Source organism: Oryza sativa, chromosome 7 (genome assembly GCF_034140825.1).
Source record: "Oryza sativa Japonica Group chromosome 7, ASM3414082v1".
NCBI classification, from domain to species: Eukaryota; Viridiplantae; Streptophyta; class Magnoliopsida; order Poales; family Poaceae; genus Oryza; species Oryza sativa.
In genome coordinates this window covers 4103501-4173848 of record NC_089041.1, presented here as the reverse complement: position 1 = coordinate 4173848, position 70348 = coordinate 4103501, and the positions used below count along the sequence as shown (strand labels likewise).

The following is a 70348-nucleotide window of genomic DNA, read 5'->3' as shown; positions in this document are numbered from 1 at the left end:
CGTTGCCCGGGTGCGAAGGCTTCTGGGAACTTTTACTGCTGTGTTCGTGCTGCTTCGTTTGTTTCGGATAGTTTCGTAGTCTCATTCTCTGCTGTTTCGTCCAGCGCCGTGTCGGTGCGCTTGCGCTGCGGTATGGTCCCCGCGGCCTGGTTAGGGTTTGGTGTCGAGGTGGTCGGGGGAGTCTTAGGGAAGGCGGCATTGTTGTATGGAAAACTGGGGGTTCGGCGATGAATCCGGATCGAGCGCCCGTTAGAGTTTATGCGAGCTTGGTGCTTCGTTTTGGCGAATTTTTGGGCCGTTTTTGATTGAAGCCAAAACGTGACCCTACCAAAATTTTGTTAAGTTTAATAGTAAATGTGCTAGTTTGGATTGAAGCCAAATAATTGGTAATTCCCACGCTCAATTTGGCTATATTCTAGAATCTTCTTCACTCATACTAAATTTTGGTTTTATATTGGTATTAAACCAAACATATACTAGCTAACTTTGTCTACCAAAAAATTGGTAGTGCCTAGATTTTGGTAATTGGTAATTGGTAGGGTAGAGAACCAAATAGGCCTTTGTTCCGCTGTATTTATTCTGTCAGTAAGAGAAACTTGCAACCTTTGTTTTGCTTTCTTGTGTTTGGGTGTAACTGTAATTCCATTTTTATTTTTTTTTTGGGAGGAAAGAGACAGGGAGAACTCCAAGCTCATCCATTTTACTACTCCCTCCGTCCCACCCACAATATAAGGGATTTTAAGTTTTGGCTTGCAACGTTTGACCACTCGTCTTATTCAAACTTTTTTTGCAAATATAAAAAACGAAAAATTATGCTTAAAGTACTGTGAATAATAAAGTAAGTCACAAATAAAATAAATAATAATTTCAAAAAAAAATTGAATAAGACGAGTGGTCAAACGTTGCAAGTAAAAACTTAAAATTCCTTATACTATAGGACGGAGGGAGTAGCATTCACTTCCCTCCGTCCTTACGTCTGCGGATTACGCACGTGAGAACTGCGGGGGAATCACCGGCGTCCGGCGTAAGCCTAACCTCCTGCCGTGAGGTGATTTTATTTCGTTCAAGTTTAAATACTTTTATATTTAAATTTTTTTTATATTATTACATTGAATATATGTACGCACTCTGATGGAGAAACTATCTTTGATCGGTCGGTCAAAATCCACAATAGTCAGGTTGCAATAAAAAACTGCTGGTTAAGTTTAGAGCTATTTATTTTAAGTAAATTTCACAAAACTACAGGTATTTTTCACAATTTATCACAAAAATACATATTTAAGATCTTGTTTTATTAAACTATAGATTTAGTGTCTACTTTATCACAAAACTACAGGTACTTTATATAATCTATCACAAAACTACATATTTAAGAATTTATTTCACAAAACTATAGATTTAGTGTATTCGTCTATCCCAGAACTACACATTTAGTGTCTTCTTTTATCACAAAACTATAGGTTTAGTGTCTCCATTATCACAAAACTACAGGTTTTAACAACGCTAAAACATATAGTTTTGTGATAAATGAAGATATTAAATATGTAGTTTTGTGATATATTGTGCAAAGTGCCTGTAGTTTTGTGATAAACGTAGACACTAAATCTATAGTTTTCTTAAACAAGCTTTTAAATATGTAGTTTTGTGATAGATCGTACAAACTATATGTAGTTTTATGAAATTTACTCTTTTTTTTATCTTTAGTCTCGGTTGGTGTTAAAAGATCTTTATTACAGCAATCGAGACTAAAGATCTATTTCTAGTCCCGGTTGGTAACATCAACCGAAACAAAAGATCGGCATGCGCGGCGAAGAGTACAAGGCATGTGCAAGATCGAGGAGGAGACGGGTGGCCTTATCTCTTCCTCTCTAACCTTATCTCTTCCTCTTCCTTCTCTCCTTTTAACTCCTCTCCTCCTTTCCCTCCCCCATCATCCCCACTATGATGGATGAGCCGGGCGGCCGGGCAGCGCGGAGGGCCGGGCGGCCGGAGGCCTCGCGGCGGCGGGCGGCGTGGGAGCAGGCTTTTTTTTCTTTTTTTTAGAATTTATGATTCGGATCTGTGTATTTGATTTGTGTGTGATGTGAATATGTGATGTATTGTGATGAATTTTGTAGAAGTTGTGATGTAATTTTTTTTAAGATTTTGTGATGTATTTGGATATGGCCGATTTGGGGATTTGAGGATTTGGGGATAATTTATTTGGGATTTTGGGATGGGGATGGAGTGAAATTAATATATTAAAAACACAATGAAGAAAAGAAAAAAAATAATATATCAACTGGATCTAGCTAGCCTAGCTCTATCTTTAGTAACAATAAATGGATTTTTACTCCTGGTTAATTCACTCGGGACTAAAGATAGTATTCTTTAGTCCTGAATTCGTAGTGGAAAGTTTTCCAACCGAGACTACAAAGGGTTACGAACCGTGACTAAAATTCCAATCGAGACTACGAAGGGTTACGAACCGGGACTAAAAAGCACTTCTCCACCAGTGGAACACTCTCTCTGTCAAAAAAAAAAAAAAGAGACAACCCTATGTCCATATTTAATGTACTAGGAGGGGGTGAGGGGGTGTTTTTTTTTTTTAAAGGACGGAGGGAGTTACTGTTAGCACTTGCTAGTTACTGTTAGCACCTGCGCGTGTAATATTTGCAGAGCACACATAAATGTGTTGTTCTCACGTGCGTAATCCGCGGACGTAAGGCGTATTAGATTTTTACACGGTATCTAACATCATTTATTAATTCCTACAAAACTGATATTATGTTAAAATACATTGAAATAGTTCTATTCCGATTCTATAGTTTTTAACATGCGGAAATGTAGTACTCATTTAAGTAGTACTAGTAGTCAACATTTTAATCTATAATACTCCATCCGTTTCTAAATATTTGACGCCGTTGACTTTTTTATTAAAAAAAATTAAGTTATTATTAATTCTTTTCCTATCATTTGATTCATTGTTAAATATACTTATATGTATACATATAGTTTTTCATATTTCATAAAAGTTTTTAATAAGACGAACGATCAAATATGTGCTAAAAGCCTAAAAGTCAACGATTTTGGCCGAAATTTTCGTTTTTCTCAAATTTTAAAATATTTGACTAAAATATAGTTTTTCATATTTCATAAAAGTTTTTGAATAAGACGAACGGTCAAATATATGCTAAAAGCCTAAAAGCCAATATCTCGGCCGAAATTTTCGGTTTTCTCAATTTTTTGTGAATTTAGTCAAAATTTGGTCAAGTTCAATTAAATTGTCCAAATTTCAGAAAATTTCGGCCTAAAAATGGGTGAAAATTTCGCCGAAATCGAAATTGGAAACCCTGGCTAGGGGATGTACTGATTAATCGCAATATTTTTTTTTTCAAAATTTAGTTATCAGCAACATTAATTTGAAATACCTACAGGGCAACAGACTCCCGCTTCAGTTAAAGAGTGATGGCTGAAACCAAGATCCATGCAAACAAGCAAGCATAAGTTGCCATGACGAAATGCATCAAAACAGACATCAGAAATGAGCAAACGGCACAACGCAATACTGCCGGTAACTGTGTTAAAACGTCATCCTCCAACACCGCAGAAGCTCCCGGGCATGCATCTGTCACTATTCCGTCCAATGTTGGCGAGAACACTATGGCTGACAATAATGGTGTTAGACAGGAATTGTCAGACAAGGAATCCGACACCAGAAGGTTACCTCTGCTGCTGCGGGAATGCTCTCTCATTTCTTGAAAGGCGTGTTCAATCACCACCAAGAAGGTTACTATATTATTCTTTTTCTATTTCTCCTGTTGGGGTTGATTCTGGCATCCACTGCAACATGGCTCGCTCGTAAGCACTTCGCCCAGGCAGTTGCCCTTCTTGCACTTGTTTCACAGGTTCTTGTGGCTGGTTTGATCGCGTCCACATTTTCATAACAAAGGCTGAAGGACTCTGCGATTTGCTCATTCATTTAGGGGTAGAATTGTGGTATATGACATCATTTACCACGCATGTCTCCACAAATACGATGGTGTGCATACTTTAGTTGGTACAAAGGGTATGATCGAGTTATACTTCCAATGTAAAAAAAAAAAGAGAGGGATAGAATAGTATATTATAAAATTTACTTGCTGTGATACTAAAATATTGATTAATAAAATGTTGCTATCAGTTTGTCCCAATGATCTGCTTGGCAATTTCAGTAATGCATTGTTCTCAGTTCTCAGTACTAAGTATCCCAATTTATAGGATGCTCTTATTTTTGGAAAAAATAAACTCGGTAGTTTTAACTAATAATTACTTAAGCGATATCTACATCATTTGATTTGTATTTAAAAATATTTTGAGGTGATATTTTATAGTCGTTGATGACATGATATGAAATAAAGTAATGGTTAAAATATATCATAAAAGATCGTGTAAAAATATAAAAGCCTTGTAATTTAGGACAGAGGGAGTACTGACGTGTAAGTGTAAGACAAATTTATTTTGTTAAAAATCTATCAAATTGAAGTCAAATTTGTCAATTTGATTCAAATTTATCAAATTGAAACCAAATATATTAAACTTGTATCAAATGTGAAAGATATGTCAAAAGGTTTGAATATATGCATGTTTTGATGTAACAGGGCCAATAAAAAAGCAAGGGTAAAAGGGACTATTTGCTCCTTAGTTAACACTGTTAACTCCTCTTAACGGAATATGGCTAGCCTTTATCTTCGATTTTGGAAAATAGGGTCAAATAAGCAAACTATAAAAAGTAGGGTCAGATTAGTGGGTCAGATTAGTGTTAGACTCCAAAACATGGTCAAATAAGCAATTTCCCCGGAAAAAAATGTTGCCTGCAACGCTTTGTACATACAATCAGATGTTTACATGAACAAATTTTAACTATCACTAGAACATAGGCATATTAGGCTGCGTACGTTCGAGTGTGCACATGTTTATCCTGCTAAAGTGCTAATCAACTTCTACCGTGTTCTTTTTATACCAAATGGATGAATAATTCAGGGTAGTTATTCAATTGTACAAATGAATTGATTAACTAATAATAAAAAAATTGAACATAAATTTATAATAATATTCTAAGAAATTTATTTATAGAATTTTTATCAATAAAAATCACATATTTAGGAGTTTAGAAAACATGGACAATATTCATCCGATATTTAATACAAGCCAAAAAAAAAGAAAAAAGAACACCATATCAAACAAAATTTCAATGACCATATATATATACCATCATCCATAACAGTTTGCATATACCATCATCCATAACCGAACGCACTCTTAGAGTTATAAACAACTAAGGTATACAGCATTAAATAAAGAAAAAACTAGTTCAATAATTTTTTTAGATGTATAAGATACTAGTGCCTTCCAACGGATAGCAGACAGATCGCAATGTTCCCAGAAATACTACTCAGATAGACATAGTACGCATATCATCTATCAATTTAATCAAATGAGATTAAGAAGGGAGTTTTTTTTTTTGATCTCATGTGAAAACCCTTTTTGTTTTATTATAAGCTTTAAGTTAGCATTGCAATCTGAAGTCCAAAACAATAACCTTACCAAAACTATGCACGAGAGATTGTTTATTCTTTGGACCCAAACCACACATCATAATCAAATTAGTACTGTCACAAGATGGTTAGTATTATATAGAAGATTCGAACAGTGGCAGGGTAAATAGTAAAATAGCTTTAGAAACAGGTTCCAAATAGTCTACGGATCGACATAATTATATTCATTTGCATTTGCATGTGTACGAAAGAAAAACTTGTACATCTCAAGCGTCAACACTACACAAAAGGCAAAAGGGGCCAACGTCAATACCCTGAGGCACGAGGTGGGGCCACGAGGTTGGATGGCCCACATGTCGGTGACGGTGAGTGGATTACCCTGAGGCACTAGTACTACGAGTACTACTTACTGCTACTGCTACCGGTGAGACTAACCCCCTCAAAACGCAATAAATAGCGCTGAGAGTACGGCAGAGACGCTCAGAGTACTCCCCCACGTAGTCGTCTACGGAGTACTCTTCACTTACGGGGGAATCGTCGGCGTAAGCCTAACGCCCTAACCCTGCCGAGCTGACTTTATTGTGTTTAAGTTTAACTACTTTTATATTTAAATTTTATAACTATTTATTAATTACAAATTTATTTATTTATTACATTTATTAATACATGCACATATATACATGCCTAGCTAGCCAACTGCGTGCGTAGTCCTAATCTCACTTAGATTTTTACACGACATATAACATCATACTGTAATCACCGACTAATATATTATCGATAATTTACATATATACTTAACTTCATACAAATCTAACGATACTACTACATACGTGGCACTAAATAAAATACACACTCTCTCATTTTTTTTAGAATACTATAAAATAAACTATGGCCACTACTCCACTAGTTATTACTAGTAGTAGTTACTTAACCTATTTTATTAATTCCTACAAAACTGATATATTATATTAAAATACATTGAAGTAATTATTCTATTCCGATTCTAGTCTTGTAGTATTTCAAAAAGTTTACAAAATGTCGTCAGCTGATATTTTTAAGTTAAAAATGTAGTATAATGTTAGAACTTGAAAATTGTATTTTGGGACGGTTAGTATCAGACCTGACACTGACAAATATATACTGTATCTCTTTAATCCAACGATTCATTGATCTCCTCCATTCTCAAGGTCTTAGCTAGGGAAGTAATTTTGTCCCTTAGCTATTCAACTCAATACATTTGTCAGTTCTTCCCCAGCAGTGAGCCGACGGCCGAGCTCCACGAACAAGCAGCTACGGACGGCGGCGGCAGCGCCTCCTCCGGCGAGGTAGCGGGATTGGCGGATCCGGGTAAGGCCTTGTTCGATTTGAATGGAATTGAAAAGGATTGGAGATGATTGAATGTGAATAATTCCACACCATGATAGGTGTGGAATAAATCCCCTCCAATCCCTCCCTCGTGAGGATTAACCGAACAAGGCATGGGAGGGTAGGGGCGAGGAGAACCAGTCACATGCACTGGGATTAGAGGGGGATCGATGGCGACGAGGCGGCGGCGGTGTTGGTTTGCAGGGACAAGAAAAATAGAGTGGTTAGACTTAGAATTAACTTAGAAGACGGCATGGGAGGAGATCGAGGTGGTGTGGGGGATCAAGCAGGGGCGAAGCTAAGTAGTGTTATGGGGGTTCCTAGGCACCCGGCTGCAAAAGAAAAATTAGTGCTTAATACCCCTTTGTAACCATATGTGCACCCCCCTCAGCTAAGCTTGGTGTACCCCCACGCTAGAAATCAGGCCATTGAAGCACGAACGGTACAACCACAACCACGATAGGAGCCCAATTCAGTCCTGCTTGCCGCATCACCGTGAGGACGTACGCACACGCACGCCTCTTCTCTTTCTTTTTTTCTTTTTGGCGACTCGCTCTTCCTCTTTGTCCCTACCAGTGCCGACGCCTCTTGCCGCTAATGCCACAATTAATCCTCGCCTCTTACCGCCAATGCCACAATTAATCCTGGATAACTAATCGACGCCTCAGCAAGATGATGGGATGTCACCGAGGCTGGGCACAGGCAATTCCTTGCCTCCTCTATCTTATGTTCTTTTTACTAATTCTTTACCAGTCAATGCATTCATTCGAATAGCTCCTTCACTTTTCAATTACGCGATAATAGCTCTGTTTTTTTCCAGATCGAATGGTTATGGTTAGTGCAGTTTTTATCTTTGCTTCTTTGTTAGTGCACTCCACTGTTATCGCTGATGATAACAACACGCAAAAATATTATAATTTACTATAATATTGCTTTAAAAAATATATAAACTACTCTCTCTGTTCAAAAATATAAGAAGTTTTAAAGTTGGACACGATTATTAAAAAAGTTCAGATGAGTAGTAAATGTAGGTAGGAAAAGTGATTGGTTGATAAAAGAATATTGATGGATAAATTGTTATATATCTTGCGATAAATTCTAAAGGCTAAAAATTGTTATATTCTCCCCCCCCCCATTCTTCTCTAGCTCCGCCCCTGGGATCAAGCACCATGGAGAAGAAACATGGCTTCCGCGTTGGATCGAGCACGACAGGAGAGGGAAGAAGAACATGCGATGATCGGTTGAGGGGCGTTGGATGCAAATCCAATGGCTGCTAGCTGTCCGGAAGCCCGGGTCTTCCAAAGCTGAGGTTTTTCTATTCTCCATTGGGCCAAAAAAAAATAAGGAGGAGAGATTCTTTTTTTAATCAATGGCGCAAACCCTTTTTGTTAAAAGAAAAATGGCTCAAGGGATTCATTCCCTTTCCTTTTCTTCCCTCTTCATGCATACTATGCCACACGGATGGTTTTGGTGTTCACTTCCTACTATGGTACTATAAGAAATGGGTTTAGTCACTAGAATCTGAGCAATTTAATTAGTTTTTTTTAAATGCTTTCATTGTGTGTGTTCTGACCTAATACCTCCGTTTCAGATTATAAAACTTTCTAGTATTGCCCACATTCATATATATATATTAATGAATCTAGGCACACATGAATGTCTAGATTCATTAACATATATATGAATGTGGGTAATGCTAGAAAGTCTTATAATATGAAACGGAGGAAATATCTAACAAAATTTGATCATACCTCCTAGGGGACCGATCGATTAATCATAGTGGCGGATCCAGAAAATTGATTCATTGGTGTCATAATGTGTCTATTAGTATCATAGTATGCTAATTATACTTATATCATGGTGTTATAATATATGGATAAACAGTTTTTGCTATAGATTTTATCAAAAGTCCTTGCTGTCGCCTGACACCGACCATTACATTGTAGATCCACCCCTGATTAATCACAATATATTATTCTTTTCAAAAAAAAATTACATTTGGAAGTACCAATTAGTCGTAATCAAACAACACCCTGCATCCTCAGCAACATTTGGTCTTGTTTTGCATTACCTACAGGGCAACAGACTCCTACTTCAGTTAAAGAGTGATGGCTGAAACCAAGATAATCCATGCAACCAAGCAAGCAGAAGTTGCCGTGACGAAATTCATCGAATCAGACATCAGAAATGAGCAAACATCACAACGCAATATTGCCGGTAACAGTGTTAAAACGTCATCCTCCAACACCATCGAAGCTCCCGGGCATGTGGTTGTCACTAATTCGTCCGATGCTGGACAGGACACTATGGTTAACAATAATGTTGCCGGTAACTATGTTTTACTGCCATTATCCAACAGAACTGAAGCTCCCAGGCATGTGATTGTCACCATTTCGCTCGATGCTGGCCAGAACACAGTGGTTGACGACAATGGTGTTAGACAGGGATTAACAGACGAGGAATCCGATACTAAAACGAAGCTGTTGGAAAGAGGTGTTCTGACTGCTGCCTCTGCTACTGCAGCAATGCTCTCTCCTTTCCTGAGAGGAGTGTTCAATCACCACCAAGAAGGTTACTATATTATTCCTGTTCTATTTCTAGTGTTGGGGTTGATTCTGGCATCCACTGCCACATGGCTCGCTCGTAGGCACTCCGCCAAGGTCAGGGGCGGATCTACAGTTATAAGACCGGTGTCAGGCGACACCGACGACTTTTAACAAAACCTATAGCGAAACTGTTTATTCATATGCTACAACACCATAATCTAAGTATAATTAGCATACTATGACACCAATAGATGTGTTCTGACACTAACGAATCGATTTTCTAGATCCGCCACTGGCCAAGGTGGTTGTCCTTCTTGCCCTAGTTCCACAGGTTCTTGTGGCTGGTGTGATTACCTCTACATGGTCTTGACGAAGGCCTTGGCCATGACTCTTGCGGAACTTTGGAAGCATCATTGATAGATGGTGGAATCGTGAGTGCATAGATAGGGTCCAGGGTTACAATTATACATGTGTATCTGTGTGTAGGTGATTCAGATGGCCTCCTTGGTTCTTCCCGACGTATCTGTGTGTTGGTGAGATGTTTTTTTTTTCCTTTGAGAAATGAAATATATTCTTTTAGAGGTATTGTACTTAATTAATTTGTCCGCAAAATTGAAGAGCGGACGTTTCCTTTAGATAGGCCCAAATGCCAGCCCAAGCACGTGTTTGGGGCCGTATCCAAATTCCAATACGAAAAAGTACACCGAAGGTCCCTCAACTTGTCATCGGGATAAAAAAGGTTCTCGAACCGCAAAACCAGAAATACGAATACGAGATTCCTTACCTATACAAAACCTGGGTTTTGACGCCGGTTTTGGTTTATGTGGCGGCTGAGTTAGCGTGGGACCCACATGGTCCCCATATGTCAGGTGTCCACCTCACCCTATCTCTTTCCCCTTTCTCTTTCCTTCCTGATCTCTCTCTAGCGGATGAGGAGCGGCGTCGGCGGCCGGCAGGCGAGCGCGCGGCGGCCGGCGGATGGGGAGCGGCGGCCAGTAGGCGGTGGTGGCGGAGGCGGAGGTTGTGGAGGTGGCAGCCCCCTAGCGGCGGGTATGGTGGTCGTCGGCGTTGGCGTGCCCCGCGCCCGCTCATCCCAACGGATCCTCTCCTCCTCGTCGGCGTCGTCGTCCCCCTCTTTCCCGCCGGATCCCGCCGTGGCGCGGTGGCCGGCGTCCTCCTCCTCCGCCGCCGCCGCATCGACGGTGCGTCCAGGGAGCGCCCGGCGCCGTGGAGTTCCTCGTGTCCGTCGTCAAGGAGCGCGCCTCCGTGGGCGTGGACGACGCAACGTCGGCCAAGCCACTGGGTTCTTCCCAGGAAGAGATGACGTGCGGCGTGCATGATCCCGCGAAGGCGAGCTCTGAGCATCCTCCGGCGTGCATGATCCAGATAATCAGACAAGCCATTCCATGTGTTGGAAAAGAAAAACATAATATCTTGACCCTGCTAATTCCATCTAGCTGGATCAATCATTTGTCCTGTTTATTCATGCGAACTCGATCCTCAACAAACGTGCAGAAATAACCGCTAAAGATCCTAACAGATCTGTCTGACCAAGTAGCTGTCGCTTTTGAGAAAGTTCAGTACATCACAAACGCAAGTTTGGCCTGTGCTACTGCTTCAGATTTCTCAATGAAGGAGAGATCAGGCTGCAATGCATCAAGAGAATTCAGATGCACACATGCAATGGTTGATCACTGCATTAATCAACCGGTCATTCCTCCTGAAATGGCACATGGTGATGAGATTCAGCAGCACACATCATCGTCAGTTGATTTCTGGGTCAAAATGGGCACCGTGGAGGAGTTTTCTTCGATCTGAACATCCTTTTTTTTCTCCTCGTTTGACATTGCTGCAGTGTCTCGCCGGACGAGGCGGCTCTGAGCATCCTGCATTCGCTTAAGCTCTCCGAGGAGAGCTTCAAGAGGGTCTTGGAGGGCAGCGGCGGTGAAGATTTCTTGGAAACCTTGGCGTGCGTGCTGCGGCGGCCGAGCTACCTCTCGCGGATGCAGGGAATCCACCTGTTGAAATCGGCGCTCCCGGCTATGCCCCCGCGCGGCTGACATCGGTGAGCGCCGTGCTGGTCGACGTTGTGGTGGGGGTGGTGGCGGAGAAGGATAAAATTATAGCGAGGGCTAAATCAAAATGGCCAAGAGCAACTATGAGAGATTTAGGGTTGGGTTAGGACTTTTTGGCCTTCTTAGCCTTTTGGGTCTTCTAACAACCTCAAAAAAGGGCCTGTTCACTTTGATGCCATTTTCAACATTACCAAATTTTGTTAATGTTGCCAAAAAAGTGGCTACATTTAGTTTACTGTCAAATTTTAGTAACTATATAAGAAATCATGCCAAAATTTTAGCAAGTTACCAAAATTTGGTAAGTTTTTTTTTTGCATCAAAGTGAACATGCCCAAAGTCTATATTAGCCTCTCATCTATAAATATATGGATTAGAATTTTAGGGTGGGTATAATGGAGGCTCTAATGGTATTTTAGGGGGACCCCCCCCTCCCCCCCACGCTGTCTCCGCCCCTGCGGACAGGCCGTCGGCGAAGGCGGTCAAGGTGGCGCTCCACGTGCTCTGCCGGCTTTGCCCTTGGAGCCGAAACCGCGTCAAGGCGGTCGACGTCGGCGCCGTGTCGGCGCTCGTGCACCTCCTCCTCAACGAGGGCTGCGGCGGCGACAGGCGCGCCTGCGAGCTCGCCGTCATGGCTATCGACCACATCTGCGGTTGCGCGGAGGGGCACTTGGCACTGGTGGCGCACCCGACGGGGCTCGCGGCGGTGGCGTGCGCGGCGACGCGGCTGTCCACCGCGGGCACCGAGAGCGCTATGCGCGCGCTGCACGTCGTGGCGACGCACACGGCGACGTCGGCGGTGCTGCAGGAGATGCTGGCCGTCGGCGTGGGGGCGAGGCTGTTCTTCCTGGTGCAAGTCGGCGCCTCCGGCAAGCGGACGAGGGCGAGGTGGACCACGAGACGGTCCAGGAGCTGCCGTCGCCGGCCGCACCATCCTTCGGCCGCGCGCGCCGCCGTGGGTGCCCTAGCGCTGGTATCCCCATGCCCTGCGAGTGTGAGAGCAGAGAGCGAGGAAGGAAGGAGAGAAACAGAGAAAGAAAAAGGGAAAAGAGATAGGGTGAGGTGGACACCTGACATGTAGGGTTCACGTGGGTCTCACGCTGACTCAGCCACCACGTAGATCAAAACCGGGGTCAAAACCACCGAAGGATCTCGGGTGACCGATTTTATATAGTTAAGGGACCTCGTATGTCTGGTTTTGGGGTTCGAGGATGTTTTTTATCAGATGACAAGTTGAGGGACCTTCAGTGTACTTTTTCCATTCCAATACGTAACTGGGCTACTCGGGCCAGATGGGCTAATAATAAATCTGCAATGGAATAGGTCTATTTTTGCCTCCCTCAACTCTTGCCCCTAATTGAATCGTGTATCTCAACCGTGATACTGGGTATAAAGCCTCCTCCATTATCCAAAAACAGCTTAGGAACTTAATTTGCTCCAGTTTTCGTAGATGAAGAGAGCGTATATGTGATATTGAGATTCAACAAGGGCAAGGTTTTAAGGGAAGCTAAATCCTAACCGTTCTTTTTTTTCTCCAATTTTTGAATTTTTTTTGGGGGGATATGGAGGGTGGAACCGGTTGCATTAGTAGGCTATTTTGAAAAAAAACTTCTCGTGTTTGCACGGAATATCAGATATTTCTATCATCACGTTGTATTTTTTATGTATAACCCCTCGTCTTCCAGGAAAATACAACGCGAAGAAGAGAAAATTCCGCTTTTAGGGGTAGCGCTGTAAACATGAAAACCATAGGGTTTTTTTACAAAACGTCCTACACTAAACAACCACCCCCTCCCCCTCCCCCAATCCTGAAACCCTCCTCCCATTCTCTCCCTTTCCTCTCCTCCCCTCCCCTCTCCCACCTTTTCTCTCTCGGCATGGATTCCGGTCAGAACAAGCGGTGGCTGCGCAGAGGGTGGAACCAGTGGCAGATCCCCTCCCTCTTCCTAGATCCGGTGGAGGGCGGAGGCGGCGTGGAGGGTGGATGCGGCAGCGGCTCCGTCGGGAGGGAGAGGTCGGTGGCGGCGGCGACCCTCCCCTCCGAATCTAGCGCGGTGGCTACGCCTGCGGCTGGATCCACAGCCGCCGTTAGATCTGGCGACCGAAAAAGATGGCGCGGTGGAGGAGGATGACCGCGATAGGCGCTGGTGACGGAGTGGCGTAGGCCGATGGGTGCGGCACCATCTTCACCTTCATCGTCTGCCGCCCTTGCACGGGACATCGCGTGCACGTCGGCGTCAGTGCGCCCCTCGCCCCTTCTCCTTCCCCTCGCGGCGATGTCGAAGCCGGCGCCAGTGCCCCTACCCCTTTTTCTCCCTTCCCTAGCGGCGACGTTGGGTCGGAGGCAGCGTCGGTGTCGCCCCCCCCTCCCTCCGCTCACGGTGGCGTCGGGGCGGGTGGTGCGTTGGTGCGTCGGAGCCGACGCCGGTGGCCCCGGTCTACTTTGAGTGCTCCATCGACGTCGTGTCCTACAATTGCGCTGCCTACTCCAGTTGATATAATAATACAAAATATCGTATGAGCTGACATATAAATTATCAGGGACTGAAATATAAATATACTAAGGGGTGGTCTCTATTTTAGGTAGTGTGGCTTTTTTTTTATCCTACTAGTAATAAGCCCGTGCTAACGCTACGACGATATTTGGCAATACAAACCAAACAATACAAAAAGATAATATTTTTTTAAAGGATTAGATATATTCAAGATTGATTGAAAAAAGGAACAACATAAAGTTATATTGGTATTGATTATATAGCTTGTGTCTAAAATATAGGAATTTTGTTTATCATTCGAAGCCATTTAAATTGTTGTGCTAAATAAATTCATATGTAACTACAGAAATTCCATTTTTAGATAAATTCCCATTGTGTTCCAATAAGTGAATGAATAGCAAATAGTTCATGTAACAGAAAATTAATGCATGGTTTCAAATGACAGAGAAACATAGCACGGACATCTCATAAAAAAAGAGTAAATTGTACATTGTATATATTTTTATTTTAAGTTTCATCTTTGTACCTTCCCACGGACAATCTTTTCACTTGTGACCATCTTTTATAACAAAGACTCGTGACCGTATGGGAGACAAATTAATGCTCTCGTGTTTACCACTACTTTGGCCAAAAGTGCAACTTTTGGTAAAGATACAGAGTTGAATGAGAATCTTAAGTTAACTCTAGTCCAATGTGAAACATTAAGGAAAAAATTAGTCCAATCTGAAATTTACTAAAAAAAACACGGTTATATACAGTAGTGCAATTTATATCACAACTCAGTCAATCAAAATCTACCAATTTTAGAATCTCGTGCTATACATGACATTTGAGAAAAAAAGGTCAAAACACAAGTCATGTTATGCTAAGTGTACCAATAGTGTCATTATGTGTTTGCTTTGTACAGAAATCTTTCACACAACGAACGGCCACCAAAATATTTCATGTCGTGCCCTTCTCTCTCGCTTTAGCTCGAGAATTGGAATTCATCTCCCTAGCTGAAAGATGATCAAATAAAAAATAGGTGGAAGACAAAAGAAGGTGCATTAACCAACTGAAGAAAAAAGATTCCTAACCTCCAACAATTATACTGTTAGAAAGAATCGCACTACTCCAAACACTTTCATGTATCACCACGATGAGAAATTGAGAATTGAGTACAGAGGGAGCAGCCCAACCATTTGCAAATAAATGATCAGTTGAGACTTCAATAACCATGATATCTACTAAATCACTTATACAATTGCATAATGCCATAATGCATACCTATGAACCCGAACAAAAAAATATCCCGTCTACATGAATAATTTCCAAAAGACAGAACAATAATCCTTTTATCCAATTTAGAAATGGTTTTATAAATACATATAACACTTGCATTAGTATCATGGACCAGCACCAAAGTTCCTATACACGATGGAAAAGCACACTGATTTATCTGTTTTGATGAAAATAAACTATAGATATGTAGCCAGCTGCAGCACGGACTTTAAGACGTAATGTGTGTATGATAGGTGGGACTATAGACTAATAGTATAGTAAGCAATTATTGTATGAATTAGCTATTAGATTGGTTATAGATGAATTAGAGCTAACAGTGGGATTTACTATTAGACTTGCTCTCAAAGCCGCGGCGACCCCGACGTCCTCGCGCTCCTGCGCACAAGCTGACCTCGAGGTGACTTTCATATTCTTTATACTTTTGAGGGGTGTTTAAGATACTACCCTAAAATCTTACACCCCATCACATCAAGCATTCGAATATCTACATGAAGTATTAAATATAGACTAACAAATACTCTCACCTTCCAAAAATCTGAAACCTATTTTTTTTCATCAAAACCAAGAAGCAATTAACTAACTCACCATGTGGCAAAACCAATAAACATGTAACCAATAAGTACTATAATGGCTTTTTGTTTCTGATCAACAATTTAATTTAGCACATAGTGACTATAAATAGGACTCAGATTTTTAGAGAAACCAAAGAATGAAATAGGTCTCAGATTTTTGAAAGGAGGGAGTAACTAATTGCATAATTTACGACTAATTTTCGAGACGAATCTTTTAAGCCTAATTGCACCATGATTTGATAATGTGGTACTACAATAAATATTTGCTAATGACGAATTAATTATGCTTAATAAATTTGTCTCGCGGTTTACATGCAGATTCTGTAATTTATTTTGTTATTATACTACGTTTAATACATTAAATTTGTGTCCGTATATCTGATGTAACACGCCAAAATTTTACATCGCTGGTTCTAAACACAGCCTGAGTACATTTATATTTACCTCTTTTAAACATTTACATGTATTCTTTGGTAGCGGTTGAGAGCCCATCTCCTTCGCACGGAAAACAAAACGGTCCATAGCGCGTTATTAATTAAGTATTAGCTATTTTTTAAAAAACAGATTAATTTGATTTTTTAAGCAACTTTCATATATAAACTTTTTACAAAAAATACATCGTTTAGTAGTTTGAAAAATATGTGCGCGGAAAACAAGAGAGGTATGGGTTGGAACCGGGAGGAACGAACATAGTTATAATTATATTTTAACGTCTAGATTAAAATTATTTATTGTTCAACTATAGAGGAAAAGGATGGTGCTTAAATAGTAATGAGGGGATTATAAAGTGGTTAGCTTTTAATCTAGGGATAAAGTGTGACTAAAATTTCAAAAGCATTTTAGTCACCTGAGATCTAAACAAATCCATTTTTAAACATCCATTACAGTTGGACATGTTAAGTTACTGGTAGTACTCCTTCCATTTCAGGTTATAAGACATTTTAACTTCTGGTTTAAGTTCGACTAAGGTTGTAGAAAAAAAATAATAACATTTTCAACCCAAGACAAATTTATTATGAAAATATATTCAATTATTGATTTAGTTAAACTAATTTAGTATTATAAATATTACTATATTTGCCTATAAACTTAGTTGTTTATAGTTAAACTTAAAGTAGTTTAACTTTAACCAAAGTCACAAAAATCACATTTACTTTCATGGAAAAAAGTCCAATTCACCAATTCAACTATTGCGTTAAATTTCTCGTTAATATAATTAAAAAAATAAAAACACTTTTAACTAGGAGAACTTATTTTGTAAGAAGTTGCAATTTGTTCATATGAGTATTCTATTAATCCTCTCGTGCGCACCTGGGAATTTCTCGGCATCGATGCCCCCGTCGATCAATGCGCACCATGCCTGCGCAACTGCCTCGGTCACCCATCCCAAATTGCTCCAGGCTAAGCACACTTAACCCTGGAGTTCTTTGAAGATTGGCTTCCGGAAAAGAAATTGCAACTTGCTGATATGAGTATTCTATTAATTCTATTAAACCCTAGGCCGGCATGTCACAAGCGGTTTCACTAGTTGGTAATCCAAACGAAGTAGTTAAAACTAGTAAATTTTAAACAATGTATACTATACTGCTACTCCATCTATTTCATATTATATTTTTTTAGTCAAACTTATTTAAATGTGACTAGTTTATAGAAAAATATAGTAGTAATTTCAACACAAAACAAACATATTATTAAAATACAGTATCAATGTTAAATTTAATGAAACTAACTCGATATTTTATATGTTGCTAAATTTTTCTATCAAACATATTATTAAAATATAGTGTGCAATGTTAGATCTAATGAAACTAATTTGTCAACGGGTGAAGTCCCAAATCACGGTGCTCTCCCATCTCTTTTGACTCTCCCCCTAAAAATCCCAAATCATCGGTCACCAGCGGCCACGACCGTACCCGATGAGCAAGGTGTGTTCCGGCTATCAATCTTGTAGTCTTATAGTTTACATATAGAAGTCTACTTGTACTTTCTTATCTGAAACTCCTTTAATATACGAGGTATGATTTTGTATAAGACTTGGTATATGGTGGATCCCGCTGAGTTTAGTCGATTACTATATCGGGTATGTATTATCCATAACCCTGACATAATATATATGCCCACGGTTATGGGTTAGCTTAACAATATTTTTTATGATTAGTTCCACACTAATTAAAAATAATAATGTGATAAATAATGATACTTTGGTTTAGCTCCTGGTTTGAAATGGTTAATTCCTGGTTCGGAGATTTGGTCGGTTCAATCTGGCTTGGTTGTTCATTTATGGTTGGGCCTATGCAACGAGTATGTTATATAGCGTTGGATTAGTACTGTTTAATTAATTACTCTATTTATTTATAAATTCTTAACTCTTTGTCAAATGATGCTTTGCAAATGAATACTAAATTATGCCATCCTATATTATCTATGTGCACTTGTATAATGTTTTGTGGCTTGCGGACATTCTATTGCAATAATCATCAAACGTTGTCCAAACCGACCGCGACCGATGCCAGCCAAAACCGTCCGCGACCGATGCCAGCCAAAACCATCCGCGACCGAGATGCCCCAGGCCCCCAACCGTCTAATATAAAAGCCACGTACTGGATACTCGTCCCATCAAGCCGCCGCGACCCCGACGTCCTCGCGCTCCTGCGCACAACTACACAAGCCGACCCTAACCGAGCTCGAGGTGACTTTCATATTCTTTATAAGTTTGAGTACATTTATATTTACCTTTTTAAAACATTTAGTAGTTATCATTATATTTTAACGTCTAAATTAAAATTATTTATTGTTCAACTATAAAGGAAAAAGATGGTGCTTAAATAGTAATGAAGGGATTATAAAGTGGTTAGCTTTTAATCTAGGGATAAAGTGTGATTGAAATTTCAAAAGCATTTGTCACCTGAGATCTAGACAAATCCCTTTTTAAACATCCATTAGAGTTGGACATGATAAGTTACTGGTAGTAGTTCCATGTAATCGACAAAAATCGCATTTACTTTTATGGAAAGAAGCCCAATTCACTAATTTAACTATTGCATTAAATTCCTTGTTAATATAATTAAAAAATCAAAACACTTTTAAATTGGAGGACCTACCTCTGTACAGAATTTGTCCTACGTGGCATACAAGCTGCAGCGGTTTTACCGGTTGGTAATCTAAATAAAGTGTTTAAAACTAGTCATCCCTTCATTTTATATTATAAGTTGTTTGACTTTTTTTAGTTAAATTTATTTAAGTTTGATCAAATTTATAGAAAAATATAGTAATAATTTCAACACAAAACAAACATAGTATTCAATGTTAGATTTAATGAAACTAATTTAATATTTTAGATGTTGCTAATTTTTTCTATAAACTTTATTATTGAATTAAACTAGAAAAAAAAGATTTGTAATACGTAATACGAAACGATGGAGTACTAGTTGACTTGACCTATCAGGCTCTCACCCCATATCCCCCCGTTAGCTCTCCGCCTCTCCCCCCCTAAAAATCCCAAATCACCCGTCACCGGCGGCCACGACCGCACCCGGCGAGCAAGGTGTACATGTTCCGGCCATTGATCTTGGCTGCGTGAAACTGAGATGCTCAGCACGAGCACACCAGCCGCTGGCCGCCGGGCGATATGCAGGATCTGGGATGGGAGGCACAAGCTCCGGCAGCGCCCGGTGTTGGATCCAACCAAACAGCGGGCGAAGCGCCGCCGAAGCTGTCTGTCCGATCTACTCGCGATTTTTTAGCGCATCCGACGGAGACCGCGCCTTCCTTCATCACGATTTTAGCCTTGTGTAAGGCTTGGAAGAAATGTGTCTCTCCGTTGGCTTGTTGGAAGAAATGCTTGAAGCGTTATTTAAGATCGAGCAATTTTGCTCTATGAAGTGCTTTTGTTGTGACTTGTGATCTCTCTAATAGAATTGGATCACACCTCCTAGCTAGGGGCACTCATTAATCGTAGTATTATTTTATCCTTTTCAAAATTTAATTACATTTAGAATTGCCAATTAATTGTTACCTGACTTGTTTGTTTAAGCAACTCCCATTTCAGTTACAATTTCAAAAACACCGTGCATCCTCAATGACATTTGGTCTTCTTTTGCATTGCCCACAGGACACAGGGCAACAAAATCCTACTTTAAAGAGTGATGGCTGAAACGAACAGCCCTGCAACCATGGAAGCACAAGCACAGGTTGCCTTGACGAAATCCATCCAACCAGACACCAGCAACGAGGAAATGACATCAGGCAATGTTGCCGGTAACAATGTTTTACTGCCATTATCCAACAGAACTGAAGCTCCTACTCCGAGGCATGTGATTGTCACTATTTCGCTCGATGCTGGCCAGAACACAATGGTTGACGACAATGGTGTTAGACAGGGATTAACAGACGAGGAATCCGATACTAAAACGAAGCTGTTGGAAAGAGGTGTTCTCACGGCTGCCTCTGCTACTGCAGCAATGCTCTCTCATTTCCTGAAAGGAGTATTCAATCATCACCAAGAGGGTTACTACATCATCCTCGTCGTATTTCTTATGACGGGGTTGATTCTGGCAACCACTGCCACATGGCTCGCCCGTAGGCACTCCGCCAAGGTGGTTGTCCTTCTTGCACTAGTCCCACAGGTTCTTGTGGCTGGTGTGATTACCTCAACATTTTCTTGACGAAGGCCTTCGCCCTGACTCTTGCGGTTTGTTCCACTTTGAACTTTGGAATCATCATCGTGAGCCAAGTGCGGATCCAGAATTCTAATAGAGGGAGAGCTTATATCCTCCTCCCCACGCACACACGCTCTTCCTTCTCTCTCTTCTTCCTCCTTTATCATCTTCTCTCAATAATGATCTAGCGAGGTAGAAGAAGACTTGAGTGATGAGTCCCACCAGTATCCACGTTGGATCTGTTCCTGTTGTGAGTGTATAGCTACATCTACAAGGGTCGAGAGTTACAATTATGCATGTGTATCTATGTGTTGATGAAAAATATATATTTTTGAGAAATGAAATATTTTCTTTTCAAGGCATTATTACTTAATTTGTCCACAAAATTGAAGAGCAAAAACGTTTCCTTTAGATAGGCCCAAATGCCAGCCCAAGCACGTGTATGGGGCCGTATCCAAACAAGACGCAACTGGGCTACATGGGCCAGATGGGCTAATATATCTCCATTTGTCGACAACCCTCGTACGCGTCCGCTCAACGCACGCGCTCACACACGCGGTGGACTCGGTCCAGAAGGATCCGGTGCACCTACCTTACCCGAGAGACGCCACCTCACCGCACCCCGTCTCACAGCTGTCCGGGCCCCACCGCCTCCCCGGCCCCACCATCCCCCTCCCCAAAATTCGAAAACCATTCGGGGAAAATAAAAACCGCTTTGATGCTACCGTTACAACTCCACTCACCGTCACCGACATGTGGACCACCCAACGTTTCGGGCCCCACCTGTCAGCGAGCTTTCTCCCACGGGTCATTCTCTCCCTATAAAGGAGGATACGTACTAGTACTACTAGTCTATCTCACACGGGAAGTCGTTCGAGTCGTCGTCTTCGTCTCCGTTCCGTTGCGCCGCCTCGTCGTCTCCTCGCGCCGCCGCCGCCGCCGCCGCCGCGGGGAAGAGCTAGCCCTAGAGGAGAAGTGGGGGTGAGTTGGGAGAGAGGAGAGGGGGCGAGATGTTCCGGTACGAGAAGGGCGGGGACGTCGAGGCGGGGACCTCGGGCGGGGCGAGGGAGCTCTACCCGGGGATGACGGAGCCGCCGGAGATGCGGTGGGCGCTCATCCGGAAGATCTACGTCATCCTCTCCATGCAGCTCCTCCTCACCGCCGCCGTCGCCGCCGTCGTCGTCAAGGTCCGCGCCATCTCCCACTTCTTCGTCTCCTCCCACGCCGGCCTCGGCCTCTACATCTTCCTCATCATCCTCCCCTTCATCGGTGAGTTCCCCGTTCTTCACATGGTTGTTTCAATTTTTTAGGGTTTCGATGGTGTTTTTTTTTTCTTGCGAAGGAAAATGGGGGAAGAATTCGAATCAGTTCGATTCTGCTGCGTTGCGTACGGTTTAGATTTCGAATCGGATCCCCCCAAATTCCACTGGAAATATGTGTTCCCCTGCAAAAAATGTGTAGTGAAGTTTAGTGGGATGATCAACTGCGCTGGGTTTGCGTGTTGTGTGTGTTCGTGCGTGCACGTATTGATGCCTTTGCGTCCAGGCAAAGCGATGGGTTCGTGGATGGTGGGGTGGTGGGTGCGTGGTGTATTTTCGCACATACTCCTAATAATGGCTAATTTGACCTAGTTTTCACCACTAGAATTAGATTGTTTTTTATTTGTGTGTGTGTGTTCTACTGTGTGGATTGCAATTGTTTGTTCTGAATAAGAATGGTTGATTGGTTTGGTGTGCAGTGCTCTGCCCGCTGTACTACTACCACCAGAAGCACCCGGTCAACCTGATCCTGCTCGGTCTCTTCACCGTCGCCATCAGCTTCGCGGTTGGGATGACATGCGCCTTCACCAGTGGTAACTGATCATCGATCTCGCCATCATTTTTTTTTTGTTTTGTTTCTAGTGTTCACAATTTTTACACCCGTTTGTGTTTCATGACTAGTTCTCTTGAAATATCGATGTCCGTTTGCATTTAGTTTCTTGCTTTCGCCGTGTTAAGTTTGCTAAGAATATGCTTATGGTGGGGCTACATAGGAAGTTTCGGAGACATTGTCGGAATGCACATTTTGCCTGGTCTTTGTGTAAGGCCAGGTTGTTGTCACTTTAATATATGCTTGTCGAGTCATAAGCATTTGGAATATCTTCCCCTTTTGGCATTTCTTAGTTTCTTAATCTTATAAAAGTATTCGGAATACAATCAGCTTGCACGTTAGGTTAGTTTATTAATGTTGGCTCCTTTTGCCTTTTGTAATGTTGAGGCTTGAGCATGTTTAACTTTTCTTTTGTAGACATGCAAATGAATAGAATCTTCCATAGACTATTATCTGGAACCTATTTCTAAAGCTATTTACTATTTACCCTGTCACTGTTCGAATCTTCTATATAATGCCATCTTGTGACAGTACTAATTTGAGTATGATGTGTGGTTTGGGTCCAAAGAATATCTTGTGCATAGTTTTTGTAAGGTTATTGTTTAGGACTTTAGGTTGCAGTACTAACCTAAAACTGATAATAAAAAAGGTTTTTCACATGAGATCGAAAAATACTCTTATCTTAATATCATTTGATTAAATTGAGATGGAATGCATGCTATGTCTATCTGAGTAGTATTTCTTGGAACATTGCGACCTGTCTGCTATCCGTTGGAAGGCACTAGTATCTTATACATCTATAAATGTTATTGAACTAGTTTCTTTGATGATGTGTACCATATTATAATATGCCCGTGTTCTAGTGGTGGTTAAAAGTTGTTCATGTAAACAGCAGATGTATGTACAAAGCATTGCATGCAACATTTTTTATAGATATTTTAGTAGATAATGATGTTTACTCTTCATATGCTATATTCCTATCTTTGCTCAGTACTCTGTTTCTGTCCCGGAGTTGCTTTTTTTTTTTGGTTGTAAAAGATCAGGTGGTCACTAATATATTATGCTGTTTTAACAGGCAAGGTCATTCTGGAGTCTGCAATTCTTACAACAGTTGTTGTGTTTAGCCTGACTGCCTACACATTCTGGGCTGCAAAGAGGGGCCGTGACTTCAGCTTCCTTGGCCCTTTCCTCTTCGCCTCCCTCATTGTGCTGCTCGTGTTTGCGTTCATTCAGGTCAAAAGATGCAGCATTACACTCTCTTGATCTCCTGTGCACCTCATCTTGTTCTTGACAAACTCGGTGGCTGATTCGAAACTTGCCGTTTGCAGATCCTATTCCCGCTGGGCAGGATCTCCCAGATGATCTATGGCGGGATCGCGTCGCTCATCTTCAGTGGCTACATCGTCTACGACACGGACAACATCATCAAGCGCTACACCTACGACCAGTACGTCTGGGCCGCCGTCTCCCTCTACCTCGACGTCATCAACCTCTTCCTCTCCCTCATGACCCTCTTCAGGGCAGCCGACTGAGTTCCTCGCATCGCGTCACATCGTGTTCATATACGTTTTCATCAGTGAATGTGAAAATGCTCTGCCTTTATCATGAGTCGCGTACCCAAAAACAACAATTGTATAGATGCCACAAGTAGGATGGTCTTTTATCATGCTGTGTTCAACCTAGTGATCTTATCTACGTAGGAAATGCGAACAAATTTAGATTCTATATGGATATGGAGGTGATGTTGGATTTGGGTTAATTTGCTTGATGTATGGTGGACGGATGGATCATGGATGGCTTGGTTTACCTTTGGATGAATGGAATTGCTTCTCTCTTTTTACCATTGTTTTAACCCTTTTTTTTAACTAAATTTACTGCTCAATTCTGAGCAATTTTGATCCTGTAAATTCATCCTTGAAATTCTTTGGCAGCCATAAATTTTGATCCTGCAATAGAAAAGAGGGGGTATAGTGCCACGTGGCATCTGCCACTCCCGCCATCTCTCCGTTGTCCTCTCCACCGACCAAGTGTTGCAAGTGCATGCGCGTCACTGGTTTGCGGCGGCGATATGGGCAAGCACAACCACCACGACGTGGAGGCGCCGGCCGCCGGCGGCAGCAGCTTCCCGCCGCCGCCGCCGGCGGTAGGCGTCGCCGGCGTGGCGTGCACGTACATGATCGAGAGGCCGGAGCTCCGGTGGGCGTTCATCCGCAAGGTGTACGCGATCGTGGCGACGCAGCTGGTGGTGACCGTCGCCATCGCCGCCGCCGTCTACTCCGTCCCGGCCATCCGCCGCTTCTTCCTCGCCCGCACGCCGGCGTCGCTCGCCGCCTTCGTGCTCGTCATCGTCGCCCCCCTCATCGGTGACGACTGACCCACATTAATTTCATGCAGCGCTAATTAACACATCTAATACATATAATGCCACGTTATAGTATGATTAACTGTTGGATTAACGATAATTATATTGTGCTGATGGGTGACAATATGGAGCAGTTATGCTGCCGACGATGTTTCTCCGTAAGAAGCATCCGATCAACCTCATCCTTCTAGCATTGTTCACCATTTGCATGAGCTGCGCCATTGGCCTGGGCTGCCTCTCTTCCAAAGGTACATATTTGTGTTCCCTACAAAATTTTCTATCAAATTATTGCATTCCAAACGGACTTGCATCCATCTTAAAATTAATATTCTCTCTTTTCCTTTCCCCTTCCTTGAAACTAAGCCGGCATTGTTATAAGCTATCTAAAAAACCGTCACAATTTTTTAATGGAAAACTTTTAAATTTAACTACAGTATGATTGTAACTGAAGCGGGTATTCCAAACGGATATTAACCTTGCATCCATCTTGAAATTAATATTCTCTTCTTCTTATTTTTTTTTCTTCCTTGAAACTACCAAGCCGGCATTGCTATAATCGAAGCGGCATCCCTAACGTTCGGGCTGGTGTTCGGCCTGACGCTCTACACATTCTGGGCGGCCAAGAGAGGCCATGACTTCAGCTTCCTCCGCCCCTTCTTGGTCGCGGCCTTCCTCGTCCTCGTCCTCTACGGTCTCATCCAGGTCTCATACCAACAACCAAACAGCTGCATATCGATCGCAAAAACTAACCATTTTCGTCTCCGACATCCTGAATATTAGATTTGATTTCGAACTCCGTCATTTTCGTCTCCGACATCCTGAATATTTGATTTGATTTTGATTTCTCAATGACATTTGTTTGGTCGTGCACAGATGTTGGTGCCAACGGGGAAAGTGGCGACGACGGTGTACGGGTGCGTGGCGGCGCTGGTGTTCTCCGGCTTCATCATCTACGACACGGACAATCTGATCAAGAGGCACGCCTACGATGAGTACGTCACGGCTGCCATCTCGCTCTACCTTGACACCGTCAACATCTTCATTGCCATTTTCACTGCACTCGACGCTTCAGATTCATAGAATATATCTCTAGAGTTTGTTACTAGTAGTTGTTACCCTGCTGAAAAGCAGCAGCCAGTAACTATAACTCTTTATAGGGAAAACATATGTAGTTATCGTATTGCATTCCAATGTATTAGCCATGAATTTGAGGTAAATATGAACCATTACAGTAATAATAATAATGTACGTGGCTTACATGCTGCAACTGTTTATGATGTTGGCAAACATAATTTGGTAGATGCGTTGTATGTGAGGCGTCTCTTAGCTCTTACAACAGTATTCGGCAGGGAGATCAGCCATTCCAGGAAGAACAGTATTTGCACAGAATACAATCTAACGAAAGAGGGAAAATTTAGCTACTGCACTGGCAAAAATATGCAGAGAACTTGGTTTGAACTTATCTTTCACTGAGGTGATATCATGATAGTATTATCCTACCACAGTTAAGGAGCACGCGATAAATTTGAGGGCACGGGATTGCAACGTCCAGCTAAGTTGCATTGTAGTCATCGAATGAGGATGATTTGTGATCAAGGGGGACTACAAAGGGATTGAAATGCAGGTGAGCAGATTGTCCCCCAGAAGCTCTTGGCACAAGTCATAAGTCATTGTCCACTGTTTCCTAGGGTTCATATCTCCAATCCAGAACTCAACAGCCACCGGATGAACAACAGGTTTCAAGGTGCGTCGAGCTGTACAGTCCTCACCTTACGCAACAGGACACCAAGCCTGTGTATGTGCATCAAGCTGACAGCTAATTAACCTGGGAAGGTAAGGAGATAAAGAGGTTTGAGCCGTTGGAATGACCCAAAATGGTAGCATGACATACCAATCAAGATATCTTCTACCTCATCAACGGCCAACAGGATGGCCTAGTAAGCAATTCCGAACCCGAATGATACCATCATAGCAGAAACACTATCTTTAAGCAAATGATTGCCTGCAGCAAAATGAAGGGAAAAATCATAAGACCAGGTCCTTGGCTCCAAAGATGATAAAGGTTTTCATACCATGTTTGTCGACAACGAACAGCCTCTTGGCGAACTCTCCTTTTCTTATCATCAAGAGCCTTGATTGCAGCTTGTAGGATCTGCAAGAGCATGCCTTTGTCATATAAGTGTTTTCAATTTAATAACTTCTATTTGCGTCTAACAAATTCATCTGAACTAAAAAATATGAACTAAGCAAATAAAGGTAAGTTGTATTAAATGCATTTATCTATTTGTACTAAAAATGTGCAGCTGAAGACCTGAAGCATGACACCTTATTATCTCCTGCCAATAAGGAGACAACTATCCATGAGCCAAGGCCCATAGTATAGTACAAGTATATTAACAGTTGACAACATTATGCCTACTCCAGACCATATCGGCTGCATATTTTTCCAAAGAGGATACTACAGACTATTGCATGCATATTTTTCCAAATAAGTTACAATCAGAATTACCTGTGGTCGCATGCGATAAATTTTTGAGTGAGGAAGACTAGACATGGCAACTAAACATTGTAAGGCTGTCTCTCGAACAACCTAAAGGAAGGGCAATAAGAAAAGGTTGTGAGACATGTTGAGCCATAAACAGAACAAATGCACGGTTAGTATTGAATGGTTAATGCAAATAACACAAAGGTACCATCATGTGAGGATACGAAACGAGCTGCGTAAGGACACTGACAATGATGTGGATGTTCTCCACAATGCATTCTTTGCCTGCATAGGAAAAATGATACTGATAAGTTAGCAACTAGATCGAATAATGTGCATCAAGTTTGCAGCAGTGACAACAAAAAATGAAAATGTATATAAAACAGAGCAATAAATGATCTCACCTTTTTCATCCATCAGCATTCCAGATAAGACGAGCAATATACTATACACTAGATCTTTATCCTTAACATCCTGACTTAATTTAGCTATGCTATCAACCATCACAAGTAGAATCTGAAATAAAAAGGGGGAACAAAACAATGGGTTGATTAGCAATTTAACATGGTCTGGATGTATGATCCAACAAAGGATGTCCATGCTAATATTAATATTGCACATGTAATAGTATGGATCATAATCAAGAACTAACCCGATGGGCTTCTGTTATAACTGCTGGTACTGGAGCATTGGAAATGATATGCCCAAAAGCTCGATACAAAACCAATCTGCAGAGAATGATATTTTTCTCAGTAACTTCGAAGAATATAACATTTGTAAAAGGCTCCATATATATAGGAATCAATTTTCTAATTAATAAGGCCACTGCCAGGCAATATCATAACTTAAATCCAGAAACAAAAAGAGCACTTTTTAGGCATAAACTCATGATGAAGACATTTTATGAGAACAGGCATGAAATTTATACATAGTTAATGACGCTTATGCTAATTAGTCCTTAGGCTATAAAATTACAGTACCCAACTAATTTGTCAACAGAAATGCCTTCCCCAGATAAAAGAAATAGGCATAAAAGTCTCTTTTACTTCAGTCCATTTTGGATTGTTATGCCTGAAGTTAACTATGTATCATTTTTGTATGACAAATGATGCAGCCGTGTCACTTGTTTCAGCACAGACCATAAGGAAAGCAGTACGAATGTAGACACTTACTTTGTAGTCATCACAGTAGATTCCTTGATTTTAGAGAGAAAAATTGGCATCAATATTGAGAAGAAACGCTGCTTATATAGTGGTTTTATTCTTGCATGAAACTTCTTATTCAGGCAAACTTCTGAATCACTCATCATCACATGGAATGCATCAGCTGCAGATGTTGCAAGAGAAGCATATGATGAATCACTGATACCATGTTCTTCCTGATGGGATGAAATGCCAGCCAAACTCTGATCTGAGCATAGACATTTAAGAAGAAACAGTGAAACATCCTTCACCTTTTCATCTCCTCTCATAAGCAATCCCTTGCCAAGCCAGGCCAAGCCAGAGATGATATCGTCCTTTGATTCAATGCTTCCAGACAAGATCTCTGAGCAATTAGCATCATCTGAACGGCCAGCACAAGAGAGAGATGTCTTCATATTGCTTCGCACTGATATTGTTGAGAAACACCTCTCAAGAATAGTATCAATCACTTTATCCAGTTTATTCTCATGTGAGAATTCCGAATTGTGTAGGTTTTTGTTGAAAATAGAAGCTAATGCATGGGCAGCTGGAATTTGTCCTTTCAGTAGGAAGACCGTAAAGAGATTAATCATCATCAGCATATCTGGTACAGGTGTTTGAGGCCGAAGACCAACTATGACCGATGAAAGCATACACATGAGAAATGTATCACGAACAGAGTATAGAGGAACTGCCTCATCAACAGCCAAAAGATGTCTTGTCATTGATTTCACTGGAAGAGACAGCATCGATGATATTGTGTCATATGCTTTCTGAACAATCAGTGACTGTTGTTCCTCTGTGCAGATTCCGATTACAAGCTTCATTCCCATCATTAGTGAGCTAAGAAGATCCTGAGAGAGAGAGAGAGAGAGGAGATTTAGTATTTTCATGATTATGCACCAAATCCTCAGTAACATCATATATTATGAAGACATCTAGGTGTCAGTAAGTCCATTTAAATTAGAAGAGACACTCAATTTGATAGAGCTTCACCTGTGATCCGATTCTATCTGAAGTAGCCAAGTCCCTAATTTCATTCCAGAGACGCATAGCGAAGTTCAAAGCAAGTTCATTGACACCACCAAAATTAAACAACCTGCCATGAAGAAAATGGTTGTGAAACGATAGTTTGATCAAAATATATCCAATCAAAAAGATTGGAAACTAATGCTGTCCACATGCATCAAACATGCATTATCATGGTCATTTGTGCTGGCCATGTTTGAGAATCCTATCACGTTTCAGGCTCATGTTATCTATTCATCAAATTTCTGTAACATTTTCTACGGTTAGGTTTGCATAATCCGAGTTTTAGATCACAGACTTGTTCCCACATCTCCTAACATAGAACTACATTACTACAAGGCAAGGTTGACATACCAAGGAAGGACCCGACCACAGTAGCATTCAAGAAGATTGACTACATATTCGCTGCATTTTACTCTTCCATTAACCTGCATGATCAACAAAATATTTTGTTCAGTTGCTTATAAAAATGGGACATGCAAGAGCTATGAAAACAAGAGCTATGTTCAGTTGCCTCAGAAATATTGCCGACAACAGCTTCTTCAAGAGATTTAGCAATCCTTAACATGCAGTTTGAACCTGAAGTACCAACTTCGAAACATGCTTCAAGTCTTAGGTTGAGGGGTATTGAAGTTCGACAAGGCTCATCCAGAGAACTAATCTTGTCAACAACTTTGTTATAAATATTTTCCTTTTGAGAAGCATGAAACTCCACAATAGACGAGCCAATGGTGGTCAATGCTTTCAATGATAATCTCCACAAATGCATATTTTCATACTTGCTCATAATTACTGAAGTAAGCGTCAGCAGAACATCCTCATATGCACTAGCCGATAGAGGTAAACGGGGTTCCGGGAAAGTTGCAAGGATTATCAAACCCTTCACTGCAAATCATTTACAATAAATAACCAAATCAGGACAGATAGCTCAACCTTCATTAATTCTAAAGAAGCTGGGGGCAAACTGAAAATTAACATCACCATTAATCAAACATTTAGTACTAAAGCATGGCCTTGAGGCGCAAGATATAACAAAGTTGAAAACAAAGTAACAAACTATGTGTATTTAAATGTGCTAACTACCACAGGGCATAGATATGGATACTACGTGTATTTTATTTATTTACAGCTTGAAGCGTAATACTTGAAAACAAACTATCTGAAGCAAACATGTCAACTTATCAACATGGATCAACAGTGTTTTGGTAAATGTGGCACCTGACAGGTACATATTGGTTCACAAAATATCGCATGTGGTAAATTACTAAATTATACTTAGACATACCAGCACACAAAACATATTCTTGCCTGTCTGCTGACTGGACAAATTGAGAATCAATGGTTAGTAATGATTGAAGAATATGGATTAGTGAGTCCAATTTTTTCTCTAAGATAAGCCACCAAGACTCCTTTGCTGATTTAATTGGAGAAAATTCCTCTTTATATGTCAAGGCCACCTCTCGACAGGATGAAAGCATTTGGACAGATAAATAGAGTGCACCATAGTTAATAGCACCAGAAGATGGTCCACTGCAATTATTCAAGTGCTGAGATTCACGACCAGCTGAGATTTCCAAACTATCTACCAAGCGTGCAAAATGCGCTTGAAGAACTCTAGTGCAGAAATATGCAGATGATTCAGCAAGAATAGAAATGACACTTCCAAGGGCATGCAGTTGAATCGGGTTTTGCAATGAAGTCAAACCAGAGGCTTCTTCACTTGCCACAGAATGGATGCTACTTACAATGTCCTCATCCAGTAAAATTAAATTGATCAAACGATCTTCATCTGAAGGACCCATTTGAATAATAGCTGTCTTCAAACAAGTGAGAGCTTCTGATACTATTTCATTCTTATTCTTCTCCATGTCTTTAGCCCCTGAGGTTGATAAAATTTGGTCTATGGACAGGCTAAATATCACTTCTTTCAACTTAAACCAAATAGTGATTACATGTCTACCCATTCTGTCTGCACCATAGCAGCGGATGCAATTATCCAGATATTTTAAAGAATCAAGCTGTAAGAAAATAAAGGCGGATACTTCAGCAAAAATACACGGACAGGATTTCTCTTTCATAGGTTGTTGAAGCATATGTAATGCAGTAAGTTTAGCTACTAACCTTGGCTAATGGAAGAGAGGAAGAAAGTTTATCTAGAAGCAAAGGAATTGCAAATGGCTCAAAGTATGGGGTTGAACAAAAGGCATGCTGTATAGATTTAAACAGATTGTTAGCCAACAAAATACAATAATAGGAAGCCTTACTTCATCATTAATTAGCATGACAAGAGAATCTAGGGGTAACAAATACCACAAAGATCAAACACTCTCAAATCAGCGAAATATTATATGTCTATATTCATACCATTAGTGCCTTAGAAAGATCATCCCTTGTAGCATCTAAATCATCACCCACTCCCTACATACACAAACAATGCACAATCAGTATGCTGCTTTGAAGAAAGAAAGGCTGAGAACAGCTATTAATAGAACAATAAAGCACATGAAAATGCCTTAAAAGTCAAAACGGTCAATCGACATACATGTGTGAAGTAGATCGGATAATATTTACTCAGAATCTCAAAAACTTCGCTTGCATATTGTGCTGCCAAACCAGATGGATCTGGAAATAGCTTCATGACAGCTTCGACCAAATTAAATGAAAGCTTCAAGCATTCCGGGTCCTTTTCTTCATCAATTGCTTCACACATTCCGTACAGAAGCTCATCACCCTAGAAATTCATGATACCAATTGAACTTGTATTGGTTTGTACTCATCTTTCCGAAAATTGAAGTGGACTATAAACTTACTAACAGATTGATAGTGAAAAGGAAACTGTGCCTCCATGGCTCCATGTCAAAACCTCAGAATTCATAAATGAGAATACTATACATTCAAAATTCTAAGGAACATAAAGTACACGCTGACAGTGAAATACAAACCTTTTTTTCTCAAACACGCAAGAGAATTGCACATCATTTCATTAATAAGAGAAGAAGAATGCAAGGGGGAAAAACAATCCCACCCCAAGAGTCGGAAAATACAATGCACGCTTAAAAGTCTAATGACCAAACAAAACCAAAAGAACGGACCAAGCATCTAGGGCAAGTGACCAAAACGACAGTTCAATACAAACTGAGCCTTCATGTCAGAGGCTCATAATAATGATTTTATTTCCACCCTTGAATAGCTGGCACTTCCCCATACCCACGTATACTTCAAAACTACCCATATGACTCTTAAATACCTTGTTGTTTATGCTTGCAGTATTATTGGATTGTCATGTTTTGTCCAAAGCATGTTTCATGATTGGCCAAAAGAGTCAAATATTTCGGAATAAAAAAGATAATATATGATTGCCAGATGAGGGAAGTGCCAACATACCGCGGAATAATCACAACAATAAAACATAGCATATTAAAGCAAAGGAAGTGCAAAGCTGTGCTGCTGCTATCATTATTAGATAGTCTATGCACAGATAGGATTGATAAAAGGCACTGTCGTTTCTGTTATAATAACAACTAGGCTAAGATAATTTCAGCATGATGCAGTGATCTACTGTTGTCCAGATACTGACTTAGTACCATACCATTGTTTTGACAGCCTCAGGGTAGTGATCCAGTATGTAGTTCAGAATTTGAAAGCATAGCTGGATAGAGAATAAAAAGGATAAAAAATTGTCAATGGATTCGACTAGGATAAATTCTTGTTTAAGCATCTCTGCAACAAAAATAAATAATCACATAAACCTTGCGGTCAGCAGCTGCAAGTGACTGGACTTGAACATTCTGCAAGAAAGTCTCGAGAAGTCTTTTGACATCAGCAATGATGATACTACCAACAGTTCGTTTTCTGTGCAACAAGGCCAAACATCCAACAAGTGCTCCTCGAAGTGCTTGCCAATCTGACTGATATGTAAAAATAAGTATGATTACTGTTATGATAATAAAAGGATGGCACCATAATATAAATATAATTTTTAGCATGAGACAATAAATACAGTATAACAGGAGTTATCAGATATTCAGATGTTGAGCTCACCAATTTGCTCCACACAATGTTTTCATCACATAAAAAATAAAAATGTGAAAAATAAGAACTTCTAAACTATCCAAAGCAATTCACAAGGAGAATATTCTTTACAAATGACACTTAGGTCCAATCTAGGCAAACTAAACGACTAAAGAGTGCCTAATCTAGAACCAAGCTCAGACACCTAGTTTAACCTTTTTCGTCTTTAATCAAATAAAAAGCCTAGACAAATCTTTGTTTGCTAACAACTTTTAAAGTCGTCAGTTTCTAGAGATGTCAAATAATGAAATTCAATCCCATTTCTCCAATGAGGCTATGATACTAGTTAAAACCATGTTCCCTTTTTCACTCAGCATGCAATGCTCAACAATGATTAGAACACAATTCTGACTGTTCTGTTATATGTGGCGTACACAAAAATAATCATAGGCACACATTAGAACCTAGCAGTGACCAGAACTCAGTCATTTGAATAAATATAGCATGGTGCCTTGCAGTTCAGCTAGTCATATTCAACAGTACATTTAGAATTAATTGCTGGAAATCTATGATGGTGATGATTCACATCAAGGGTTGAGAAGTTGGAATTAAAGATGTGGATGTTTGCTTGTTTAAATGTGGAGAGAAAGCAAATGTAAGCAAATAAAAATATATATTTCCATGCTTAATTTTCCCAAGAAAGCATCGCACCACAAATTCAGCAAATCTCTTCTATTTTGCTTCATTAATTTTACGTCCCTATCCCCCAGGTGTTTGATCTCATTCGACATTTGACAAAGAGACAATAATAACAACAGAAGGTCATATTACTGAGTTAATCAAGTAAAAAGAACTGTTGATCTACTTGTTTGAGAAGCTGTGATCATACACCAAATGCCAATCAACATAAAGTAACACATTGAATTTCTTTCTATAGTGAAGTACTGAAGTTACAGGAGCTGAGAACAGTAGTTTGAAAGGAAATAACTATGATTCACATTATTACACTTACCAATCTTGATATAAAGAAGTCTGACAATGTTGAAATAGCATTAACATCTAACTGTTTAAATGAAATTCGACACAATATTTCCCCAAGAAGCAAGATTCCTGCAAAAAAAAAGTAGATTGTTGACAAACAATATGAGGTTCGACTGAAATCTACAAGTCACCAAGCAAGAGAAGTTTGGCCGGTCACACAACAAGAGAATAATGATTGGAAATAATTCACATTTTCGCAAATGGATCATAGATTCTAGTAAAGTGAAATGCTTTTCCCCCATTTTCAGTATTTGTATATAAGTAGAGATCTGTGATAATCTTCACAAAGAGAAGAGATTGTCTTCTGCATCTTCTAGAAGACTAGAACTGTGCCAACAATGCTAAGTAACTATAACAAGAAACTGGTGACCATATCCCTAATCTACCCCACAGAAAGGTTCAAGCTTTTACTTTCATTAGTTGATCGCTTCTCACAAAAATAAGGCAAATCGAACTTGGAATATAGCAAAACAAAGCAAAGAGAAAAGGTAACCTCTGGATCTAACAATGTGGTCAGTCGTCGTCAAGTACATCTCCATCTTTGACACCTGAACAAAATCACCAATGAGGCACACTGAAAAACAACTACCTTCCCTAACTCGATGTACGGTATATGAGGCTGGGACATACCAAAACAAAGAGAGTCAGCTTGTCCTTATTCACCAAGGCAGAAAGGGCATCCACACTGGCAGACTGTTGTGCACGCACATCATTACAACATTATAATCAACAATTCCGTAAAAAAAAACATTATAATCAACAACAAACTAGTCCAACAATGAATCGCATTGCATTCCAAATTTCAAGCAAGTCAGCAGCAGCATCCATCCAATGTGTTAACCAGAGACTTATTATCAATACTACCATATTACAGTATTACACTTCAATACCAACTTCTTTTTTTCAGAGTGAGAGCTGAAATACCACTTCCCTAACAAAAGAAGTGCTAGAATTTCGGCCGCGGAATCCAGGACTTGCCACCAACGATGGAAATTGCCCCCCAAAAAAACTCATAGTGAAGATAATTCTACCCAGATTATTCAAAGAGAAAACGAATTTGAAGCAAAGCTGCACGCATTCAGAATCCAATCAAGGAGAGGGGAGAAGGGGATTGGAGAAGGGGAAGCGCACGTGTTGGGCCGGGGGCCGGGAGACGTCGACGAAGGCCTCCACATGGGGTACCCACTGGCCGACAGCGACCTTCGCCATTGCCGCCGCTGCCCGCCGCCGAAGCCGCGTACAAGCTTCGTGCCACCCAGGGGTTTAGGGTTTTTGCTACTGCGGAGTGCGCGAAGGACGGGGAGGGTCGTGGAGACGAGGCGCGGGGCGGTCGAGCGGCAGGTGGTGGAGTGGAGGCGCCCCCGGGAAGGGGGGAGGCGGCGCGGCGGCGGCGGCGACGGCGACGGCGACGGCGGAGGGGGAGGGGAGGGGCGAGGCGGCGCGAGATGGTTTTCTTTTTATTCTTTTTTTTTCTCTGTCCTTCTATGCTTCTTTTTTTTTTCTTTCACCGTGCATGGTCAACATTATGCCTGGATGGCCCTAGGAAATAATACAATTTCATACTAGCACAGCCACATCTCTCCCTCTATTTTTTTTTCTAATTTAGAAAGGGAACATTTAACTATTTGTCACTTTAATTTAGAAAAATATGATGTGACAGTGTCCCGTTCGATGAGATGATATTTTAGAGGTATCGTCTAATATCTGGGAATCAGTTGATACCTACTGGGAATCAGTTGATACCTACTAGGTATCATGCGATACCTTAGAGGTATTATCCCGTTCAGACGAGGCAGGTATTAGATGATAGATAACAGAATACCGTGTAGCATTTTTCATTTAAGATGTGGCGTTTAACGATTCGCAACTCGAGAGCTTCCCGTACACACCAACTACTAAATGTCATGAAAAATTCTATAAAAAATTAAACATTTACTCCTAATAATATTACACATATCTGCAAAGTCTCATATTCAAATTCATTAGAATATTTTAGCCGTAATTCTAATAGTTTTAATGGTAGAATTTTGTCTTTTTTGTTATGGCTAAAATATAATGAATTTGGAGATAAGATTTTACACGTATGTATAATACTATTGGAAGTATATGTCTATTTTTTTAAGAATTTTTTGCGACATTTGCTAGTTGGTGTGTATGGGAAGCTTGTTCAGGTATGATATATTCCCTTGCAACTAGGGGTGAAAATGGGGCGGGTATTCCCCGCCCACCCGCCCGACCCGAGGCTCGCGAGAGGAATATGGGAGAAAAAATGGAATACCCGATACTATCCGAATTTGAATCCGAATTCATTAGCAAATATAGGTTAGGATACGGGAAGACATGTATCCGCCCGTATATCCCATATTATAAAATATGTATGAAAATCTATAATAAATCTACCTACAAACATGACAAAAGATTGGTTAATTACTATTTTACGAGCTCACATGTAATATTGTACATTTTTTCTCTTGATGTATCTCTTTTAATACTTTAATTACCTTATTATATATTTAATATCTATGAATTAGAGATATAAACAGATATCCGTTTCCGAATCCGATTCGAAGAAAATAATATGGGATATGATACGGGATAAGTGATATATTATCCGACACTAACCGTACCCGACTCCAAATTTAAAGGAAAATATGGGTTAGAATATGAGAATGCCATGATCCGACTGCATCCGCCCGTTTTCACCCCTACTTGCAACTCACAGCGTGTATGATACGAAAACATCATCCAGGGGCATAGATGTAATTGACGAAATCTCCTAGGTCTCTTGTGCAAATTTCTCGCCGCTTGACTAAATTTGACTCCACCTGTTTGCTTTGCACCAGGAAGCCGAAGCGAAGCAGCGGCGGCGACGGCGAGCCGGCGACGGGAGAGATGGCGGAGCAAGGCGGCGGCGTCTGCTGGGCGTATCTGCCGGCCGAGCTGGCGGAGCTCATCGCCGCGGGGGGGGGGGGGGGTTCGTCGACGGACTACGTCCGGTTCCGGGCGGTGTGCTCGCCGTGGCGCGCCGCCGCGCCCTCCCCGCGGGGCCGCGGCGTGCTGGACCCTCGCCTCCACCCCGGCGCGCGGTGGATGATGTTCCCGGAGGGCTTCGGCCGCTTCCCGGGCCACCGCGCGCTCGCCGGCCACGCCCGCTTCCTCGACCTCTCCGCCTCCGCCGCCGCCGCACTCATCCGCGTCCCCCTCCCGTTCCTCCGCGACCACTGCGTCCTCGACTCCCCAGACGGCCTCCTCCTCCTGCAGCGCGACGGGGACACCGCCATCCGCCTCCTTCACCCCTTCACCGGCGACATCGCCGAGTTCCCCCCGCCTCGATTCCCTCGCCCACCAGCTCCTCCACCTGGACTTCGACCCCACCGTCGATCCGATGTACATCTTCACCGGCTGGATTTACAACACCTCCGCTACCCGATTCTCACACCAGATCCGCAAGATCTGCGCCGCCGTCGATGTCGCCGATGAGGGGATTGTTACCGTGATGCTCGCTGTCGAAAAGATTGGGCGCGTGGCGTTCGCGGCGGCCGGCGACGACGATTGGGTCATCAGCACATGGAAGGAGAACCAATTGGACAATGCATTGTCATTCCAGGGGGGAAGCTGTATGTGGTGAATTGCAGGGATGGGCTGATTCATGCCTCGGTGATCGATCCGCCGCGACGGCGGCGGCGTGAGGGGGAGGAATCGGTGGCGCAGCCGCCGGTGCCTCCTCCAAGGAGGATCGCGACATGTTCGAGCGAGGAGATCCACCTGCCTTCTCTAGTGGAATTGGACTCCGAGCTCATGCTGGTCGGCTACAATGGCAGCTCCCTCTCGCGCATTTTGGTTCTCAGGCTTGCTGATCTTGCCATGGGTATGATTGTGCCAGTGGCGAACATTGGTGACCATGTCCTCTTCATCGGTGCGCGGAGCCTGTGCGTCTCGCCTGGCTGGTTACCGTCCATTCGTGGCAACTCCATTGTGTGCTTCCATGCCGGAGAGAACTACCTTGCTCAGTACCATCTTGGCACCGGCTCTTGGTCACCGGCAAGTGATGGACAGCTGATGCTTAGCCCTCCATCGCGCCCGTGTAGCCTCATCCATCACATCTTCACCTGTTGCTATCGCCAATTCTGGTAAGGTTCTTCCTTGTTCTTACACCAATGTATCTTCAGTTATATATCCAGCGTGTTATATGGCGATTTGGTCTCCGGTTCAGCTAAGGTTCAGACGTGCAGTAGGTAAAAAGTTAATTGCTTGTTATGAGGAAGCCTGAGCCGATTTATATGCGGATTTGTTACCGAGTAGAATATCCTGGTGAAAACCCAAATATTCTGAGTGATTTCACCTTAAGGCCCCGTTCGATCTCCTATTTGGGAGTTGAATTTTTGTTGCATGCAAAACGAGAAAACTCATAGCACATAATTAATTAAGTAATAACTATTATAAATTTGAAAAATGGATTTATTTGCTTTTTTAAACAACTTCTATATTTTTTAGATAATAAACAACTTCTATATAGAAACTTTTTTTTAAAAAAAATACACCATTTAACAGTTTGAAAAGCGTGCTAACGGAAAACGAGAAAGTTGAAGTTTAGAGTTGAAGAATAGAACTAGGGCCTAAGGTTTCTATGAATAAGCGGTGTCTTAAGTTGTTGGAGTATTACCAGCTTTTGTTAATGATTAGGAAGTCTATAAGGGTGGGCCTAATGTGATTTTCATTCAGGGTACTATGAAATACGAAATCTGCACTTCTAAGTTCATTTTCGGTTAGTCTTTGAACCTCACATGCTCTTTCATTGTATTGCTGTTTTGTACCTAGTGATGTATCAATTTAAATTTTACTAATTGTTCCCTAAAAAATTTACTAATTATTATCAGCATGTTGGTTTTACATGGTTCTTGATCCTTTGTTAAATCTTTTCTTCTATATTTGCTTAGCTTTTGATTAATATGTAGGAACAAAGGGCTGATATTTTGTTCCGAGTCAGAGCCTGAATGGTGGGCGATGCGGAAGTACCGATATGGGGTCAGTTTTTCTTCTCATCCTCTTTGTCGCTTCTAATGTTATAAGCATTAGTAGAATCATTTTCATCTATATATCGGTGATCTTTTCTTGAGTCAGAGACAAGCTTGCTAGTAGTGCAGTGGCGGAGCCAAGAATTTAACCCTGTGGTCGATTAATACCAGTTTATATTTAAGTGGGATCATTTTTCTAAGTTCTCTGGATTTATACATAAAAATCGAGGTTTTTAAAGGGGTTTTTCAAAAACCTGTGGGGTCAGACGACCCCACAGGATATGCATGGATCTGCCACTGTAGTAGTGTATTATTAATCCTTCAGTTAGATACAGAGAAATATATGGGTATTTACCGCAATTCAAAAGCCACAGTCTGAATACATTAATTCATTTTAATTGATGTTACTAGCTGGGTGCTGCTGGTTTTTTTTTTTTTTTGTGTGTGTGTGCCCCTGAAACATTGGATCATTCTTTCTACTACTCAAATGCTACTCCTTTTGTGAATCTATTGTTACCGACCGAACCTGGAATTGGTTCCAGTAACATAAGTTTTGCTGAAACCTGAAACCGGAATTGTCACTTTTTCTTCGTGTTTGTACTTTGTAGTTCTCTTCATCTGGTAGATTGCAACTTTCATTATGGAAATTCGAAAGGAAATTGTAAAAAATGGTGCAACAAGGATCATATGAGCATTTGCATTATATGCATAGCCAGCTATATCACTTTTTTTTTTGTAATTACTAGTTTACTAATAGTGATGTTGTTCTTTTTCATTGGCCAGACCTGAAAGACTTGAGCTGGGAAGGACGTTCGCTGCAACTTCATTTTGCATCAAGCACAAGAGCAGGAAGCTCAGTCTCTGTGTTTACTTCTGTAGCCAACCTAGAAACTTACCCTCTGCAACTTCAGTTATCCCACAAATGCTTTTTGATGAATCCAGAAAAAATGGTGTATTAACTGTGAGGATTATAACATAGTGGAGTACTAGTTTCTTATCAGCCATGAAATTAGGAGGTCCATCTGTTTTGTTTTCCATGTTTTAGGTTGGTAACTGTCTCCCTGATATCCTGGTGCCTTTTGCTGCGTTTGTTGACTGAAGAAAGCGTAAAAGCGAATGTACGCTTTCAATTAGTCCAACACTAGGCTGCTATGCTGATAGATCAAGAAGAGGTCAAAATAATCAGGACCAGGAGCCAACTATCCTGCTTGGAGTCTTGACCCTTCGCTTAAAGAAAAAGAAGAAAGAAAAGAAAACAGCTACCTGAACATTGACTTGTATTTTTGTAAAACAAAAAGAAATCAAAGATGCAGGCAATGCAAAATGGTGTACCCAACAGAAATGCCCAGCATAGATAAGATTACATGTCTTTTCCTGATGTACTAACATTCTTCATGTAAATTTGACACATGACTCTCGAAACCATATGGTGTTTTGAGGTATACCTTACGATTTTATAAAGCCGAAAAATAAGGATGCACATCCTCTGTAGTACTGCTTGTAGTAGCAATGGCTGATATGTGGTCCCGGTCCCACACGTAAGTGTCTGCTACTGCATCAGCAGTACTGCAGACAATCCCCACTAGAAAAATAATGCCTCCCATCGTTTGTCTTTCATCGTGGTTTACTGTTCTATTATTAGCTTTTTTTTTCAAGGAACCGACGGCAGGAGAATCTCCTGCCGGAATTTATAGAAGAAGAGAATTGACCCAGTTAATAAGGGAAACCGGGCCCGAAAACCAAACAAGCACGGTTAATTAAACGGGAAACCGGCAAAAACCAATACAGAAAAGAAAAGAAACAACTAATGAGACCTCACAGAAGTCGTCGTTACCGAGCTTACCAAAAGGCAAGCAGCTTCGACAACATAATGACGAGGTCTCCAGAACCACCAAACATCCTCTAGTGGAGCAGAAACCTTCTAAGCGAAGCCTTCAACAAGGAAACAACATCAAAGATGCTGTCAACACCCGTTCAGAAAGGAACCCGGTTTTCACCTGAAGGAAGAGAGAACCAACATGACGATACCTCCAAGGAGGAAACGGCACCCGCAAGCATCGATATCATCAACCTAGGATAGCACTAGGCAAGGTTTTCACCCAAGGCTCTCTCAAACTGCTCCACCTCAAAACCCTCGTCGCGTTGCCGGGACGTTCGTTGAGGGTCATCGTTGCCGAGCTTGCAAGACAAGCAGCTCCGACTCCACCTCAACAGCCAACCCTGCAGCTCGACCAGAGACCACCTCACACCCAGGAACCCAACTGCAGGAAACCAACGGCGCGGCCGACGACCAGCGAACAGGATGCCGAAACAACTCCGCACGCCACCCCTACCGAACCACGGAACTCCCTGGCATCGACTGGAAGCAGCTTAGCCTAAGAAGGGAGGAGCACCTAAGAAGAGGGGAGCGGCCGCCGCACCGTCAAAGAGCACCGGAAGAACAACTACTGAAGAAGGGGAGAACCGGATCTGGAGGACTAGAAGGGAGGGAGATGGAGGCGCCTTCCCCGTCGCCGGCAAAAGCCGCAGTAGGCCGGCAGCCCGGCCAGGACCACGCGGCAGCCGGCGCCAGAGCGCGCTCCGCGAGAGCACCACTGGACAACCGGACGAGCCGCCGCCAACCGGAGAGCCGCCGCCAACCTGGTTCTGTCGTCGCCGATGAAACCGCGCCGGAGCTGCTACGTCCGAGGGCGCCGGCGTCGACCAAGACCGTCGCCGGCCGCGCCGAGACCCGCCGCCACGCCGCCGTCGTCACCCCGGCCAGATCTGGCGAGGCGACCGGATCTGGCGACGCCCTCGACGGAGCCGCGCAGAGCCCCACCGCCGCGCCGCCATCGCCGCAGGGAGCTCCACCACCACGCCGTCGCCGCGACCTCGCTGTCCCGCCGCCGCGACCTCGTCGTCCTGCCGCCATTGTCGCCACACCCGCGCCGGGGCGAGATGGAGCCGAGGGAGATGGGCCCGCCGCCGCCATCCCAGCGCGTCGCCCGGCTTTGCCGGCGACGAGCTCCAGTGGCGGCGAAGCAGGGAGGAGGGAGGAGGAGGGGCGGCGGTGGCTAGGGTTTCGCCCCCGAGCCGCCGCGCGAGGGCGATGCGAGGGCCGTGTATTACCCCCTCCTATTATTAGCTTTTAAATTGCTAAGGAGATATAAAAGTTTTATCTTTTGCTAATCAGCTGTAGGCGGTAGGCCAATGATCAGCTTACCATGTTCTTATTTCATTCCCTTTCCAATTAATTCCCAATGATAATCCCAAAATTTATATTTATTAGTATACAATAGAGAAATCTGGTTGTGTCACATCGGTTAAAATGAATGACCTTGATTTTCACTGGGCCTGTTAGAGATCATTGCCCAATTTTACTAGAAATGGAGAGAAAACAAAGTTTACAAATGGAAAGAAAAAAAGAACCTTTCCAGAGAAGGAGGTAATCCAATAAGGACATCGGCTATAAAAAGGGGTGTTTTTTATCACATAATGGAATTTATATTTCGTACGAGCTTACTCTAATAATTCAATAAAAATAGGACATTAAATACGACCTTAGTAACCATTTAAGTGTCCCTTATTTCTGTCGCACAAAATTACCGAGATCCACACGAGTTGTTTGTACAATAAAAACTCGAAATAGATGTTTTTGTCCTATGCTCACAATGAACCCAACCTAAGATGACCAGTAATTTAAACACGAAAACATTTCTTATTGACAAGAATAAGAAAGAAAATTGCAACAAAAAAAGTTAGAAAAACCCCTAGCCTTCCAAGTCACCACCAACCCCTCTTTCTTTGATCACCATCTCCATCTCCATCTCCATCTTCTTCTTCCTTCCACCACCAACCCCCCATCTCCTCCATCTCCACTCCACCTCACACGCCTCATCGACCTCCCAAGAACCACCACCGCCTTCTCCCATGGCCGCCGCCACCGTCTCCGTCCGCTTCCACCCGGCCGCATCCGCCGCGCGCTGCGGCGGCGGCTCGCGCCGGAGCAGGCGCCTGTCCGGGGTCATCAGGGCGCAGTCGGCGCCGGCTTCGGCGGCGGCGGCGGCGCTGACGCAGGACGACCTGAAGAGGCTGGCGGCGGTGCGCGCGGTGGAGCAGGTGGAGAGCGGGATGGTGCTGGGGCTGGGGACCGGGTCGACGGCGGCCTTCGCCGTCGCGGAGATCGGGGCGCTGCTGGCGTCCGGGAAGCTGAGCGGCATCGTCGGGGTGCCCACCTCCAAGCGCACGTTCGAGCAGGCGCAGTCGCTCGGCATCCCGCTCTCCACCCTCGACGACCACCCCCGCATCGACCTCGCCATCGACGGCGCCGACGAGGTCCGCCTCGCCACCACCCCCTCTCCTTCCTTCCTTTTACATCATCATGAGTCCTCAACTGTTTTCCTCAATCCATTGAGGGACAAAAAAATTCAGTTTTCTTGGATTAGTTCAGTTCAGTTCCATTCCGAGTGAAAAAAAGGAATTCAGGCTTGCATTGCTTTCAACATGGGGAGGTCTGACTTTCTACCATGTGCTAAGCCTATATGATTGTCCTGCAATCACCGTTCATGGAGACTTGGAGAGAAAATGAGGCTTTTCTTTTGGACTTAACCTTGATAATGTTTTTCTTTCTCTGGATAAAAAGTTGTAGGTGTGAATGTGTGATGGTCCTATGGTAGCTTTATGGATAAAGTTGGACAAAAATGCAAATCTTGTATATGGTTCTAGCTAAAGAGTAGTAAAGGAGCTAATTGGCAGGTCACATTTTAGATACTACTCCTATGAAGGAGAAAACAATCTAAACAGTGCAATTTTTGAAAGAAAACTTTCTGTATAGAAGTTCCTTTAAAACTTCAAATAAATCCCTTTTTCAAGTTTGTAATAGCTAATAGTATCATGTGTTAATTGCCCAGCCAATACCGATCAGCCCAGTAGCTGATCAGCAAAACAGCCCAATGGAAAGGGTAGCTTGTCTGTCAGCTCAGTGACTACTCGCTGTTAGTGCCATGAACTTCACTAGAATCACTACTAAACTCTTAGTCAACCGTGTAAAAATTGCACCGTTGTACTCTTGGTACTCGTGGCTGGTGTTGCCTTCTTATTATGCAGATTAGCCGTAGTAATTCGGGAGTATCTGTTTTTGTCCTTGTCCTTTTCTCTGTGTAGCTTTGTATCTGAAAGTAGGCCATTTAGCAACACATCTCTATTGTAAAATGCTTTAACAGTGATGATAAAGTTAGCAGGATCAAGCCATGACATGCAAACAGCTGCTCTATGGTCAAATATTATGTAATTTTATTGTCTATGATTTGGTATCCTCGTCCCTGCTTTTCTCCCAAGTCACCATTTTATAGCTACCTACCTGAATACCTCCATTTTGGTATCAAAACAGGTCGATCCAGACCTTAACCTTGTGAAAGGGAGAGGTGGTGCCCTTCTCCGGGAGAAGATGGTTGAGGCAGCATCAGACAAGTTCATCGTTGTTGTTGACGAGACAAAGCTAGTTACCGGCTTAGGAGGGAGTGGTCTAGCCATGCCTGTGGAGGTTGTGCAGTTCTGCTGGAAGTACAACCAAGTGAGATTGCAGGATCTGTTTAACGATGAAGGATGCGAGGCGAAGCTGAGATTGGATGAAGGCGGCAAACCCTACGTTACCGACAACTCAAACTACATCGTTGATTTATACTTCAAGACGCCGATCAAGGATGCGTTGGCAGCAGGGAAGGAGATCTCAGCTTTGGAAGGCGTCGTTGAGCATGGGCTGTTCCTGGACATGGCGACTTCGGTGATCATCGCTGGAACAGATGGCGTCAGTGTCAAAACAAAGTGAGTTTTGGGGTTTTGTTGTTGCCGGTGTTGAATTTACGATTTTTTGTTGGGATGTATAAGCTATTGGGGTGTAAAAGCAGGCAATAAGATGCTTCACTAATAATAATTGAATATATTTCCCCACTCTTTCATTGCTGATTCCTCTTGTGGCATAGTCTATCTCCTATGTTTTATTTCGGGTGTGTTTAGTTCCTGAAAAAAGTTGGAAGTTTGAAGAAAGTTGGGAGTTTGGAAAAAAAGTTAGAAGTTTATGTGTGTAGGAAAGTTTTTGATGTGATATGATGTGATGGAAAGTTGGGAATAGGGGGGAAACTAAACACGGCCTTCCCTGTGTTCCAAATGAGCCATTTTAATGTCCAGTAGGAGTACTAGAATGCAAGGAGCAGGGAAAAAAATAATCTAATTTTGAAAGCTGCTGGTTAAAAAAAGAGAGCATGATTTTGTCCCTCTTGGTGATAATATATGTTAGTGGCTTAGTGAATTGAATGAACCAGCCAGAGCATCCAGTGCATAGTTTAATGAGCCAGAGCATTTGGGTAAAGCCGTTTCTTCTGTTTAATTTGATATCATTTCTCTGTAATTCAAAATATGTTGCTGATATGTAGATAAAAGTTGTGATTTGGCTGTTCTAGCGTTTGTCTGCTCTCCAAAGACTATCTCAGAGTTGCCTCCTGCCGTCTTGCACGATTTGTTGGTCAAGAGACAGCCCGACAGCCTGCATTTCCTCGATTGGCTCGAAACGTATTTGGCTGTGTTTTGCTGCTTGTCACACTATTCACATCTAAGTTTGTAAAGCAAAGGATGTAAAAAATAATTGGTAACATATCAGAAAGATGCAACGAAATAGGGCAGCCACAATGTAGTCGGTTTGGGGAGGGGGGGGGGGGGGTTCAGCCTAGGGTTTACGATTTCGACATGCCCTTGGCGAAATTCAGAATTTCACGAAATTCGGTGGTAAATTCCGAACAAATTTCATAAACCAAAATTTGAATATAAATTCCCTGAGTTTGACGACAAGTTCTCGAAAACTGGTCGGTTTTGACGAAATTCCGATCGAAATCATCGAAATTTCGATCAGTAAGTGTTTTCCTTTTTTTAATTCCGATCGGTTTTGGCCCATGTAAGGGTTTTCTTTTTTTAGTTCATTATTCTTTTCTTTCCTGATGTAAGTTTCAGTAAATACACACAATATATCATTTTTTTCGAAAATTTATATCCCAATAGATTATATGAGTATCATAGTATTTACAAGATTTTATTTGATTTTTTCTTTTTTTTATCAATTCAAATTTGAATTGAGATAAAACTTCTCGAAATCTCAGACGGTTTCTACTTTCGAGCCTCGTCGAAACGTCAAAATTTCGTGAAGTCCGGTCAGATTTCGTCGGAATCGTAAACCCTGGTTCAGCCTCTTATATGTCAGTCGTATGTCAGTCGTTAGGATTAGCTACCCACATATAATAAACAATAATATCTATCTCTACTTCTCTTTTTTCCTAATGCTATCATGTATCTATATACATTTTGAGAATTGCTACAGCTAAAATCTATGTACGTGGGTCCTATTTATATGGATCACTTTTACCATATACTCCCTCCATACTTATAAAGGAAGTCGTTTAGGACAGCGACACGGTCTCCAAAATACAACTTTGACCTTCTTATTTCTATAAAAATATTTATTGAAAAGTGATATATGTATACTTTTATGAAAATATTTTTCAAGACAAATCTATTCATATAATTTTTACATTTATAAACTTAACAACTTGAGAGAGTTATTTATAATTTATATTCCCAAGATTTGACTTAAACATTTTCATAAACAACTTCTTATCAGTATGGAGGGAGTACATTGGTGATGCTCCAAAACTTCAAAGGCAGCTCCTTTGGAAGGAACTCCGACCGTTCAATGACTCGACTTGACTCCCAACCAAACTCCTATTCTCCAAACTAATTAGAATCGGCGCAGCTAGCTCAACTACAACTGAGCTAAGACCTGTTCGGTTCTAATGAAGATGAAGTTAGGGCACGGAAAATAAAAAGACTATTAGCGCATGATTAATTAAGTTTTAATTATAAGAAAAAAAAGTACATTTTACTTCCCCAAACTAATTCAATGGATCACTTAACCCCTGAACTATTTTTTTAGCTCATTTTATCCACTAAACTATTAAAAATGGTTCATTTTACTCCTTAATAACATTTTTTTACTCTTTATACAAAGTTGTATTTTAAGCTGAAATTTGTTAAAGCTATAGATGACACAATTACCAAAGTTCAAAAATATTTTGAAATTTTTCATGGCATTTGCTCAAACTTTAAAATTTTGATGTTTAAATCAATTTGAAGTGCTTTCAACCTATGTGAACAGTGAGAAAAAATAAAAAAAGAATGTTGAGACATAAGTTGTGGGCGCATCTATATTCTAACAAAATATGAAGCGTAGGGGGGAGGAGGGGGGTTGAAGATGAACCGTTTTCAATAGTTCTGATGTGACTATCAAGTACATGCATACAGCCAAGTATGAGAAATATATAACATTGCCAAAGAATATATCGGATGAATGGAGGATCTACAAGATATTAAAGTCCAATGAGTTTTGGAATCCAGTTTGGCCTCCGGAGACAGCACTGACTTCAAATAGACCTAGCGCCTTCATGCCAACTCCGATTTGGGTGATCTTGGACTTCATGGAAAGCTTATCTCGCTACCTTTCAAACGCATCCAGTCTTATGTCCAAATTTGTCGGTGATAAGGGCCTGGGGGTACCTAAGCTAAAGGGAAGGGAAGCCTCCCCTGCACAACGCACCCGGCGGGCCCAGCCCCCCTCGGGGGATCGGGCGTTTGGCCAAAAAGCGGCCGTCCATCCCTCGGGGGGTTCGGGGTACCTTGTCGTACCCCTCAGGCTCGAGGGGCTGAGCCGTCCCCGAGACCCTCGCTTGGTCGCCATGTGGCGGCCTCGTGGGAGCTCGAACGGGCGGGAGCGCCGTCCGCCAAGCGTATTTATTGGCGGCGCCCCAACCGCCCCCGTCGCATTTAATGCGATGTGGTAGGCCGTGCACCGCCCACTGATAGACGTGCGCCAGGTAGCCGGTTCTTGACCGGTCTGTGACCCGGCGATGGATGGACAAGATGGGCGGCAGCGCACCCACGCCCCGCTTTTTGTCAGGCGGCGTGGGGGCTGGTATGCCCCGTCCCATTGTGTGCAGAAAAGGGACGTGCGGATCGGCGCTCCCCACGCGCGTATACCCACAAAGTCGTCAAGAAGTTATTAAGGAATGACGGGGATGTCCCCCGTGTCAAGCGAAGGACTTTGGTGGGGGCCACTTGAGGACGGCTGCGTGGATCGCTTTCGGCCCAAGGCATGGGACGTTTTCCAATGCGGGCGATGTGGGACACTCTCCCGGGAGGAGAGCGTAGAGCGGTGCATGTGGTATCTCCTTCATCTATAAAAGGAGGACCTTGCCCTTCAAGCAAGGGGATGACTCTTGGTAGATTGGTTTCTAGGAAAAGGCTAGCCAAGCCCTAGCTTGTAAACCCAAAAACCGAGTTCTCTGTAATCGATCGAAGATCAACACACACGCAGGAGTAGGGTATTACGCTTCACAGCGGCCCGAACCTAGATAATCTCTATCTCTCTCTCTAGTCACCATCCACCTCGCAAACCTAATCTCCGCGGATTCACCTCGCTTGCGCGAGAACACGTTCCTAAGCATCGCGTCCGGTCCCCTGGCCGAACTCACAAAGGGAGGCCTCACAGCCTCCTGCTAGAGAGGATTACCCCTCGACAAAATTCATCTCGAGTCAATGGGAATCGCTAAAACAAGACAGTGTTGTTGCTGAAACCGAACTTGGGCCTTGGGCCTTGTAATTGACTAGGCCCATCTCGGAAGTGTCTCCCTCCACCTCCACGAATTAGAACTTAACACTAGCTTTATTTTCCTCTATAAATAGCTTTGTACATCCTAAAAATCAATTGGGTTTTGTTTAGTTGAATTTTGCCAAGTGCCATTCACCTTGTCTCTAGTCCTCGCTCGATTAATCAGTGACTATTGATTCAGAGCCCCAATAGTTGGTGTGTTGATTTGCTGGGTCGATTAGATCTAACACTTCAATCGCAACTATTCCTTTGTACTTAATCACCTATTCGCAATATTTAGATTGCATCTTATCTTGTTCTTGCAGTGTTCTTTCGTTTGTATTGCAAGGATCATCAACCGTGCGTCATGGTTGGTACGACATTGTTTGTTGTGTAGTGATTGCACGGTGTCCTGGACTTGTTCTGGTTGATAGCCACGTCGCAAACGTCGCACTCGATCAAAGCGAGAGTTATCCCCTCACCAGAAGATCGGGCCACGAGAGAGAGCGTCATCAGTTGGTATCAGAGCTGGGCCATTGTTTAAGGGGGTGGGAATGATGAGGACATCCTCCACTATTACCCACTGGAGATTTCCTGCGCGCCTCGGCCAACCCCACCTGGGCCGGAGAAGGAGATTTCCTGCGCACATATATATGGAGACTTAACCTCTCCTTATCTTATCTGCATGCCTGCCCTGCCAAGGATACATCCATGTCGTACACACATTAGCCTGTTGCATGCATGAGTTGCACGTTTTCTTTCCTTAGATATTTCATGTTTTGTGTTTAATAGTCAATTTGTAATATTTCTACCTAGCTATTTCATTTGATAGCTGCCGCCTGTTAAAGCAAAAAAAAAGTCAAAAAGGTGAAAAAGAAAAAAGAAAGAAAGAAAGAAAATATAACAAAAGAGCCGCACCAAAAAAAAGAGAGAAAAATCAGAAAAAATGCATGTGCGTTGCAACGGGTAAAACCATTTTTTTCTTTTAAGCCTAACACAGTCCGCTATCTTCCCACAAGTAGAGTTGTAGGTCCAACTCATACAACCAAGTACTATCTTCTAACATCATGCAAGAGCTGATCCTCTCAAATCGAGACAAATCTTTCTCGATCCTCCAATCACCAAATCGGACTAATATTTCTCGATCCTCCCATCATCACCAAAATTAGATGAGGGTTTTTGATCCACTCGATCTTCTCTTTCTGTTTTTATCAAAATAAATCGGAGCAATTCACAAAACTTGCATAAAAATGGCATTTCCGTTTTTATTAAAAATAAATCAGAGCAATTCGTAAAACTTGGATACAAATGACAACCGTTAAACTGAATTGTAAGAGGAAATCAAGGAGAAAATAGATGAGGTAGTATTGGGGAATCAAGTTTTGCAATCAATTGAACAAGAAAACGAATGGGGAGGCAGATCAATGTGGCGGCGGCGCTAGGGTTCGGCCTGGACGGCTCCAAAAGATTAAATCACGACGACTGAAAAAAAACAAGGGGACATTAAAAAAAAGTAGCGACCAGAAAAAAGAAACCCAAAAAAGGACGAAAAAACCGTGCAAAAAAATAGCGGATGGAAAAAAACCGAAAAAATGGCGATATAAAAAGAAAAAATGCAGATGGAAAAAAACGAAAGAAACGGCAGGTAGACGAAAAAAAAAAGAAACGGAGGAAAAAAAAGGACGGGCGAACAAAAAGAAAAACGGGCGAAAAAAGAAAACCGATCGGACAGAAAAAAAAACTGCGTGCGAAAAAAACCGAACAAGAAAACAGCGTGCAAAAAAACCGAAAACCGGCCAAAAAAATCGCGTGCGTGAAAGAGAAAAAAAAACCGATCGGACTGAAAAAAACCGCGCGCGTGCCAAAAATAACCGCGTGTGTGTAAAAAAAAACGACGGACGAAAGAAAATTACCGGAAGCCTTAGTAATTTTTTAATTTTATATATATATATATATATATATATATATATATATATATATATATATATATATATATATATATATATATATATATATATATATATATATATATATATATATATATATATATATATATATATATATATATATAGCAAAATGCCCGTGCTTCGCTACGGGTAAAGGAACGGTTAAGTTCTATAAAGTACACCGTTAACATGTATATAATAATATTCCAAGATAAGTAAATTATTCATTGCGGTAATGATAATTAAGATGGATAAAAATATACCTGCTTAGCTCGCATCGCGAAAGAAAAAAAAACGAGAAAATTGAATTAAAACATATTAAATTCTAATTAATGAAATATAAATTTTCTGCAATTTTAATTACACTCTTTGAAATTATAGCAAAGTGCCCGTGCGTTTGCAACGGGAAGTGTATAGAATAGAAAATTGAGGAAAAGTTAAGAAAAATCTATACTATGTAATTAACTAAAATACAAATTTGCTGAAATATTTAATATTTTAAGTAGGTAGGTGTAAAACTAAATTAATTTACAAGTAAAGTAAGTGTGAGAAATAAAATAACATGGTTAAATTTAATTTTATTAAATTCTCCATGACTAGTTACGCTCTTTGGAATTTTATTTAAATTTTGAGAGCTTAATTGTTAATTTTAATAATACAAATATCATTTAACAATTATTTAATTAGAAAAAGAACAAAAAATCCTCCATTTTAGGTTTGGGCCGAATATGGAAAAGTTTATATTTCCTCCCTTTCGCCTATCTTATGTATCAGGACTGTTTCTTTTCTCCGTTAAAGTTCATTTTATATCCTCATGCAATGACGCAGTCCATTCGGCAGCCCATTAATGCGGTGGCCCAATAGGCTGACGGCCCGATGCGGGAGCAGTTGGAGCCGTCCGATCGAATGGACGGTCTAGATTAATCCTAACCTAAATAAATACCCAAAACCTAACCCTAGAATACATTTCCCACCCCTTCCCTCCCCCCCGAAACCCAACCAAGCGGCGGAGGCGCGCCCTCCCTCCACTTCTCCCCCTTTCTCTCTGTGTGGCGGCGGCGGGAGGGCCGGCGACGCCCTCCCCTCCTCTAGATTGGGGGGAGGCGAGGTGCGGCGGCGGTGGTGGCGGACGACATGGAGGCGGCGAGTCGGACGGCATGGAGGCGGCCGGCCGGACCTCGCCTCCGCCAGATCCAGCGGCATGGAGGCAGCTGCGGCCGGCGGGGTGGGAGGGGTGGCGGCCCGGATGGCGTGGAGGCGGGCGGTGGTGGCGCCGGTTTTTTTTTTTGCAATTTTTTTCCATCGCTATTGCTAACCTAATCGGATTGCTTATGGACGAAAACTCGGACGAAATTAGATGTGACGACCGGAAAAATACGAATATTTATATTAGTTATAGATATATAGATTTGTGATATAGTTAAGCCTGGTTAACAGTGAAATTTGGTAATCGGCAAAGACGTCATCGGCTTAGAATCATTATCGGCTGCAGCATCTCGGAATCAGCCGATGGGAGTTATCAAGTCGCCAATAGTCAGATTCCTGCTATATTCGGTTAAGGAAATCAATCTACTAAAGGAAGCTTATCCTTAAGTGACCGAGTTTAAAGAGGATGCGGCATGGCAGTTTATCTATTAATTAGGAATAGTTTGTTAGTTTCCTTTTATCTTTAGAAAAGTGTGTTTAGTGTTCGATAAGGACTTTATATTTTCCTTTTATCTTTAGGTTAGTTTCTTTCTTGTCCGACAAGGACTTGTATCAACCCATGGGTATAAATATATACACCCGAGGTCTATGTAATCTATCTCTACGATCAATACAATTCGGCGCATCGCCACCCTTTTTACTTCTACTTTTGTTTTTTACGTTCCGGCGGAACTTGGCACCCGACGCGGGGCTGCATCGTCTTCGATCTCCGGCGAAGGGATAAGTCCAATGTTTCGTCGGCCCAGGCAATTGTCTCATCTACATCAGCGTCGTTCAAGGCTGCATCAGTACATTCGACCTCTTGGATTGCTCTGGTTTGGATGATATATTTGCCTACCTATTTATGATATGTCTCTATTAATCTAGTCTTAGCATATCAATTTAGCTCTATCGGCTGCTTCTCATTTTAGGGTTTCTGCCGATATCGGCTAAATCGCGTTGCTAGATTAGATTAGCTCGGACATCTACCACCCTAAAAATCAGTCAACGGCTTGATTGTCTAGATATTATGTTTCTTTTCATACTTAGTGCTGCATCAGTTAAGTTTGATCTACTAAGTCGTGCTTAGAACCATAATCTCTAGCCTGCTTCTTGATTGCCAATAAGGGTTTCATCGGGGTTTCAACCGGTGAGTTATCTGGACGTTGCATCGGCTCATAAGGATTGCACATACATATAAGTTGGATTTCGCCGATAACAACAAAGGTTTCACTGCTTAATCTAATCTTGTGGATTTCATGACATCGGACCTCCAGCCGATGTGTGTTTTAACCTTCGGATCGATGCTTATTTATCATATCATTGCTAGTTGATTGGTTTATACTGGATTATATTGTTATTTTATTGCATCATCATCAGCCGATTGCCTTTATATCATTATCTACATTGGACATATAGCCGATTGCTTAAACCCTATCGCTATCAGCTGGTATCGGCATCGGCTATTATTGGCTACCGGCTGGAAATACTCCATCGGCTTGTCAGCCGATCGGCTGTTTTGATCTGCTGTTTACATATCTTGTCAGTTGCAGGATCAAACTGACTGGCACGCCCGTATCTCATCAATCTTTGGACCTGCACAGGAGCTAAGCGGATCTCCCAGGCCGGTGTGTTCGATTTTTTTCGTTAACAAGCCTACCAAGAACCACATACTACTAACCTTTATAGGTCCGGCTTTACAATCGCTCCACTCATCAAGCGTGTCATTGTGCCACGAACCAGCCACGGTGATTGACATGTTTTTGCATTCTTTGAGAACATTATAAGAATTTGGTATATGCTTGAGTGTTGAGTGCCTTCAAAAGCTCCACATACCTATAAATTGTTAGGAACTAATACTTTCTTGTGAGTTTCTTTTGGTTACTAACAATGATAGGAGTATACAAAGAGAACGGGATTGAACATATAAAACGTTGGCTTTCACATTGCCTTCATTTGTTGGTAAGTTTAATCCTAAGGACTATACGGATCTTACTTTGCAAGTGTTTTCCTCGCTACTAATAAAGAAAAATCTATCATCGCTGGTGGTGACGGCGAGCATGATCCATCGAGGCAAACCAACCGAAACCGAGCCTCTGCCGCTGGGACTACGCGCCGCCGCTACGGGAGAGGAGAGAGGGTGAAGGGAAAGCGAAACTTACCGAAAATGGAGAGGAAGCCGTCGGAGTATCGCCGTCAACTCCTGCGTGCGCGCTCCGTGGAAACCTCTTGCCGCCGTGTCGCCGTCGCCTACTACGCGCTCCGAAGAAACCCTAATCGTCGTCGTCGGAGGCACTCACTCTTGACTCCAATTAGGGAAATATTTTTTGGTTCTACTTCTGTTGCGTTTTGTGTGGTATTGTTGGGAAGGTGAGAAGTTTTGTGGTATTTTTTTTACCACTCAAAAGTTTGTGGTATAGATGAAATTTTCCCATACATGATATATCACAATGGCAGGCTATGTTTTGGACTGATGCTTTTAGTGGTGATTGATTGAACGAGGAAGATGAGCCAATTGATGTCGATGAGGAGCACTTATAGGGATTGATGATACTGTGTGTATTAAAGATGCAACAATACCTTATGTGATTGCAACTCAGGATGTTCCCGATGATCTGATCCACTATTTGTGCCTGAATATGATGGACCACTAGATGAAAATACACTCCCTATCTACATAATAGGGAGGACCCAAATTTTAGTAAAGATGTCAATTTCCCTAATGGAAAAGAGTTTAAACTTGCTATGAGGCAACATGCAGTAAGGGGGAGTTTGAGGTTAACGTGAGCCAGAGTGATACGACGAGGTATATTGCAACATGTGCTTCAGCTGATTGCAAATGGAGGATTTATGCTAAGAAATTGAGATATTTTAGTACATTTACGGTATATTTTGCATTCAAACTAACTTATTCATATTATCTTCTTTTTTTTAAAAAATAACTTATTTTCTTTTTTGTTGTTATGCAGATAACGAACATTGGTCCAATATCATCAGCAAACAAGATGAGTGGAAGTATGGTATCTCATGCGTGGGTGGCGGATAGGGCAAAGAATCTATTGGTTGAGAAACCAAAACTGGGTGGCAAGGAGTTAATGGAGACCTTGGAGAAGAAATATAACATCACATATATGACATAGTTTAGAATGGAAGTATAACATCCCATTAAGATATGACAGAGTTTGCAATGGAAGCCAAAAGGCTAAGGATGAGCTACATGGGTTATGAGAATCTAGTTTTTAGTTGTTTTGGAGTTTTAAGGTTGAGGTTGAGAGGAGCAATCCGGGTTCCATTTTGATATTAATGTCTGAAATGGCACAGTGTTCTTTCATAGATTTTTTGTTGCCCTGAGACCATGCATTGATGGATTCTTGAGAGGATGTCGACCTTATTTAGGTGTTGACTCTAGCTTTCTGACATAGGAAAGTATACTGGACAAATTGCTTCTGCGGTTGGTGTGGATCGTCATAATTGGCTATTACCAGTTGCATATGGAGTGTTTGATTAAGAAGAATTACGATAATTGGGAGTGGTTTATGCAAAGGCTGAGAAATGCAATTAGAACACCTCCTGGGTCAGTAATACATACAGATTCAAACAAAAACAAAGGTTTCCAATCAGCTATAAGTGATGTATTTGGTGAGCATGTTGAATACAGGGAATGTTTTAGACATTTATTGTTGAATTTCAACAAGAAATTTAGGGGTGGCATTTTTGACTCTTACATGTGGCATGCAGCTTGGACATATGTTAGACACAAGTATGATGTGATAGCTCAAGCATGCCCTGCTACCTTTGAACATCTAGAGACATACCATCCTCATATTTGGACAAGAAGCAAGTTTTCCCCTACTAGTAAGATTGAGTATGTTTGTAACAACCTAACTGAGAGCTTTAATAGTTGGATCAAAGGCATTAAAGAATTGCCACTTGTTGATCTAGCAAACAAGTTGAGGCAAATGATTATGAAGCAAATGTCAAAAAGAAAGGTGGTTGCTAACAGTCTTACAGAAAATATCTTGCCAAGTGTGGTGAGAGCTCTAAATGCCAAAAGTAGGGGTTTAAATTACACTATTATAAGAAGTGGTGACCATGGTGCTGAAGTCACAACTTTTGATAAGAAGACCAAGAAGGAATTGACATTTGGGGTTTGCCTTGACAAAAATAAGTGTACCTGTAGGCAGTGGCAAATATCTGGGAAACCATGCTTGCATGCCATAACTTTTATTTGCTCAATTAGAGGAGCAAAGATTGAAGACTATGCTGATGAGTGCTTCTCAGTTGCTAAATTTAAAATGGCCTATGAGACTTCAATAACAGCAATTGGAGATAAAAGTCAGTGGCCAAAGGTGGATCCAGGATTTAAGATGCTTCCACCCAAGCTTGGAAGGAGTGCTGGTAGACCTAAGACAACAAGGATCCCAAATAGTGGTGAGGGTTCTAGTAAAAAGGGAAGAAAGCAGTGTGCAGATGCCATGAATTTGGCCATCATGCAAAAGGTTGCAAAGCACCTAAGTTTGATCCTGGATGCATGGTACCACCACCACAACCACCAAAAGCTAAGAAAAGGTATCTATATCTTGAGTTTATCCTTCTTATTCATCACTTTTTATTACTAACAGCATGTATGATTTCTCTCTTTTTTAAATGAAAACAAAGGGTCCAACTGTAGTTTCTCAAACTTCACAAGAACATGTTACTTCCTCTCAGCCCCTTCGTGTGAATGCGCCAATTACTCAGGAAGGTTCTACATCTACTACTCAACCAATTCCACGATGCACTCCTCCAAGACAAGCAAAACAAAGGGCTGCATTGAGGGCTGCAACATTAAGAGCTACTGTATCAAGGGGGAAGAGAAACCTCCTGGATACTGTCATCAATCCTTAAGTTTTAAGTGATGAAAACTTTGATTTTGTTATATTGGTGTCACTGTGTCACTTTTGCTAAACTTTGTTGTAGTGGTTATTTACACTATCTCTAATTACTTGTCAGTTCAAATGACTTATTAGATTTTTATCTTTAATGACTTTAGTCATTTTGTTTGTGAATGTTGTTTTCCTTTGTCACCTAGAAACCACTAAGATGCTGTATTTTTTATGCAAGAAATATTGTCCTTTTTACTTTGCAAAACAATGTTGATAATATTTCCTTTCATGAAAGGACGAAAAAATTTTTTACAGTAGGTGCACGTAATTAAGAAATAATGGTAAAAAACAAGGTGCTCACCATGCATGTCATCCTGGTTCTTTAACAACTAGATTTTTTTAAAAAAATAAAATTACGTTTTTTTCGAAAAAAATAAGAGATTTAAAAATAAAAGAAGAAACGATCAATCCAATTCTATCGCACGCAAACAAAAAATTACTTTTTTTTCCACGGAAGAAAAGGAGATTTAAAAAGTAAAGGAAACGATATATCAAATCCTGTCGCACCGTTTTTTTCCACACAAAAGGAAACGATCGATCCAATCTGTCGCACGCGATTTCTCCCGTTCCTGTCGCCAGTTTTTTTTTTCCACAGAAAAGGTCGCACGTTTTTTTCACAGAAAAGGAAACGATCGATCCAATCTCTCGCACGCGATCTCCCCGTCGCACGGTCTCCCGATCTTCTCCACGGTGCACAGGGGTATTTTGGTCCTACAAAATGTGAACGCTACTTCCTGCTCCACTTCTGTTGCGTTCTGCGGTATTGTTGGGAAGGTGGGAAGTATTTTTTTTGTACCACTCAAAAGTTTGTGGTATAGATGAAATTTTCCCAAATATTTTGGCATCCGTGGGATTACTCATACTACAAGCGGACAAAACGGCTCGTGCGGCTCGTCTCGGCTCGGCTGGGCCAACCGAGCTGAACCCGAGCCCTCATCCGAGCCGAGCTTGGTCGCTTGATGGCTCATTCAGTTCTTTTTGAGATCTCAAATATTTAGTTTGCTATCATTTTTAACTATATACTACTACCTCTGTTTCAGATTATATATGAATAAGGGCAATGCTACAAAGTCTTATAATATAAAACGGAGGAAGTAAGTTTAAACACGAATATTTTATGGAAATGCCAGTGATCCGGCGCCCGATCAGTAGCAGAAAAATCGGGTGCCTGCCGCCTCCCGGGCTCCGCGCTATCCCCCCACTCACACGCGCCGTTGTAACAAATCACCCGCATATTATGAAAACACTATATTAAGGGAATCCGCTTTATTTTTTTCCACCAACAATGCCTCAGCAAGTGTACTCGTGATGTTTCACTATGTATGAATCAAATGTTGCAATGAATTGAAATATCATTTCGCTATTTGCTGAAACATTATTTTTATATAGGGTGAAACATCGCCCGATTTTTTTGGAAACCGTTGTTTTATACGTTGTAGCAAAATGTTTCACGAGATGATTTGGTTGTGTTTAAGCTTTTTTAAAATATTGAAACATTTTCGATCTACTTAGTGAAACAATTTCAATTTACTTGGTGAAACAACGCCTGATTTTTGCAAAAAAAAAATCGGGCGTCCGATTTGTAGGCGCCACAATATTTTACTACCAAATTTTGGTGATTTTTCTAGAAACTTCTTCATATTACACTATACAAGAATATTTGGCATGATAGCAAACCAAACAACACCCACACACTCTTACCCTGTCAAACTTTGCCAAATTTTAGTGCTGCCAAAATTTAAAAGGGTTACTTTTGGTATCGAATAAACCATGTATGGCACTGTATCCCTCAGAATACGGAGTAAATTCATTCCTGATTTCACCACCACACCACCGGTGCTTCCCCATTCTTGAGCAATTATTTGCTATACACAAAAATGGAGCTTCTCTCGCCAAACAACGGAGTGTTTCAAACATTTCGCGAAAATCAAAGACGAAAAGAGGATATTACCACAAAACTGAAACTGTACAGAGCAGCCTGAATCTAATCAAAGACACAAAATTATTCTAGGTTCAGATTTTTTTTTCTTTTTTTTGCATTTGCAGGACTCTGATTAATCACAATCCAGTCCCTTTGAAGCTCTTTGACAACCATATGGCCGTCTCTCTCGGAGACGCCTTCCCTGGCCCAAATGGCTTCAGCAAGATCCCCAGCTCCTCAAACCTCTCCTGCTGCAGCAGCTGTGCACTGAACTCCAGCAATCCTTCCAGTGCCTCGGCTCTCTGACGGTACGACGTCGTGTCGAATCTCCTCTGCTTCATCCAATCCGATGAGCTCGTGATGAGTGGATTACTGTCAGTGCCAAGAATGCTGGGATCAGAACTGTCTCCGGTGTGGTTCTTGCTGCTGTCGCTTCGGAGAACCTGGAATGTGCACTTGTCCTTGGTGATCGATTGGTCAGTGATGGATGGTGGATAGAGCTTGAGCTTGGTTGTGGGGTGCAATTGTTCATCATCAAATGATGGTATCGGGAATTCGGCGATTCTGTCGATTCGAGGAGAGTTCACTGAAACGTCGGGTGATTTTAGTCTGGTGAGGATGTCGGCGCCCTGCCGTTTCTCAGGAGTTTGCAACATGTTCACCGGGGTTGATGCTCGTCTTGTAGGTTGACTTGCTCGTTCCAGTGAACATTTGGATGGTGGAGTCTGTCAGTGTTGATGTCAAAGCAAAAGAATGTCAGAATTTTATGTGTGTGATATTTTCTTCAGATACACAAGATGATTCAAATCATGCACTTGCCACATGACAGGTATAAAAGCATTTCAAACATACATTTACAATGGCAGCTAGAATGAATGGTCACTTTGTTTGATAGAAATACTTTTTGGTAAAATTCATCATGAACAATTACTGGTTTTTCTTGTTAGTGATGATTATATGTTAATATTTTGTATGCTGAGAGAACAAAAATGGAACTATGATTCATATTAACTTTTCAGACCTCTCAACCAAACTGGAAAAAAAATCAAACAGTTCTTAAGAAAAGAAATTTTCTTCATACCTCAGCTGCTCTAGCATGAAATGTCTTTGAAGGTTCTAGTCGTATTCTAGGAGTTGATGATGCCCTTCTTGGAGTAGGAGCTGGAGATTTTGTTACTCTTGAATGATTTCCATGTATCACTTCATCAACAACTTTCTCGGTTAATTGTCCTAACAACTCATCCATTGGTTGTTTTAGCAATTCTTGGTAATCTTTTGCAGTTCCAGTAGAACTAGGATGGCCATTGTTAGCAGCAACTTTGTCAACTTTTACAATCCTGTCTACTTTAAATGAATGGCTCTTGCTGTACTTAGCCTTCCAATTGTTTTCATCATCAGAACATGAAGCCTTATTTGTATCCGGGAAAAGATTGCGAGCGGGACTCGACTTCAATTGGAGTTCCAGTACAAAGGGCTGAAGGTGTGGGTGCTTAAGCAATTCTGCAGCCTGAAAAACAGCATAAACATCAGGCTGTGAGATGCATGAATGAGTTCAGAAACCAGAGTACTAATGAAAAGTGAGGTTGAAAATAATATGCTGATTTGGAAGGAACACTTACACTTGGTCTGTGATCTGGACTTTTTCGCAGCATGCTCTTGATGAGCCCCCTACTGTATTAACCAAAACAAATTTGGCATGAAAATTTCAGAGATGACAAAAGGATTAGGTTCAAAATTCTATTATGATCTCACATAAGTTACTGTGGATCAAAGGGCTTACAATGCACCGGAGTAGATGGTCGGTAGAGGAGCGAGAACCGACTTGCTTATCTTGTTTATCAGTGTTTGCATATCCTGTCACAAATGATAGATTCATCATTCATCTAAGGTAGAAATTTTGGTAAAATGAGTACAAAATGGCATTATTTGGTTTTTTCTTTCATAGCTACTTACAAATGCTTTAAATGCAGGCTTCAAAGCAGTCATCTCATAGAGGCAACAGCCTGGAAATTTCAGATGTTTAACCAGGAGAACTTTGCAACATTCAGATTTCAGAAGAAGGCTTACCTAGTGACCATATGTCAGACTTGGAACCATATGGAATGTCAGCAAGAAGTTCAGGGCACATGTAGCTGGGAGTACCCACAACCTTCAGAAGGAATGCATTATGATATCACAATCAGAAGCAATTTAGACAGAGAATCAACTACAGTGTAGAGCAAGAGCAACTTACTGATGAAGTTAAATCGTCAGAAGTCAATACTTTGGCCAAACCAAAATCACCTGTTTCAGAAATCATATTCCAATTAACCAGGATGATATTAACATCATTTATTTGAAGTAAAATGTTTAAAACATTTTTTCATTTACTGAATTTACAAGAGGATACTTACCGAGCCGTATGTTTTGATCCTTCGTCAGAAATATATTTGAGCACTGAAAGAATGACACAGCAAAATATGATAAGTAAGCAGAACCAGTCCATTGTAAGAGCATAAAGGTTATGAATATATTTTTTTTGAGATGATAAAGATTATGAATATAACAAATCAAACCTTCACATCACGATGAAGGATATGGTTGACATGCAAGTAATCAAGTGCCATCAGGAGCTGCACAAGCCACATACAAAGTCTCTGCATGCAGAGAAATGGACAGCACAAAGGTGCAAATTTCAGTAATCAGAATCCACCGGTAAAAAAACAAAGTCATATGCTCTAGAGAGTATAGACAACAACCTCTTCTGAGAAATAATTACTGTTGGCCTTCTTAATGGCTTCTGACCTACACAAAAAGAGTGCAAATTATCAGAATTCAAAGTCAAATTCCAGGGACATTTCAGAGCTTATTGTCACAAGTTACATACATGTCTCCTCCTTCACAGTAACCAATCACGATGCACACATAACAACCCTGAAGACAACAAAATCATTTTAAACAATGAACAACATCTGGACCATTTTTTTGTAGGACCATTCAAAGAAAAGATTTGATATTGGGATCCTGCCAATATGCACAGCTAGGAGAGAGGGACCATGCTCAATTGCTCACCTTCTCCACCCATGAATCTTTGTATTCCACAATGTAAGGGTTCCTTACTTTTGCAATGAGCTCCATCTGTATGAGAAAAAAAATCATTAAGTTATGCACATGATTAAGGTCGATATCTGCATTAGCACTAGATCATGACAGAAACCATCATTTCTGTATTATCACAAGAAAGCCATGACAAAAGTACAGTCTGCCATGGTCCATGGAAACAGAGTAGCAGGCCCTGGAAGACAACAAATAAGTTTGACCCATTTGAATATTCAAATCCTCTCATGTTTTTTTTTTTGGGTATATCGAAAGAACAATCTTTTTCAATAAAATCATTGCGCAATAAATCAACAAAATCTAAAGCCATTTTGCATTTGCCGTCTAACTTACCTATGATTACCAGCGTGGATATGATTGCGGCATTTCAAATTAGGAATTCAGAAACAGGACCACAAGAACAGTACCCCAAAACATGAACAATAATAGAACCTTTTTCACAACTTAAGCTAACTTGAATTGTAAGATATCACACTCCCCAAAGGGGACAGAGGGTGTTAAGGGGACCTCTTGGTGTGCTGATCGGCGGCATCTGTCGGTCTGACGGGCAAGTCTGATCTTCTTCAAGACATACCTGAAACAATCCTTTTTTTTCAGATTTTTTGGAGGGTAACATCATCTTGCAAAATCCTAGAAAGCAATGTATGCATTGCACAAGAAGGAAGAAGACTATAGTATCTGCCTTACCTCTTCTTCTCAACCTTGTGTCTCACCAGGAGGGCAGAGCCAAATGACCCCTTCCCAATCTGCTCCAGCACCTCATACTGCTCCATTTCTTGGCCGCCCCCAAATTCAGATTTCCTCTCTGCGATGAAAATGATATGATTTTGAAGGGAACAGCAAGAAATTTCTGTGAAACTGTTCAAATGTGGCCCAGCCAAATACTAGTTTTTGAAATGGCTCGAGATGTCATGCCATTCAAAAAATTCAAAATCCATTGAGGGTTCTTGGATAGGGAACAGATGAGCCAAGAATGCTTTGCTTTCAGCTTGAAAGAACATTGGCAATGGATTTGCCTCATGAAAATTCACAAGTCATAATCAAGAAAGGAGGACATAAAGGACAATAAGAAGTGCAATTAATAGCTATGTAAATGCGAAGTTGATATCAATTTGCAAAATTCGGTTGCAATTCCTAATTTCACACTAGAGGACAGCATTTAGGGAAGGAACAGATGAAGAACAAGCAATGAAGAGAAGAAGAAAGCATGAAAAACAATCATACAGATGCTTGAAAAAGAAGAGAGAAAAAAACAAAAGCCAGAAGAACATTAATCTGAAGGCACATCGATTCTTGGAAAAGCTTGAAGCAGCATTGATATTTGGAGAGGAAGAAGAGAAGAAAAGCCAGAAGAATCTCTACCTTGACTCAATTGGATGAAATGAAGGCCGTGTTCTTCCTTCTTCCTCAGTTGCCTCCCATTTTTAGAGAGAGAAACTAAAAACTACACCTGAGATGCTCTCTTATGGAGAAGACAGATAGATTGGGCACTCTTGCTAATGGAGGGCTGCCTGTTTTTGTGAGAGGTTTCAAACTTCTAGAGAGAGAGAGAGAGAGAAGGTGGTGGGAGGCATATACACTCTAGAGAGATTTGACTAAATTTTCTTTGGTGATTAATGTACTGAAACAGTCTTAATTGGGCTGATTCGTATCACCATTTCTTGATGGCGGATTTCATACGCGTTTCTGTACAAAGCTGGCTGTAAAGAAAGCCTCAGATTTATATATGAAGAATTGTTAGTACATGCAAGCAAGCATCTCTATGACAATTATTAGGCTTTTTTTTTATGTGAAGAAATTAATTACAGTAGAAATGCATGGAGAACCTGCACAAACAGGAGTACATACAGGACAGTGGATTAACGGTTCATAAGTAGTACAATTGTCATCACACCTAATTTGTACCAATCCAGCCTTAAATGAACATAACCCCATCAGAGCAACCGAATTCTTGTACCCATGGTGTTAATTATTGCACTGATGTACTTATGAGACGCATGTTGTTTCTTAATTGGAAAAAAAGGGGAGAAAATTACTGTGTCAAAAACTATCCGGCAATTCAGAAAAAAATATATCCAGTTTTACCGTACTTCCTCAAGTCATTAATATAAATATAATAGCCTTTTTATTTTAGTATGAAAAACATCATATATTAATCAGAGGGATTAATTCTTACGCAATATTATCACTAGATTATAAAGGAGTGAAGTGACAACACTTTGAATCATTCTCAGCGCATATAAACTAATTAAACTTTTAATTAGTCCATGGAAAATTCCTGCGGGTTTCCAAAGGCCAAACAGGTATTTACTCAGTGTTATATTCAAATTAAGAATCTGGGATTTTTTTCACCGAAATGGTATGGGTGTTTTTTCTCTAATAATGGGGAAACTCCGGTCTTTGCTTCTACAAAAGCTATAGCCAGTTATTACAAAGTCTGCAAAGTGCTTATAGGATAACCATAAAAGACACCAATAAATTAAATTTGGACGAGGAGAGTTATCGAATTCAATTAAAAAAAGAGAGGAGGGGAATGTGAATTTGATGCCAATTGGCTTTATTGGATGGATGGTTGCTTGAGCAGCACCGACGTTTAATAGTGTGATCCTACAACTATCAAAGGTGTGTAGACTTTAGTTAACATGAAAGATGCCACACACGTCGCATTAGTAGGGTACTAAGATAATACACGATATATACAGCCTTTATCATATTGGACCCAGCAATTAAATCTAATTTTTAAAGCTTTATCACTTGTTTAATCAATCGATTATATTAATTACTTCCTTCCTCCACATCACCTCAAGAAAAATCCTGCCCTTTCAATCATCAATTAATTTATTCATTTGCACTTTCAAACTACTAAAGGAATATAATAATTGAACAATTTTCGTTTTCCATTTGGCAGCTTCTGCATTTCAGTCCATTGATGATCACACACGTGCAGAGGCTACAGGCCACACGTGTGCACGCGCACAATTGCCAATCATCATCAAAGTATGAAAAACTCCGAATTGTGACAAAATTTCAGCCATAATTTTGGGTTTGGTGCGTAGCACTGAAGGCTGTGTTTGGCGAAGATTGAATAATTAATTAGCTACAGTGATTTAAGCTGCTGATTTAGGAGGTAATCATGGGGTGTAGGGCATGGGGGTGCTTCGGTTAGGACAAGGCCATCATCATCATCATCATCATCATCATTATCCTGCACTTGATGCTTTGCTTTATTTCTTGTCGTCTGTTCAAGATAAGCATCCATGCATGGATGGATGGATTTGTGACTTTGGATTGGATTAGTGAGAGAGAAGAGAGGAAGAAATTAAGGGGAAATGTAAGGAGATTTGGTGATGTGAAGTGGCATCTTAACTTGACTGTTGAACTGTTTGGATAGTGGATGGAGGACTATTTGGAGAGGGATGGATTACCATTCTCCTATCCTCATGGCAGCCATACTCGTAGGCTCCATGCTGCGGCAGTGTCAAGTGACACACTCACATCAAGCGTAGCTGATCAGGGTCTACTCCCTCCATCTAAAGAATAAAACTAATGCGAGATATAACACATCCTAGCACTACGAATCTAAACGGGGTATGTCTAGAATTGTGAAACATAGGTTGTGTATATATCCCTTCTAGGATTGTGAAATGGAGGGAGTGTGTATTTATATGTTCAATGATAGAGTCATAAATTTTGTGAAAGTTTATACAGCGTTGAAGTTTTTCATGGTTGCATTTTTTTTTTGAATTTTAATAGTTTACTACCCCCAGTGGCAACGAGCGCGGTTGTCATGTTTGGGTACTACCTCTCTCCTCCACTCTAGGAGGTGGTGTGCATATGTTTTTTATGGCAAAAAGATAAGGGTATAGCTATATTTATGGCGCCATATTTTTCATCAAAAAATAGTCGGCATGTATTTATATTGTAAGTCCCTAAATTACATATGTAATTTTAGTGTATTTACAATGTAAGTCTCAAAATTACATATGTAAGTACTAAAATTACATATGTAAATTCAAAAATTACATACTAATTACATATGTAAGTGGGGTGTAAATGAGGTGTAACTACTGTGTAAGTGGCTGAAAAAAATCGACTGTAGCATATGGCGCCATATTTCTAGCAACTCCGAAAGATAATGAGAATATTGATGCGTAGATATATAACTGGTGGAAACAAATTTTTAAGGGCCTCTTAAAACATAGGATTGTGAAACGTAGGAATAGAATGTCATGCTCATTGTTTTTTTAGATCTTAAACCACGAGAAAGATTTAAAATTGACATTTGATTGGAACATAGGAAAGATGTAGGAAGAAAAAAAAATGAGGTAGGACCTCATGCTTATTTTCCTTCAAAATTACTCTGCAATAGCTTATTCGATAGGAATTTAAAAAAAGTATGTAGGAATCAAACCTTTATTTCAAAGAATTCCATAGGATTATTTCCTATAGGATACAAATCCTCTAGAATTTATTTTTTTTCCTTTGTTTCAAAGGAGGCTTTATAAATAGTTATACCGTGCACTACTCCAAAAGAGAAAAAAAAATGCCTCACAAGTAACTTGAGTGTAACTCAACTGATTAGGTTCTTTATAATAATAGAGCCTAACTACTCGGGTTCAAGTTTTAGACTTGGTACTCGTATTTATCGTTAATTTATTTGTTCAGCGGTAGGCGACATAGTCATCGACAATATCAAGATATGCTAGATAGGGTGTGCTTGAGTGTTTATAGGGATGAGTATATGAGCGCATACATCTATATTGTGTTTCGAGGGGAAAAAATAATCTCACATTTTCTATACTACTATTAAAAAAGACAATAGTGGGCCACCACCACCATCACTAATATATATGTAAACCATGATATGAGTACCTTTTTTTTTTACTATATAGGTTCTAGTTCTAACTTTCTAAGCATGTCATTTTTCTTTTTGTATTTTTAAGATGAAAATTTTTGTTTCAACCAATTAAAGATATTTTTCAACAAAAACTATTTTTTCTATTTTTTATAATCTATTGCAACGCTCCGACATTTGGCTAGTATCAAGAAGAAATTCGCAATGCTGAAAGCTTGAAAGTTGTAGAAAGAGAGAGTGTGTGTTTGTGATAGCTCAGGGTTTCCCTTACCGTCAGGAGGGGGTTACCGTACCCTAGTGATAAGCACGGTTACCACGCAGTAACCATGGCAAATCATAAGAAACCATATAAAATTTATTAAAAAAATCAAATTATTTTAAAATTTATTTGAATTTAATGATGTTATCGGGGTTTTATCTTTATTGTATCCTGACGGTAAGGTGTTATCGGGGTGGGAGTACCTATACATCTTTCGAAAGATTTTTATGATCATATCATATAGATTTTTAATCTTTGAATTAAAATCTAATAGACACAGTAAAAGGCAAAAAGCAACTAAGAACATCATAATGGACTCTAAGTTACCATATCTTCAAGAAAAAAACCAAATCCAATATAAATTTCAAAACTTGCATGTGAAGATTCAAAAATTATACTATAACTTACAAAAGTTACAATGTAAGTTTCATAAATTACACTGTAACTTAAAAAAAATACATTGTAAATTTAAGTGAGAAAATCGAGTGAGAGATAAGAAAAAATATTTTAAGTGAGATATAGCAAAATCGTATGGGGGTTACGCCGGTTTGGTAAACCTTAGACAGAGCTCGAGGTAACAGGTATTTTTGGGCCAAACCGTGTCGCAAGCTAGGCCCAGTTACAAATGCTTTGTGTGGTGATGGGCCTGGCATTGCTGGGCTGAACCAACTATTAATTGCACGCCGCTTTGTTGTTTCCTTCGCTTCCGATTTTCCAATGAAAAATTGTTCCCGAATTCTGAGAGCTGAGAGATTTCTGGCCTGAAATGGAACTGGGCATTCTTGCCCTTTAATTTGTTTCAGTCCAATCACCCGTCCCATTATACATATCAAGTAAGTTTGCTAGCTACTGCACCATAATACTCCGTTTTTAAATATAAAGCGTTCTTGTTTTATGGAAATTATCATTTATAACTTTTGACCATTAATTACACTATTGTTTAGTCCCACACATGTCATACCATTCATTCGTATTTGAAAAGGCTTTTCTATGATGTTAATTATGTACTCCCTCTGCCAAAAAGAAAAATCAACTCCTGATCACTATTCATCTAGACATGATATATAGTTAGGAGTTAGCTTTTTTGTGATGGAGGATGTAGTTGTTAATAACAATATGTTATGAATGAAATGTATGGTCAAATTATCATCTTGAAGACCATGTAAAATTTACTCCCTCCGTCTTATAATATAGCAACCTAAGATAGGATGGAACATTTCAAAGTGCAACGATTTGAACAGGCCGATGGGATATTTTATAGTATAACGAATCTAGATGAAAGACATGTCCAGATTCGTTATACTATGAAATGCCCCATCGTGTTCTAGGTTGCTATATTATAAGACAGAGGGAGTAATATGTCTTAGAACAAAGGGAGTATATATATGCGGTAGAAACTATATGAATTTATTATCGATCCACTAATTTTATCTTTCTTTTTCTATATTACCATAGTGCCACTTGCAGATAAATATACTAATTTAAATTTGTTTTCCTAGAAACATGAGATCAATAAGCAATGTAGCCTACATCCGCACATGTAAAAGATGACTTACTAAAATCCGCCTTCCCTGTGCCTCCCTTCTTTACGTTGCTTTGCTAGGTTGAAATGACGCAATTCGGCAAACAACTCTATCCCCTATATGATTGCATTGCAATAGAACAATGATGGGCCAACGACATCGTCAAGCCCAGACAACGAAAAGAGTTTGCTAACGGCCGACAATATTTATGTGCATCACTGATAGGGGATAGTAACACTCCAATATTATATTTCTATCGGTTGCCTGTGAACTATATAAATCAAAATAACTTGTTAGTTACAGGTAAAACTTTTATGTAAGTGTCTTTAGCAACTTAAAAACCAATGTAAAAAAGAAACTACTTTAAAAATACCCTAAAATCAACCCCAAAATAAGTTTTTAAAGTTATATTTTAGCAGTGGCTGCTTTCATATATATGGGGCAAATGATCTAAGCAAGGCTCATACAATTACCTTTTAATTTCTAAGGAGGGTTAACGTTATCGCGGTAAGCACCCGAAGATATACATAGACATCCTCTCCCAAAAACATAAAGCCATTAGCCATACGTGTACCGCACATCGAAAGCGTAATCCGCGCATACGCCTCCAAGAACTAGACGACGAACTCATGCAGTGTCAGCATCGATCGTGCATGCAAAGGCCTACATCGATCAGACGGTCACGATCCGTCCGTCCACGTCATCCAGCCCGTCCATTAATGTGGCTGTAGCGATCACGGCATGGTCGTTGCATTGCATGTGCATGGATATGCAAATTAACATCTTTTTCACCGGAAATTGAAAGGGAATTCGAAAGTGACAGGGGTATATATAAAAAAAGTAAGGATATGAAAAGGAGTGGTAAAATTTGATTGGAGGAAAATGCAAGTTTGAAATGATGATCGAGCATATCAAAATTCGATCTTGACTTAGTGAGTAGTGACTACCATGTCAAAAAGAGTTTGAAAAAGAAAAGGTAGAAAAAAAAAGAGAGCATATATTCACGCATGCCATGAGTTGACAAGTGTGTGTCCACTGGCTTTTGTTAGTAGCTAGGCCTGATTCTGAATTTATCTTAATTTGTCAGGGTGCTTTGTGAAAAAGGATGCCTTAATTACATCACCATGAGGTGGTTGTGATTTGTGAACATGAAGGTTGGAGCACACAAGATTAATGCAAACTTGGATATATTATTGCAGGTGCACCTGCTTAATTATTTGCACAAGCCTAACAATGATCAATTCAGGTCTAGAGCCAAGGTTGGGCTTATATTTCTAGAAGTTAATTATAATCGTTTATATATAGTTTCTTTTATGAACAAAGGTTAGGTTAAACGAAATATTAAAATATATGAGATATATATTCAATTTTCATACTCTCTAAATTGTTTTATTTGAAACTTGTTTTATCATTAAAGATACTTTAAGCATGATTTTCTTTTCATATTTACATATGTTTTTTTAATAAGAT

The 70348-nt window shown here is 41.0% G+C and overlaps 6 protein-coding genes and 3 long non-coding RNA genes across 10 annotated transcripts in view; 7 read left to right on the top strand and 2 right to left on the bottom strand.

Annotated features, from left to right (window-relative positions):
- Positions 1 to 4172, top strand: part of LOC112939549 (uncharacterized) — a 4385-nt gene extending 213 nt beyond the window's left edge. Inside the window, exon 2 of the long non-coding RNA XR_003243251.2 lies at positions 3417 to 4172. This is a non-coding gene — a long non-coding RNA (uncharacterized lncRNA). The remainder of the gene's footprint in view (positions 1 to 3416) is intronic.
- On the top strand, positions 786 to 2216 carry LOC136357356 (uncharacterized). Its single transcript, XR_010742667.1, has 2 exons — positions 786 to 1048; positions 1737 to 2216. It is a non-coding gene; the product is annotated as an uncharacterized lncRNA (long non-coding RNA).
- Positions 4173 to 19322: 15150 nt separating the features above from the next.
- Positions 19323 to 20867, top strand: LOC9269020 (uncharacterized). The gene is made up of 2 exons (XR_001547398.3): positions 19323 to 19638; positions 19959 to 20867. It is a non-coding gene; the product is annotated as an uncharacterized lncRNA (long non-coding RNA).
- Positions 20868 to 21359: 492 nt separating this feature from the next.
- On the top strand, positions 21360 to 24217 carry LOC4342546 (protein LIFEGUARD 4). Its single transcript, XM_015791590.3, has 4 exons — positions 21360 to 21774; positions 22244 to 22357; positions 23450 to 23607; positions 23703 to 24217. The coding sequence occupies exons 1-4, from the start codon at positions 21516 to 21518 to the stop codon at positions 23904 to 23906; spliced, it is 735 nt and encodes a 244-aa protein (XP_015647076.1). The 5' UTR covers positions 21360 to 21515; the 3' UTR covers positions 23907 to 24217.
- A 95-nt stretch (positions 24218 to 24312) lies between these two features.
- LOC4342545 (protein LIFEGUARD 2) lies at positions 24313 to 26085 on the top strand. The gene is made up of 4 exons (XM_015791589.3): positions 24313 to 24737; positions 24871 to 24984; positions 25278 to 25438; positions 25610 to 26085. Exons 1-4 carry the CDS (start codon positions 24443 to 24445, stop codon positions 25814 to 25816), a joined length of 777 nt encoding a protein of 258 aa, XP_015647075.2. The 5' UTR covers positions 24313 to 24442; the 3' UTR covers positions 25817 to 26085.
- Positions 25943 to 35941, bottom strand: LOC4342544 (MMS19 nucleotide excision repair protein homolog). Of its 2 annotated transcripts, none has more exons than XM_015791587.3 (21): positions 35615 to 35941; positions 35114 to 35176; positions 34977 to 35031; positions 34455 to 34552; positions 33181 to 33339; positions 33021 to 33080; positions 31974 to 32162; positions 31796 to 31849; positions 31553 to 31639; positions 30717 to 31449; positions 29946 to 30316; positions 29786 to 29859; positions 29399 to 29501; positions 28394 to 29256; positions 27874 to 27949; positions 27626 to 27737; positions 27430 to 27506; positions 27246 to 27326; positions 26809 to 26888; positions 26628 to 26738; positions 25943 to 26527 (listed from the first exon to the last, which is right to left on the bottom strand). In XM_015791587.3, the coding sequence occupies exons 1-20, from the start codon at positions 35690 to 35692 to the stop codon at positions 26723 to 26725; spliced, it is 3429 nt and encodes a 1142-aa protein (XP_015647073.1). In that variant the 5' UTR covers positions 35693 to 35941; the 3' UTR covers positions 25943 to 26527; positions 26628 to 26722. The 2 variants fall into 2 exon arrangements, with proteins under 2 accessions (XP_015647073.1, XP_066168298.1); XM_066312201.1 differs by having other exon boundaries at positions 25943 to 26561; positions 26647 to 26738.
- A 2017-nt stretch (positions 35942 to 37958) lies between these two features.
- On the top strand, positions 37959 to 40535 carry LOC9266277 (uncharacterized). The gene is made up of 3 exons (XM_066312257.1): positions 37959 to 38613; positions 39439 to 39508; positions 40282 to 40535. Exons 1-3 carry the CDS (start codon positions 38051 to 38053, stop codon positions 40285 to 40287), a joined length of 639 nt encoding a protein of 212 aa, XP_066168354.1. The 5' UTR covers positions 37959 to 38050; the 3' UTR covers positions 40288 to 40535.
- A 2776-nt stretch (positions 40536 to 43311) lies between these two features.
- Positions 43312 to 45442, top strand: LOC4342543 (probable ribose-5-phosphate isomerase 3, chloroplastic). Its single transcript, XM_015792509.3, has 2 exons — positions 43312 to 43815; positions 44870 to 45442. Exons 1-2 carry the CDS (start codon positions 43411 to 43413, stop codon positions 45305 to 45307), a joined length of 843 nt encoding a protein of 280 aa, XP_015647995.1. The 5' UTR covers positions 43312 to 43410; the 3' UTR covers positions 45308 to 45442.
- A 13568-nt stretch (positions 45443 to 59010) lies between these two features.
- LOC4342542 (serine/threonine-protein kinase Nek3-like) lies at positions 59011 to 63780 on the bottom strand. Its single transcript, NM_001421999.1, has 15 exons — positions 63604 to 63780; positions 62929 to 63046; positions 62749 to 62815; positions 62197 to 62262; positions 62012 to 62058; positions 61884 to 61929; positions 61701 to 61781; positions 61539 to 61581; positions 61379 to 61428; positions 61213 to 61294; positions 61099 to 61148; positions 60926 to 60999; positions 60765 to 60816; positions 60227 to 60652; positions 59011 to 59870 (listed from the first exon to the last, which is right to left on the bottom strand). The coding sequence occupies exons 2-15, from the start codon at positions 63012 to 63014 to the stop codon at positions 59283 to 59285; spliced, it is 1758 nt and encodes a 585-aa protein (NP_001408928.1). The 5' UTR covers positions 63015 to 63046; positions 63604 to 63780; the 3' UTR covers positions 59011 to 59282.
- Between the last annotated feature and the right edge of the window lie 6568 nt (positions 63781 to 70348).

Bases quoted from the DNA above. Each gene is read 5' to 3' on its own strand.
- LOC4342544 (XM_015791587.3), bottom strand. From the start codon at position 35,692: ATGGCGAAGGTCGCTGTCGGCCAGTGGGTACCCCATGTGGAGGCCTTC. The intron at 35,032-35,113 runs GTATGTCCCAGC...GATTTTGTTCAG, and splicing joins AGCTGACTCTCTTTGTTTTG to GTGTCAAAGATGGAGATGTA. The intron at 33,081-33,180 runs GTTTATGTGATT...TTCTCTATCCAG, and splicing joins TTGCAGCTGCTGACCGCAAG to CTATGCTTTCAAATTCTGAA.
- LOC9266277 (XM_066312257.1), top strand. From the start codon at position 38,051: ATGGAAGGAGAACCAATTGGACAATGCATTGTCATTCCAGGGGGGAAG. The intron at 38,614-39,438 runs GTAAGGTTCTTC...ATTAATATGTAG, and splicing joins TGTTGCTATCGCCAATTCTG to GAACAAAGGGCTGATATTTT.
- LOC4342545 (XM_015791589.3), top strand. From the start codon at position 24,443: ATGGGCAAGCACAACCACCACGACGTGGAGGCGCCGGCCGCCGGCGGC. The intron at 24,738-24,870 runs GTGACGACTGAC...AATATGGAGCAG, and splicing joins CATCGTCGCCCCCCTCATCG to TTATGCTGCCGACGATGTTT. The intron at 24,985-25,277 runs GTACATATTTGT...GAAACTACCAAG, and splicing joins GGGCTGCCTCTCTTCCAAAG to CCGGCATTGCTATAATCGAA.
- LOC4342543 (XM_015792509.3), top strand. From the start codon at position 43,411: ATGGCCGCCGCCACCGTCTCCGTCCGCTTCCACCCGGCCGCATCCGCC. The intron at 43,816-44,869 runs GTCCGCCTCGCC...GTATCAAAACAG, and splicing joins CCATCGACGGCGCCGACGAG to GTCGATCCAGACCTTAACCT.
- LOC4342546 (XM_015791590.3), top strand. From the start codon at position 21,516: ATGTTCCGGTACGAGAAGGGCGGGGACGTCGAGGCGGGGACCTCGGGC. The intron at 21,775-22,243 runs GTGAGTTCCCCG...TTTGGTGTGCAG, and splicing joins CATCATCCTCCCCTTCATCG to TGCTCTGCCCGCTGTACTAC. The intron at 23,608-23,702 runs GTCAAAAGATGC...TGCCGTTTGCAG, and splicing joins TCGTGTTTGCGTTCATTCAG to ATCCTATTCCCGCTGGGCAG.
- LOC4342542 (NM_001421999.1), bottom strand. From the start codon at position 63,014: ATGGAGCAGTATGAGGTGCTGGAGCAGATTGGGAAGGGGTCATTTGGC. The intron at 62,816-62,928 runs GTAAGGCAGATA...GGATTGTTTCAG, and splicing joins CACAAGGTTGAGAAGAAGAG to GTATGTCTTGAAGAAGATCA. The intron at 62,263-62,748 runs GTCCCCTTAACA...TTTCTCATACAG, and splicing joins GCCGATCAGCACACCAAGAG to ATGGAGCTCATTGCAAAAGT.